The following is a 72089-nucleotide window of genomic DNA, read 5'->3' as shown; positions in this document are numbered from 1 at the left end:
TTCTGTTTATAGTACACACCAAAAAGGATAATACATAAATAATAATTATTTTACAAGGGCATATCCAACCCTATCCTCTATTTTAATTTCTAAATATAGAGTTCTCTATTTTTTCAGACAATCAACTTCAATCCAATTCTCTATTTTACTCTCTATAAAGAAACTTTTTCTCTCTCCTCAATATATATTATTATTTCTATTTCTATTTCATTCTTATTATTTATTTCACATTGTAAATCATTTCTTCTTTTTGAAAATAATCACTCTATAATCTTTATGTAATACAATTTTTTTTCTAAGTCTTCATTTAATATAAAATTATATTTTAGTCTAAATAACATAAATTGCGATAAGTATTATATATAATGCATATTAACAAATAATTCAAATAAAAGTAAAATCATTGATAAAATATAATTGCATCATAAATATTGTATTATTATTAAATTTATTTTAAATCTTACATAAATACTCAACTTTCTAGATTGTTATGTTACTCTCATGAATGTTCAATTAATGTATTACGGAGTTCCAAATGACCAATTTTTTTGTTCTTATTTTTTATGTGTTGCCTAAAATTGTATAAATTAACAATTTCATCTTGTATCCAACTATTTCTTATTCTAATTTACTACCCATATTCCATTTTGAACTATTGAATCAAATATTTTCCTGTTATTTAGAAATTGTAGTTTAATAATTATCACTATCACATAACAAAGTAGATTGTTTGAATTGTCATGTAAATTTTGTGCATACTTCATAATGAAAAATGATTATAATCTAAATCACATATTTAAAATGACCACAAAAACTAAAAATCAATAATATGTTTTAGATGATATATTACTTAGAAAATAATTACAAATATTATAGACTTAATTAAAAATCTTATATAATATAATTAATATTAAAATAACTTTAAGTTACACATTTAAAGTGACAATTTCTTTTAAAAATAAAATAAAAAATGATTAATTTGGCGGAAGTAGTATTAATTTGACGGAAGTAGTAACTTGTTAAATGTTATATTGCATTGAAAAATAATTACAAATGATAAAGATTAAATTAGTAATACAATAGAAATAAAATTATAATAATCAAAAGTAAAATATAGAGGTGAATAGTAGTTCCAAATTTGGAGAACTACTATTCACCTCTCTATAATTGAAGAATAGAGAGTTAAATAGAAAGTGCTTGGAGAACACATTCTCTATTTTACTCTCCAAATATAGAGAATGGAGAGTAAAATACAGATGGGTTGGAGATGGTTTAAGTCCTCATATTTATAAATAAGCCCTTTTTAGAATGCTTAACACAACTAGAAGATTCCAAGGACCTTCCATGCAAATTCATGAAATTCTAAAGACTATCCTTTTCCAATATTAGCCTTTCATACAAATAATTTTATACCACATGGCATCTAAGTGGCATGATCACGTGGTAGGTCATGATACTCATCTCCACCTAATGTTTAGACGATCACGACACTCATATATTTATATAATTTTTAGCCTGACTATTCTTCTTCAAATGTAAGTCTTCCACATGGATATTTTTATACCATATGGAAGTCATGATGATGTGGTAGTGTCACGACCCAAATCGAGTCGCGACTGGCACCCACACTTACCCTCCTATGTGAGCGAACCAATCAATACAAAACCCAACATTTCGAATATAATAACACAATATAATGCGAAAGACTTAAACACATTAATGAAAATCAATAATCAACTTCTAAAACTCAAACTTATCATTATCCCCAAAATCTGGAAGTCATCATCACAAGAACATCTATCCTCAAATTACTAAAGCTAAGAGTATTTAGAAAGCTAGAATAAATAAAAAGCTAATCCATGCCGGAACTTCAAGGCATCGAGACATGAAGAAGAAGATCCAGTCCAAGCTAGAAGCGTTAGCTCACCCTGAAATCCGGTGTAATGAAGACTGACTAGAGTTGCGGTTGAGTTGAAGACGATGACACATTTGCTGCACTCCACAAATAACAAGGAAAGAAACATACAAGTAGGGGTCAGTACAAAACACGGGTACTGAGTAGATATCATCGGCCAACTCAAAATAGAAAACAATACATATAAGATCATATCATAAATCAACTACAATACTCAATCTGTAGCAACAACATGTACAAGAATCTTTGATAAATAACGTCAAGTACACTCATGAGGACTCAAGCCTCCATATCATGCTCATTTTGGAATTAGGTTCTTTTTATTCGAATTTATTAACATAATTCCAAGATTCATTATCTTTATTCCTCTTGTGTCATCACGTGACACTCCGCTCCCTTACTACTATGTGTCGGAATGTGACACTCCGATCCCCTAATTCTACGTGTTGGTTCGTGACACCCGATCCCCTAGTTCTACGTGTCGGTTCGTGACACCCGATCCCCTAATTCTACGTGTCGATTGGTGACACCCGCTCCACTAATCTCATTCTATTAATTCATTAAGCCTTCTTTTATACCAAGGCATCATCATTAACAAGGGGTTTTCAAGATTGGAGTTTTCAAGATTTGGAATTCAATAGCTTCATCATGCTTATTTGATCACAATTATATAATCATATTCATGCAAGCATACAATTAAGCATATAGAAGACTTTACAATAGAACCCAACACATATCATTCGCCATTAAGAGTTAACTACGAATAGTATAAAAATCATAACCTATCTCCACCGAAGATTCGTGATCAAGCAAGCAATTTCCTCAAGATCTTTGCTTTCCTCTTCGTTCCTCTCTCTCTCGATCGTTTCTCCCTCTCTTTCTGTTCTTTTCTTTTTCTTATTCAAACCCTCTTTCTTTTACCCTAATTAGCATATAATTAAGTATGAAAGATGATGAATTTAACCCATTAATTAATTCAAGGTTATATCTTTTAACCCTCAAGTAGTTAAATTATTAACATTAACCCACTAAATTTATAATTATAGCAGGAATAGTCCAAAACGCCCCCTTAAAACATTTAAAGAAATCCGACTCAGTCTGGGATTACGCAGTCTGTGACGGGCCGTCGTGCCTACGACAGTCCGTCCTGCTGGGTCGTCGCAGAGTTCAGAGACTAAATTTCTGTGGAAGATGTGTGACGGTCCGTCGTGCCCACGACGGTCCGTCCTGCCATTCCGTTATGAAGTTCAGAGAGTCAATTTCAGTACTCAAATTTCAGAATTCTAACTGTTTTGGACCAAGAGACCCCCTCGACGGCCCGTCGTGCCCATGACGGTCCGTCGTGGGATCCGTCGTCTCAGCCAGTTTTTCCAGAAATAAAATCTGCTGCTCAAAACGACTAAATAGGTAATTACAATAGATACCAATTTACCCATCATTCATCCCCGAACGATCACAAGAAGAAAAACAAGGGCGAAAAAGAGTACCTGAATCTGTAAACAGGTGTGAATATCTTTCTCGCATATCAGCCTCCTTCTCCCACGTGGACTCTTCAACTGGTCGATTCTTCCATTGAACTTTGATGGATGCAATCTCCCTTGATCTCAACTTGCAAATTTCTCTATCTAGAATGGCAACAGGCTCCTCTTCATAAGTCAAATTCTCATCGAGAAGAACCGAATCCCAATGAATGATGCAGTTTCCATCCCCATGGTATCTCTTCAACATAGACACATGAAATACCGGATGCACTCCTGACAGTCCTGGGGGCAAGGCTAATTCATAAGCCACCTCCCCTACTCGCTTAAGTACTTCAAATGGTCCAATATACCTTGGGCTTAGCTTACCTCTTTTTCCAAACCGCATCACCCCTTTCATGGGCGAAACCTTCAGCAAGACTTGCTCACCCTCCATAAACTCCAAGTCTCTAACCTTTCGATCTGCATATTCCTTTTGCCTACTTTGCGCTGCCAAAAGCTTTTCTTGAATAGATTTCACCTTCTCCAATGAATCCCTCAAAAGGTGAGTACCCCAAGGTCTAACCTCACAATGCATCAAACCAACCAATGGGAGACCTACATCTTCTCCCATACAATGCCTCGAATGGAGCCATATCAATACTTGAGTGATAGCTATTGTTGTATGAGAACTCTGCTAAGGGTAAGAAGTTATCCCAATGGCCTCCAAATTCTATCACACATGCACGAAGCATATCCTCCAACACTTGAATTGTTCGCTCAGACGACCATCGGTCTGAGGGTGAAATGCAGTACTAAGGTCCAACCTAGTACCTAATTCAGCATGCAATGTTCTCCAAAACTTAGAAGTAAACTGCGTACCTCTATCTGATATGATGGAGAGTGGAACTCCGTGCAATCGAACGATTTGTGAGATATAGATTTTGGCTAACTTCTCTGCATTGTAGGTCACCTTGACTGGAATGAAGTGAGCAGACTTAGTTAACCTATCAACGATTACCCAAATGGAGTCATACTTACTCATTGTCTTTGGAAGACCAACCACGAAGTCCATTGCAATTCTCTCCCACTTCCATTCAGGAATGGGCATTCTCTGAAGTGTTCCTCCGGGCCTCTGGTGTTCATACTTTACTTACTGACAATTTCGACATTTGGCAACAAAATCAACAATGTCGCGCTTCATTCTACTCCACCAAAAGTGTTGCTTTAGGTCACGGTACATCTTGGTTGCACCAGGATGTATAGAATATCCGGAACTGTGAGCCTCTGTAAGAATAGTATGGATCAAATCATCAACACGGGGCACACATACTCTTCCCTTAATTCTCAAAACACCTTCCTCATCCATTATTGCTTCTTTAGCCTCTCCTCGCAACACCATATCCCGAATTCGGCTTAGTTTCTCATTATCAAACTGTTTTCCCTTGATCTTGTCAAGAAAAGAAGATCTCGCTTCCACACTGGCCAAAAATCCTCCCTTCTCATTTACTTCTAACCTCATAAAGTCATTAGCCAGAGTCTGAACCTCTCTAGCCAATGGGCGTCTAGAAACTTGTAAGTGGGCTAAACTGCCCATGCTCCCTGCCTTTCTACTTAGGGCATCTGCCACAATATTAGCCTTTCCCGAATGATACAAGATAGTGATATCGTAGTCCTTCAGTAGTTCCATCCATCTCCTCTGTCTCAAATTCAAATCTTTTTGAGTAAAGACATACTGTAGGTTACGATGATGTGTGTACACTTCACACTTAACCCCATATAGATAGTGTCTCCATTGCTTTAAGGCAAACACTACCACATCCAATTCCAAATAATGGGTCGGATAATTATGTTCGTGCACTTTTAATTGCCTTGAAGCATAAGCAATTATGTTCTTCTCTTGCATTAGCACTGCACCCAAACCCGAATAGGATGCATCACAATAGACAATGAAATTCTTACCTTCCACTGGCAGGGTAAGGATTGGTGCAGTAGTCAACAAGGTCTTGAGCTTCTGAAAACTTTCTTCACATTCATCCGACCATACAAATGGAACATTCTGCTTAGTCAAGTTCGTCAATTTGGAAGCAATGGAAGAGAATCCCTTGAAAAATCGACGGTAATAGCTAGCTAAACCAACAAAGCTCCTTATTTCTGACACATTAGTAGGTGTTACCCAAATCTTCACTGTCTCAATCTTAGAAGGATCCACCATCACCCCATCCTTAGAAACCACGTGCCCCAAGAAGGACACTGAATCTAGCCAAAACTCATACTTGGAGAATTTGGCATAAAGCTTTTTCTTCCTCAACAACTCCAATACAATTCTCAAATGCTCCTCATATTCCTTCCTACTTTTTGAGTATATCAGTATATCATCAATAAATACGATAACAAAGAGATCCAGATATGGCTTAAAAATCCCGTTCATCAAGCTCATGAAAGCAGCAGGGACATTCGTAAGACCAAAAGACATTACTACGAATTCGTAATGCCCATACCTGGTTCGAAAAGCATTCGTTGGCACATCTGTTGCCCGTATTTTCAATTGATGATAACCGGATCTCAAGTCAATCTTAGAGAAGACACAAACACCTTGTAACTGATCGAACAAGTCATCCATGCGAGGAATGGGGTACTTGTTCTTAATAGTTACCTTATTCAGCTGCCGATAGTCTATGCACATCCGGAAACTCCCATCCTTCTTCTTCACAAATAACACCGGAGCACCCCAAGGGGAAGCGCTTGGTCTAATGAAGCCCTTACCTAACAACTCTTGAAGTTGGGCTTTTAACTCCCTTAACTCTGCTGGAGCCATTCTATAAGGAGGTATGGAAATGGGGCGAGTACCCGGCTCCAGATCAATGCAAAAGTCGATATCCCTATCCGGTGGCATACCAGGAAGGTCTGCAGGAAACACATCCAGAAACTCACGCACTATCGAAACCAACTCAATTGAAGGTACTTGGGTAGTATCGTCCCTGAGGTGTGCCAAGAAAGCTAAACACCCTTTACTAACCGTTCTCTTAGCACGAAGAAAGGAGATGATACGAACTGGAGTGGAAGTGTAGTCACCCTCCCACACTAACGGATCTGTCCCAGGCTTGGCCAACATTACAGTTTTAGCATTACAATCTAAGATTGCAAAATTTGGAGAAAGCCAAGTCATACCCAGAATTACATCGAAATCAACCATTTCTAAGATAACCAAGTCTACATGAGTGCTGCTCCCCACAAAAGTTACAAGACAAGACCTATACACCTTTTCAACTATTACAGACTCACCCACCGGAGTAGAAACACGAATAGGCATGTCAAGCATTTCACAATGTAAATTAAGATCAGTAGCAAATGAGGAAGATACATATGAAACTGTGGAGCCAGGATCAAATAATACAGAAGCCATGCGATCACAAACCAAAAGATTAGCTGTGATAAAAGCATCAGATGTCTCCGCTTCAGAACTCCCAGGGAAAGCATAACAATGGGCCCTATCACCTGTCTGCCCGTTGCCCCTACCATGTTGTGCTGTAGTAGCTCCAGTTTGCCCGTCACCCCGGCCATTTTGGTGACCACCATTACCTCGGCCACCACGTCCTCCAGAATGACGGCCTCTTCCATGACCACCTCTACCTCTGACTATTGGGGGTCTGTAACTCTGTTTTGGACAATACCTCCTAATGTGTACAGTCTCCCCACATCCATAACACTCTCTGGATTCAAGCATAGGTCTCTGTGAGAATGACGAAGTCTGGGGGTAACCTCCAAACTCAGAGGAATGTTGGCTGGTCTGAGGTGGACCCCCAACTACAGCCTGTAGTGAAGACTGAATTGGTCGGACTGAGTAACCTCCTGAACCCTGCCCTCTAGAATAAGAACCATTAAACTCACCTCCCTTTCGAAACCTTTTTGATGTCGATGCCATGGTGTAGTCATCTGGATTCACTCCTTCCACCTCTATCACGAAGTCTACCACTTCTTGGAAGGATTTTGTCGTAGCCGCTACCTGTAAGGCTGAAATCCGCAATTCTGACCTCAATGCACGAAACAAAACGGTGAATCCGCTCTTGTGGACTGAAACAAAGTTGGGTGGCATACTGGATAATGCACGAAACTTAGCCTTATATGCAGTAACCGACATCCTACCTTGCTCTAGGCTCAAGAACTCATCTCTTTTCCTATCCCTCAAAGTCCGGGGAATATTCTTCTCCATAATCAAGCTAGAGAATGATGCTCAAGTCATAGGTGGTGCCTCTGTTGGTTGACACTCAACATGTGACCGCCACCACATTTTGGCGTTCCCTTGAAACTGATAAGTCACAAACTCAACACCAAACCGTTCTACTATACCCATCTTGTGTAGTAGCTCATGACAGTGAACAAGAAAATCATAAGCATACTCAGATTCAGCACCCTTGAAGACTGGAGGTTTCAATTTCAAGAACTTACTGAAAAGTTCATGCTGATCATTTGTCATTATAGGCCCTGTAGTCAGACGAGGAAACGTGCCTATTTCCAATGAGGTATCCATGCGGGGAGCCACAGTAGCTACATGTTGTACCTCCGGAACCTGAGGTGCTGGTGTAGAAAACACTGGAGGTGTCTGGCCCTGATAAGCAAGAACCTGATTGATCATCTCTAGAGTAGGTTGGGGTGGTAATTCATCATTCTGTACTTGTTCATTTTCCCCATCCTCCCCTTCTCTTACTACTTCCTCAGTCGGTGGAGGAGTCACCGCCCTAGTACCAGATGGGCCAGGCGTTCGTCCTCTTCCTCTAGAGGACATCCTCCCGCGACCTCTACCGCGGCCTCTTACTACTACTCCTCTTTGAGCTACAGTCTCAGTGGCTGGCTCAGATGCATCTTGTCTTGCCGATGTTGATGTTGGCGCGGCTGTTGCTCTAGTTCTAACCATCTGCGAAATAGAGTGAAGATGGTCAGATACCAATTTGTATCACCTAGATACCAATTGGATCCAAGTAATAGCACGAAAGAAAGAAAGAAAGAATGGAATTTTCCTAAAATCTTATAGCCTCTCAAAGAAAAGTAAAGGCGTCCCCCTACCGTTCCTTAAGACTCTACTAGACTCGTTCTTATGTGATGAGACCAACGAACCTAATGCCCTGATACCAAGTTTGTCACGACCCAAATCGAGCCGCGACTGACACCCACACTTACCCTCCTATGTGAGCGAACCAACCAATACAAAACCCAACATTTCGAATATAATAACACAATATAATGCGGAAGACTTAAACTCATTAATGAAAATCAATAATCAACTTCTAAAACTCAAACTTATCACTATCCCCAAAATCTGGAAGTCATCATCACAAGAACATCTATCCTCAAATTACTAAAGCTAAGAGTATCTAGAAAGCTAGAATAAATAAAAAGCTAGTCCATGCCGGAAATTCAAGGCATCGAGACATGAAGAAGAAGATCCAGTCCAAGCTAGAAGCGTTAGCTCACCCTGAAATCTGGTGTAATGAAGACTTGCTAGAGTTGCGGTTGAGTTGAAGACGACGGCACGTTTGCTGTACACCACAAATAACAAGGAAAGAAACATACAAGTAGGGGTCAGTACAAAACACGGGTAATGAGTACATATCATCGTCCAACTCAAAATAGAAAAAAATATATATCAGATCATATCATAAATCAACTATAATACTCAATCTGTAGCAACAACATGTACAAGAATCTTTGATAAATAACCTCAAGTGCACTCATGAGGACTCAAGCCTCCATATCATGCTCATTTTGGAATTAGGTTCTTTTCATTCGAATTTATTAACATAATTCCAAGATTCATTATCTTTATTCCTCTTGTGTCGGCACGTGACACTTTGCTCCCCTACTACTATGTGTCGGAACGTGACACTCCGATCCCCTAATTCTACATGTCGGTTTGTGACACCCGATCCCCTAATTCTACGTGTCGGTTCATGACACCCGATCCCCTAATTCTACGTGTCGGTTCGTGACACCCGATCCCCTAATTCTACGTGTCGGTTCGTGACACCCGATCCCCTAGTTCTACGTGTCGGTTCGTGACACCCGATCCCCTAATTCTACGTGTCGGTTCGTGACACCCGATCCCCTAGTTCTACGTGTCGGTTCGTGACACCCGATCCCCTAATTCTACGTGTCGGTTCGTGACACCCGCTCCACTAATCTCATTCTATTAATTCATCAAGCCTTCTTTTATACCAAGGCATCATCATTAACAAGGGGTTTTCAAGATTGGAGTTTTCAAGATTTGAAATTCAATAGCTTCATCATGCTTATTTAATGATTCAAACTGTATCTGTTAATACAACTGTATTCATTGATATATGTATATACATATAAATTACATAGATACAATCATCTAGAAATTATATATATACAACCATTAATACAATTAGTACATATATACAACTATCCAACAGATATACTAGAGTTCCCTATCTCATCTCTTTGTCCTCACTGTTGCTCGCCTCTCTCCTCCCTCTCTCAATCTCGCTCACCTTTCTCCCCTTCTAACTTGTGATACAAATCGTATTAAGAAAAAGGTAACACCCTCGATTGGAAAGAAATTTTTTTAAATTTCTAGAAGTTCCAGGTGACATCAACGGAGGTCACCTATGGACCATCAGTTGACTTACGATTCGTCAGTCATCTCCATCGATGGGCCAATCGACTTTTAGTTTCAGACCCCAGATTTCATCCCTCTAACAGCCAAAGGACTGATAGGATGGACCGTCAGTCGACTTACGTCCTATCAATTAGCTCCGTCGATGGGTCAGTCGACTTTTTATTTTCAAACCCCATATTTCAGCCCTCTGACAACCAAACAACGATTGATAAGATGGACCGTCAGTCAACTTATGGCCCATCAACCAGTTCTGTTGATGGGTAGTCTTTTTTTAGTTTAGGGGTAATAGGGTTTTTTCCTAATTATTTTATCCATAAACTACTTTATTTTAGTCAGTTTTAGCCTATTATTCTAATCAGATTTTATCCAAAACCAGCATTTTCTACAGCTCACCAAGCTTAGAATAAAAAATGAGAAAAAAGCCATTAAAAATCCTTCAAGAATACACAAGTTTTTTTGAGTTCCAGCGTTGAAATGAAAGATTTCTCCATTAAATTAGCCTTACTGAGTATGTGGTATTTAACTTATGGGTTCGTTTCGTCCACTAGGTCCCTAGAATTCAGTCAGATTCTTGATTCACTATATTTTGCTTAGACCTAGGGTTTCTAAAACCTTAGATGTTAGTTATGATTTAGTTGTTAGAGTATTCCTAATCATATTATCATGTTTTTGTGGAATCATTGCTTAGTTCTTTGCATGAAATTTAGAAGCCTAGTTGCGTAGATTTTCTTAGTTCATGAATTATACATGATAGGTTAGTTAAACAGCTATGCATGCTCCAGTTTCAAATGTCACATAATTAGTATATAATTGTTACATTTTTAGATTTGCATATCAATATTTTTAGCTATTTAATATTTCAGTCACAATGTATCATATACATATTTAGTTGGGAGTAGGCATAACATCGAGTGGATTAGAGTTTTATCTTACCCTCATAGTCTGAAAACTACGTGCTATTGGTTTATAAGCCCCCTCTATGGGCATCATCTTTAGTGATCACGTCATTCATGCCTTTATACCCCTGAAAATGTATATTGGGTCCTATAGATGAGGTGTACAAATCATACTCCACGTTTAGCTCACGTGGTTTTATGTTGGTCAATAGTAGCTCCCACAGCCAGACTCAAGTGCATTTGACTAGGTTTTCAGTTATACTTCAATATTCACTCTCAATATGTTATGTACTTGGTCTATGCATTCAGTTCAATTCTTTTCAGTATATCTCTGTATTTCCAACATGTTCAGATTATGTCATTGCTGAATTATACTTTGTTCAGTTTATATGTTTTTTCAACTCTTATTATATCCTACATGCTCAGTACCTTGCAAGCACTAATGCATACTCTGCACTTGCACTACGTTTTTTTATGTAGGTTCAGGTCCTCAAAATTCATATCACGCGTAGATCAGTTTCGATCCACATTCAATAGAATTAGTTGTGTTTCCTCATACTTCAAGGACAATAAACATTTTTTCGCATTTTAGTTTTTTCATTTCAGTCTCTGTTTTCTAGAGTTAGATAGGGGCATGTCCAACATCTCTAGTTAGTTAGAGGCTTTATTTCAGACATAATTAGATTCAACTTTAGTGTTTTGAGTTATCGTCTAGAATAATTAACTCTTATGTCAGTATTTTATATATTCAAACCAGAATTGGGTATTCCCCATCATTCAGTTGTCTCATGATTTAGCTTCTGCATTAGTTTATCTTTGATATATATATATATATATATCTAGTTTTGCTTATGATATGCCAGCTCAGGGTTAGCTTGGGGTCACTCATGATCCTAGGTCCCGTGTTTTCATCCAGGGGTAGCCTCGGGGCGTGAAGCAAACTATAACTATTTTGACGCATTTCAAATCTTTGCTATTTTTTAAAGAAGAAATTACCTAACTACACACTATTTATTATCATATTTTCTTATTTTCTCTACCATGTAGAAAGCATAAAAAATCTCCACTTTTGCTTCCATCATTCCCTTTTTCGAATACATTAATTTTAAATCTCATACCCATGATTTTCTTTTCTTTTTTCGAACCACAAATCTCTTTACAATTACCTAAATAAATCTATTTTTGAATTTTAAATCTTCTCTTTCCAATTAATGATTTCTAGTTATTTAAGAGGTATGTTTTTTTCCATCACTTCAATTTTCAGTTTCTTCTTTTAAAAAATAGTTTTTTTCATCTTAATAAGATTATTGAATTGTTTACTCTAGCATCTTTATTAGAAGAAGGGTGAATAGCTTTGCTAATTCAGAGAATTCATCTTGGAGTGTATTTGAAATTATTTCAGTATTTCTAATGTCGGTCTTAATACACTTAATTCCATTGGTTCGATCTTTCAGTATTGGTCCTACCCAATTAGTCCGAGAAAGATACATCTCCACTTTTTTTTGTTGATCATATTGACGACTTTCTTTTTTGATTTTTTGGTTGTTCATCTTTTCTGATACATATAAGTTAAGATTTTAATGTATGTAGTTTATTTTGTTTTTTAAACTAATGCATATTTCCTTCGTTTTAACGTTATGATGCATTACAATTATGTCATGCACAATGTATTCTGTTCAAATATTAATTTTGATACATAACCTTATTAGTATTGATACTTGATACATAACTTCTACCAAATATATCATTTATCATGTATCAACCTTTTCATCTATAAATTTTTGATACATATGGATTCTGCTCTCAAACAAAATAGGATACATAAATAATAATGTATCATGGACTAATTTTTAGGCATGATATGCAAATTCAAGTTTATACTAAATGTGTCTGATGCATATAACATTTTATGGGCAACAATTTGTTATTTAATGTATCTATTGAAATACAACACTTATAAATATAAACAAGATACATAAATAGTAATATATTGATAAAACTTTTCATCTTGGACAAAAAATGATTACACGACATTATAAAAGGTATGAATGGTCCATCAAAGCTATATTTATTTAGCCTTTTTGTTTGCTGTATCAATGCATAACAAATACATTAAAAATCCAAACTCTTGTTTCTTCACCTCAACGGTGTATCATATCTCCAATTTTTCCTCAACTCATCGATCTCTAATTCAGTTGCAATGATTGATTTGAGATTAACAAACCAATATTTTGACCAAGAACAATTGTATCACTTCATTATCGTTCATACCTCACCTCACTTTCTCTGATTCTGGAATGTCTCAACAAGATCGACATGTTGATATTATATTAGTATAATTTGTCGACAAGTTTGATTCAAAAATTGAGATTTTTTTAAAGAATGAAAAGAAAAATTTTGGAATCCAAAACACATTGCATATACATCAAACTAGTGATGTATCAATTTGTAATTAGTAATGTATCATGACTTATATGTCAATATACAAATTCAAAAATTAAAAAATGGATGCTATATATAGCAAATCCAAACAACTTGAATCTTAATTGAAAGGATCATCGATGAACTTGCAGATTCAAAAGGAAATCATTTTTCTAACAACAATTTCATCACTTTTGTATCTTTCATACCTCACCTCGCTAACCTAAAATTTCGACAAAAGTTTTTGAATCAAATATGAAAGGTTTCTTGGCTAAACGGAGGGGGGAGGGGGATTTGAAATTTTATTTTTTTAACTCTAGATTTTCCATCGTATGATTTAAAGTAATACGAAATGCAAACGTAATTTATAGGATTTAATTAGATTTTCAGATTTTATTTCATTTTTAGCACAAAAGAAAAGGATTCTTCTTGTATTAGAATTAATGTATCTATATGGTGAATTAATGTATCCAGATGCTGCCTTATGTATTCGGAAGGTACAAATTTTAAGGGAATATTGTAATTAGAAAAAACACAATTACTCTTTACATTATGAAATTTATGTAAGCTATTCTTTTTTAAAAGGGAAACTAATTACATAAATATACAATATTAAAAATATTTATCATTTATAGCAATAACATTTTTTCACTTGATCACTTTTAATACAATTTTAATATAGGGATAATGCTCAAGTACCCCCTCAACCTATGCCCGAAATCTCAGAGACACACTTATACTATACTAAGGTCCTATTACCCCCTGAACTTATTTTATTAATAATTTTTTACCCCTTTTTTAGCTTACGTGGCACTATCTTGTGGGCCCAACGATGGTTGAATTTTTTTTCGAACTAGTGCCACGTAGGCTAAAAAGGGGTAGAAAATTACATATAACATAAGTTCAGGGGGGTAATAGGACCTTAGTATAGTATAAGTGTGTCTCTGGAATTTCGGGCATAGGTTGAGGGGGTACTTGATTATTTTCCCTTTAATATATAATACAAAGAACAATTATTGTTCACATTTAATACAAGTTTTATTGATTATTGGTACATGTATCAAACATTTTAATACGCTTATAATACAATGTGTCAATTTCATAACAATCAAGCACAATATATTTTGAAAAAATAATTAAATACATATATATAGCATACGTAATTCACTTTTAATACATATTTGTATATTTAACATAGTATTGCTATAAATGGGGTACTAAGTAAAAAATATCGCTAAGATAAGTATTTTATTAAGGAAAAAGGGTAAAAAATACCCCTCAACTTTGGTTTATGGTTTGATTTTACCCTGACTATTAAAATGAAGTTAATTTTACCCCCCCCCCCCCCAAATTACCAATTTCATCAAAATTACCCCTTATTTGACGGAATTTCTCAAATTGACCCAAATTACCTTATTCTTTTAAAAAAAACATACTCCCTACTTTTAACCCAATGAACCGATCCACTGTGTCTCGCTCCGAGCCTACACCCTGGGTAGGGTTAACACTCGAAGATCATTGCTGACCCCTAGCAACCCCTTGGTCTGGCTTACTTAACTCAGCGGAAGAAAATATGTACATTAATAAAGATCAATAACATGTAACAGAATTGAATACTAAAATAACTGAAAATGTATAAAGGTCAAACATTCAGCTTGGTCAAAAGTGGCAACCCAATTCTTAACAATAAGAAATGATAAGGAAAAGACTCGAATAACTAACATTTGATTGTCTGTGAAGCCTCTAAAACAATTGGATGTATGTTAAGGGAAACCCATAAAATCCTAATGAACTAACTAGAATGCAATGAAAATACATCATGCGGAATGTAATGAGGTTCACCGACTGACTCTGAATTTCTCGCTAGACCTACAGTGCGCTGGAATGCCGATCCTAGTTACTTGTTTCTATGTCATTAGACGATGCAGACCAACTGTAATCAATACATTGAACTTACGAGTATGCAGTTGGAATGCTAAAACAACATAGGCTTGAAAGAGATTCTTAAAAAAAATTACTTTGGCTCCTCTCAACTCATGAATATTTAACTGAACTCATTTCATTATAACACAATATAAAACAAGTGTGATATAAAGAAAAAAGAAAAAATGTTTCAAAATGATATCAAGTCATAATCATAAGTGTGAAGTCTCATACCCCATTCATACTAAGCAAAACCCTTTGAGCAACGATGCAATTACTGTTGTGGGAGTTTCTCTAACCCACAACCATCACTTAAGAGCTATTAGTGATGATACAACGATCTATCCAACGCTGTCAGTGCATCCTATACCCGGTCAAAGGTATAAGATCTGAACTAGTAAGTGAATCCACTAGTCTATTTGAAAATTATTCATCTGAAAAGTGAGACCCTTTCTACCCATGATGCCTTCATGGTTTATAGGGGCTGATAGTTGTTTGAACTCTTGTCCATATCGAGGCTCAATACTACTCTAAAAATAATATATAATATTAACTCTTTATGTTAAAAACATACTTCTTCAGTAATTTGAGACTAGTGCTCAAAAACTTAGCTCAAACTCTATTTTGCAAATCTCAATTCCTCTCATGCTTTATTTAGAAAGAGATTAATCTTTTCTGAAAACTAGCCCGAAAGCTCTTTGGAAATCTCAATTTCCGTTCTTATTTAAATTTTAAAACATTTTAAATATATTTGGAAATACAAAGTCCGCGTATACTTCTTTGAAGAAAAAAACTTCAACTTTAATCTTTAATGAACGTAAACTTGAGTCTTATAACAAAGTTAAAACAATTGTGAATGACTTTTGAAAAACATTAAAAAGAATTTATCTTAACTTGACTCTTGACTTTGACTCTTAACTGCTTTTGACTTGACTCTTAACTGATCCTTGGATTGAATTATGGTTTCAAGGATTAATATTTGTGTTTGGAAAGATCTCATGATGTTTAGGAATAATTTTAGATAACTAAACATGAGAAATGACCGAAACTTAATATTTGAGGGTGGGTCTGCGACGGAGAGAAGCCTTTAAAATTTGGTTTCGAGAATGTATTTGAGGCAGAACACCTCGTTTCATATCCGCAAGGGAAAGCATAAATTTTCAAATTTGGGAAGTGGGAGCGCGACGCGCTACAGATGTCAAATATTTTCTGATGAAATTTCTTCTTCATTTTTCAGATCTAGACCCTCTAAACTCCATGGGTTCTTTCCCCAAACACTTAGAATCGATTAAATGATAAAACTACATCAAATTGTCCTCAAAATCAATCTAATTTGTTGGATTTGATTCAAACAACACCTCAATAATTTCAACAAATTCAGGAATTAATATAACTTTATCAAACCCAATAAGAACTCAATTTCTAAGCTTTCAAGAACATAAATTCGCTCAAAATAAATCATGATTGGCACGTGGGTGAATTAACCCAGCGCTATGTGATATCACATATCTTATAAGGATAACCCCGACGAAATACACAAGTTAATCTCGACGAATCTTGAATGAATCGTGAACGTTCTTGTTTCCTCTTCTCCTTTATCTTTTCTCCGAGCACTAGTGTTAAGTTCACTTTTCTAAAACTGACTAAAATCTTACTTTACCCCAATAAAATAAATAAAATGAACTAAAATAATTAGGTATGGAAAATACTAAATTACCTTTATAATATCCGGATTTAGACTTTTCTTAATCAAACAATCCGACATCCAAAGGGCACACTTACTCATACGAAATCAGAATTACGCAAATTTAGTGCGTCAGAAAGATCATTCAAAGTGATTTTCAGCCATATATACAAATACATCTAACTCATCTTGAGCTAGGACTTATTGGCATTTGAAGTAGACCAAAAACTCACTTTTCCTAACTTAAACAATTTTTCAGATTTTTCATTTTCTCCAAAAATGACTATTTTCAGTTCTTAGCTTTTTTGAATTGTGAGATGTTACAATATATCCCCCTTGGGAACATCCATCCTCGAATGAGATTACTCTTACTACGCTAAGGGTGTAACATCAAGTTCAAAGACCCTACAAGCAAATGCAACCAAACATGCCAACTTGTAAAGAAAAACTAAGAAAGGATTAGTAGCTAAATTTGAAATTTCTTCAGATTCGAATAGATGTTGATATTTTTTCTTCATGTTACTCCACCAATAGACTTCTCACAAATCATGGAACATCTTGGTGGGACCCAGATGAATGGAATATCTAGAGATATGAGCTTCCTCCTTGATCCTCTTTTGGGTTCCATTCGTCATCGGTACACACCACCTACCTTGATGTCTCAACACACCATCTCCCCCTGTTCAAAAGGTAATATTTTTTGCTTATGAACACTTTCCATCAATTCAAGCAAATGGGATCTTAGTCTTTCTTGCCTCTTACTTCTGACAGTAATGAAGATTTAGCCCCATTCCTCACCACTACCCCTTTCTCTATGGAATCCATTATTCGAACTCCCAATCTGCAAGTCTATGCACATATTTTGCTAAATCTCCCTTTTCTTCCTCAACATAGGTGGTACTACCCATATAAAACCTGCTCAAGGGATTAACAATAACATTAGCCTTACCTAAGTGGTAAAGAATATTTATATTATAATCTTTAAGCAATTCTAACCACCTTATTTGTCTGAGATTAAAATCTTTTGGAGTGAACATATATTGTAGGCTTTTGTGATCATTGAACATATTCACATGCACTACATATAATGGCGCCATATTTTCAAAGCAAAAACTACAGCAGCCAACTCTAAGTCATGGGTTGGATAATTCCTCTCATGAATTTTCAACTGTCTAGAAGCATAAGCTATGACTTTTCCACTCTGTATCAATACACAACCCAAGCCAACTCTAGATGCATCATAATACACCACAAAACCTTGAGTAACTTCTGGTAAGGTCATAATTGGGCCGTAGTCAACCTCGTTTTCAATTATTGAAAGTTTTTCTCACAAGATTCAAACCATTGAAAATCAATTGTTTTTTATTTAACTTGGTTAAATAGAAAATATCTCCAAGGACCATCCAAGGGTCCTTGAGGAAGGACCTTTTTCATTGAGCCAAGACTGCCCAAGACAGCCCAACCTACAGAGGCAATCGACGCCCCATAGGTGAGGGGTATTTAGTGGAAACTTAGGCGTGGGGAATGATAAACCAAATACCAGCCTTTGTCCCAAACCACGGACCAAGAGGATAGTCTGTTGGTCAAGAGATGGGTCGTCGATGGTCTTCCGTCTGTGAGGCTACCTTCCTGCGCAGGTTCACTGTTAAGTTAAGGGTGAATTAGTAAATTCACCCCACATCAAAATAAGAGAAAGGGCGATTACTTAAGGGTCTTTTGGATATTTTAAAAAGGTTTATATGCCTAAAAAACATAGAAGAGTTCATTTTTCAAAATCAAAATCCAAATTCCCTTAGAAATTCTCTAGATTTCTGTTGGAGCTAAAACTCAAGGAAGGGCTTGGATTGGAAAATTAAGTGGATATTATTCGTCAAATAAGAGGATTATCTTTGTTGAGGCATTATTTTTTATCCTTGAAACTCTATTCATGAAGGAGCCTTACTTTCGAAGAAGTTCTCTAAAGTTTTTCAAAGATGAATTGTCTAATTTCATGATCTATCCATGGGTTCTTGAATTAAAGGTTTTAACGCATTAAATTTTAATTTAATTGTTATTAATTTGATGATTTTGATTCAATTAACCTATGAACCCATATAATTCCCTAGTTTTTGACTACCTTATGGATTAAGTGATATTTGATTTAATGCTTCGGTTCTAGTGTAGTTTTCTATGGTCTATTGATTGATGTAATAATTGTATTAAATTTATTTTTAGATTGTCTTAGATTGATGAATATATATTGAATTGATATGATTTCATTGAGTATCATAGCTTTTATATTGAATTGATGTTCATGGCCATGGGTAAGGGCCTTGTGGTATTGAATTGGATGATTTAACATTGGATTGAAATGTTGAGGATGGACTGGTGGTACGCTGACCTAATCATTTTTATTTTTATGTTAATTATACTTCAACTATGTTGTGATTTCTATGGTCCACTTATGGTGGCGGTGTTACGTGCTTTACTTGCAATTGATGTGGCCTTGTCGACGTTACTTTATGTAATATAATGATCATGGTCTTGTCAGCACTACTTGAAGTATTATGATGATTTGTGTAGTTTATTTATGTGAAGTATGTGAATATCTACCTACATGTGAAGTAATGTGAAAATATGTGTTCTTTCTATGTATATTAGCAGATCATGTTAGACTATGACTATGTGATTATATGTGTAGTCTTAGATGTTGATGCATGATTGGTCCTACTTAACTATATGAGTTGTGATGGTTATATTAATGATGTTATAGTAATGTATAGTATGACATGAAGATGATAAGGGTCATTCCTAAGTGATTCAAACAATGATATTGTGTCTTGCTTTTGTAGACTTGTGTCCTTGCTTGATACATGTATGGATGATATGTGAATACGAGATGTCTTGACTAGGTAGGAATAGTGCACCCTTTTCATGTATGAATGAATGATATGTGATACCTTAGATAATTTTAAGAAGGTCATGTACGTGGAACCTTAAACCTAGTGGTAAATTTATGAATGTTGAAGTCGAAGATCCTAATGGTATATTTCATGTAAAGGATGATGGACATAGGGTTGATTGGCTGCAACGACATCATATCATCCTTATAAAAGTCGTAATGAGATATCTTAGTCTCCATTGAAAGATAGCCCTAGTGGACCGCTTTGGTAGGGTGAATGTGATTGGGTTATGAACTAAAAAAGAAACCTCTTCATGTGATCCTTTGCTGTCAATTACTCTGAGAACAAAGTCTAGCACCGAGTGATTATGTTATGGGAAGTATCTCTACTTGAAAAGGAGACCAGAGTGCTACGTATCTCTACTTGAGAATGAGACTAGAGTGCATAAAAGCCCTTCATATTCCTTAATTATGTGCCTACTTGGGATGTGTTCAAGTTCTACCATTGGCAAGTAGAACACCCTCATCGGATTAAGTTAGAACTTCGGATTCCATGTCTAGAGCTATCATGATCTATGTCGTTATTGTATATTCTCGTCATATGAGATAACTACTAGCATTATAGAAGTTCTATGAGTTTTAGGTGATGGTGGTATCGGACGCTATCTTGACATTGCACAATAGGCTTTGAAGGTGTTAGTTAGAGTCCCTAGGTCTTGCCCAAGACCATTACTTGAATGTCCTTATGTGATGAAGGAGCCTTAAATGAAGTAATGAATGTAATTACTTAAGTTAAGAAAGTATGTTAAATGAATAAGTGTTGACACCCAATTTTGAACCTCCATATTTTATATTAATTATCCTGTGTCTTCAATTCAATTGATTTAAAATAATTAATTTTATAAAAATCTCAAAAAATATGAAATTTTTTCAAGTTAGTTTGAGTAGTTGTATCATTTTTATAATTTATTAATAATATAAGTGTTTTAGATAAATACATATATATTAGTACCTTTTATGGATATTTAAACGTTATACCAAAAAGATTTTATTAAATTAGTTTAGTTTAAATTATAGTTGTAATTCTAAATCATTATGTTTATATGTGAATTTATTATTTATTTTGTTAAATTTAAGAAGCTCATTAATTAATTATATTAATTCGTCTTATTTGAATTATTACCAGATTTGCTAACATAACTTAATTTGGCTACGTTTTGCACGTCAATGGTCTATATTGCAATTTCTTCGGCCTTTTCTCAATTGCAAAATTAGCCGCTTTATTACCTCACCTTAACTTAATTTGGGATCACCTTTTGAGCCAAATTTCAGCCAAATCGAAGCCCAAGTCGTCATCCCACACATCAGCCCCATAATTCCTAACTGTGAAAATTAGGTTTATAACATTTTTATAGTAATATTCTCAAGTTATGGTATTTGAGTTTGTCTTTCAATATATAACATTTAATATAGCAAGTTATAACTTATTATTAAAAATAAAAGGTTGATTTTAAATTATTTAAAACATTTGTTTTTAAAAAAAAGAATTAAAGAAAAATAACGGACCAATTTTTAAATGATAAAATAACATCTTTTATTATTTAATTAAATACATTTTATAAACGTGATAGCTGATTAGCGCCTAACAAGTAAATTTGAAAAAAAGAATAGATTAATTAGTTACCTTAAAACGCTCAATTTAGTTGAAACCAAATTAAATTGTGATTTAATTCCTTAAAACGCTCTAACAAATTGAAATCAACGTAAAATCTATTTTTTTCCAATTTTTCCGATTCTCTCAATTTTTCAACAGATTTCATTTCATGTTTTTAGTGATTGAAGATATTTTGTTGTTGAAAAAACGTGATTTGTTGTGATATACAATATTGTATCTATATTAATTAAACATGGTGGAAGGTGGAATTCATCAGGTTGGTACTTATTATAGTTTGTTGGTTTGTTTTTGGTTATTTTAATGAATAAATATATTATTGCCTGTTTTGTATGAAACAGTGTTTTGGTATAAATCATATTTGAAAACAGCACCTAACAATATAGACGTTTGAGTTTTAATAAAATTGAAGATTTGAGTAATACATGATTTATGAATAAATAGAAAAAATGAAATTGATCGTAGAGTGTGTTTAGTAACTAGTCAAGAAAGAAGTATTTATAATGTCTTGGACCGTTGAAGAATGAAATTTGTATTAATTGTGTATGAAACTTATATTATTTTGTTTCTATGAAATTTATTTTGATAAGCATTGTGTTTTTTTTTTGATGATGGAATTATGATTTTTTTAAAGTATTAATTATGTTGTGAATAGCAATTTATGTATGTTACATGATGTAAAAGTTTTTAATAATTGTGTATGAATTGTATGTGAATTATATATGATGTGCGTATTTAGTATATTTTGAATAGATGTTTCTGTTGGTAAAGGAAGGTAAATGTTATTTTAATATGTATGAAATGTGTATGAAATTTGTTTTCTTTTTTTGTAGTTAGTATGTTATGAAAAGAAATGAAGATATGGCATATGATGATGAATGTTATAATAATTGTGTATGAAATGGGTATGGATTTATTCTTTTTGTATATGAACTATCTTTTCAAGGTAATTTCGGTATGGTATAAGTTGTTGAAAGGTATATTAAGTGTGTATGAAGTGTGTATAAATTATTTTGCAATTAATATGTATTATTTTGTACTAATTATTATTTTAATATTGTGAAACAAGTAAATATGTCGATTTTCAGATGGAGGGTATCATATATGATGTGTCTACTCTGTATATTGGTCTAGTTAGTGAGATAATATCGCAACTTAATATAGATGTTAATATAAGTGCTATTGAGATAAAATATATTGTTAGTGATATGTGTCCACCTATTAGTATTCACAATGATGTTGGGGTAATGGTTTTTCTAGATCAAAAGAAAGTAAATTTAAATTTCTTTGCAAATTATCCATTATGCATCTCTTTGAAACATTATGAGAAGTATAATCAAGATTCTGGAGTTATTACTGATAGAATACATTCCGAAGTTAGTTTAACACAAATTAACGTTGATTTATACTCCAACAATTCTATCTGTTTGATCGAAGTGAATTTCGACGGAGATGTCGATGAGAATAGTGAAGGAGATAATGATGCAATAAATGACCATTCCAACCTATTTGTAGCTGAGAATCAGATTTACAATAATAGGGAAACACTTATGGAGGTGATGAGGCATGTTGGACTTGTTGAAAAATTCAGTTTTCGTGTAGCGCATTGTAATGCATCAAAGTAAGTACACATCATTGTTTTAAGTTATGTTTTTTATTTGATTTGTTTTGCTTTTTAAAATTTAAATATATATTTTCTTATTTGTGAAACAGTTATCATCTCACTTGTCTTTTTGAGACTTGTTCTTGAATGTTGAGAGCATCTAGTTTGAATAAATCAAATTTATTCAAAGTTAGAAAGTACAATGCTGAACACACTTTTTCTGTTAGAGATACAGTGAATGCAAGACGTCAGAGGATAACTCATGTTGTTGTTGTCTTAATAATGGATAAGTATATTGATCCATCTACTGTATACACTCCAAAGGATATAGCTGATGTTATGTTGAAATTGTATGGTGTTTCGCTAACATACATATAGACGTGGAGAGCTAAAGAAAAAGTAATAAAATTGGTGTGTGGAGATTCGATCTAATCATATGCCAAACTACCAGGTAATTTCGATGTAAAGTATGAATTTAAAGTTTTTTTAATTATAAAATGAAAATAACTACCATACAATTTTTTTCAAAATGAATTGAAATTTTCTGTGTAGTATCCTATATGTATCAATTTTGTATCCTGTATGTGTGTAATTATAGTTAAATAGGTATTAAAGTATGTATCCTTTTTGTATCAATTAAGTGATTTTTAGGTATCCATTGAGTTATATATATGTGATATTTTTAGCTGTCATATTATATAATTGTAATAATTTCAGGTTATCTATACATATTGGAGCAAACATATTCTGGATCAGTTTTAAAAATAGAAAGGAAAGAATGTGATAAATTCTTATACGCATTTGTTGCATTAGAAGCTTGTATTAGAGGTTGGGAGTATTGTAGGCCAATTGTAGTTTTTGATGGGGCAGGATTAAAATGTTCATATGGTGGTACAATGGTGACTGCCAACACCATGGATCCAGAAGGTAGTTTCTGATCCCATGTATTTTTACGCTTACACAATATAATAACATATGATGTAAAGTATGTTTTCAATTTATGTGATATTTTTTTCGAAAAATGGATCAGGTCATATATTTCCGTTGGCGTATGCCATACTGGATTCTGAAAACGACGCTTCATGGACCTGGTTCTTTGAACAGTTTAAGGAAGCGTATAGAGTTAGTCAAAACATGTGTTTTATGTCAGATCAAAATGAGAGCATATCGAAAGGGACTGCTACTGTATATCGTGAATCCGAATATTATGCCTGCATATGGCACCTATCATGCAATGTGTTGAAGAATTTCAATTGAAATACTGAATATTTGAAGATTTTATCTTTTACACTTGCAAAGACTTATACAAAACAACAGCTTGAGACGATTATGAGAAGAAAAGACCAGATAGATTATCAAATAAGACAATACTTATTTGATATTGGTTATAACAAATGGTCAAGAGCTTATTCGAATTGTAAGCGCACATGGAGCATGACTTCAAACATCGCTGAGTCATTGAATAATGTTAACAGGTTAGCAAGGAGGTTACCAGTAATTTCACTCCTTGAATTTATGAGGGTAAAAATTCAAATATGGATTCACAAGCACGATGAGGAGGCTGATAAAATAACATCTGAGCTGACAAAAAAATATGATCTTTGTCCACAGAAAAGTATTGCTTTGTCTTGCAATATGAGGGTATGTTTTTTACTCTATTCAATAATAATTAATTGCATTTTACTTCCCAATTTTTAGTGGTATATATATTAACAATTTCACATTGAAACTGTTATTTAGGTAATACCTTCAACTGTTGATATGCATGTTGTAGTTGAAGGAGCAAAGAAGTACATAGTAAACTTGAACACAAAGATGTATAGTTGTGGGAGATTTAAACATAATGAGATATCATGTGGTCATGTAATTTCAGTTCTTAGATAGAGAAAGTTGCATGAAGCAAATTTTTGTTCTGCTTTTTATAGATTGAAGAATTTCAAAGATGCATATGTCATCCTTGTTGAACTTATCCCATGCTAGAGTACATGGGATATATCAAGTTATATTTCAAAGCCTAAATTGATGTCACTCAATCCAAAAAGATCAGTAGGAAGACCAAAACTTGAATGCTGGAAGGGGTTTGCTAATGTGAAATTCAAAAGGTCAAAAATCACCTACAGTAGATGCCGTCAAGTTGGACACAACAGAAAGACATTTTAAAATTATCTAGTGCAAAAAAAATAATTTCTTGATTTTACTTACTATTAAACATTTTTTTATGTTGTTTTGACTGTTAGACACAAGTTTTATTTTATAGAGTTAATTTGTTATCATTAACATTGATAAAATTTTGTTTCATAAAAATTGTCCAACTATAAATAACATTAAAATTTAATTTTTATAAATGTGAATCAATGTATACAATTATTGTTCAAATTTCATACATAGTACATAGTGCATACGATGAATCCCCATTGAGAAAAAATTCGTACAAAATTCATAAAGTATTAAAATATAGTAAATCATGCATATATTCACATCTCTTCCATATATTTCAAAAGTAAATATGGCATACGTAATTCATAAAAGGTTCATACACAAGGATAAATTATTTTTCACATATTTTGATACATTAGTGTATTATTAATTATTTCATACAAGATTCAAATATATTTCATACAATATGCATTACATAGTTGATACATATTTATACAAAAGTTAATATATGTGTATCAAAAAATATATGATATTTGTCATACTAGAAAGATAAGAGATCAAAAGTGTTGTGTTATTTGTATAAACGTAGTAATAAGTTAAGCCAAAATAAGGTAACATTGATAAATTATATAAAACAATCTCTCTTTCATATTAAGAAGAAAAAACTAAAAAATAACATAAATGGGTATACAATAGTTAAAAAAACATGTAGTTAAAAGAATTTAAAGGGTGCAATGAACTTTTTCTAATTTCTATTTCGTGGTCTTGGAGTAGGATAATTGGTGGTGTCCATAACTTGTTCTTTTGGCGTGCGAGGTCCACCATACTTGCTTGCAACTATACTCATAACTTCACTGTCACTTATTGTGCCCTCTTCATTCTTTGATTTTGCATAATGTTAAAGTAATGTGGCATACCTCTGATGATGATATGTTGAATAAATATCAATATCATACACATCAAAAATACCATTGTTGATATATTCGATAAAAAGAGAGGTGTATAGACCACAATCGTTGTAAACAATTTGAAATTAGAAAATTTTTATAATAACTAAATTGTGATGTCATTTAGATGAAATAAATAGGGTATAGTAACTACATACTTGGAACTGTCTTCTTGTTGAGGAACATCTGTCACATGCTTGATATCGAGAGGTTTGAATTGAGACTTGTGTGATGTTCAGGGAGATTGATCGCATACAGATCAAGCCTTTTGCCATAAGATCATATGTTCACCAGAAATAATGGTATCATGGTTGCAAGTTTATCAACCACTTCTTTCACTTTTTAGTTGTGAACAGCTCCTCCATTCATCGAATCAGATACATGTAGACATCTAAGTTTATTCGAAATACAACAAGCAACTAATGAAATTTCTCACTAGTATTAACAGGGATAATGACTTCATCAACCCTGTCCAAAGCAATGTTAGAAAACATCTTAACTCCTCTAATATACTGTCCAACATCGTGTTCAGGGGCAATGCATCTCATGTCGCAACCTGACACTGTCCACTGCTTCTCAATATTATCAATCCACGTCATAAACCAACAATCAACAATGCTATATGAAATCAATGTTTTGGAGTATTTTTCCTTCTTTCGAACATAATACATAATTGTATTCATATGTTGTTACAAACAAAAAAATAAAAAATAAAACACAATCGATACTTCATACATTGTCATATCATAGAAACAATTATAGCGGTTCATACACAAATTATAATAAAAATGTATATACATGTTTCATACCCAATTCACACACAAATCATACAAATACAAATATTATTTCATAAGTAATTCATATAATATTAAAACATTAATTCTTACTTCAATTCGTATATCAATTAATACACAGAATCATACAATACTAAAAACAACATTTACTACATAAATTAACATAGAGTTCAAGCAAATACTAATACAAAATATGGTTATAAAAAATATACAATGTGGCTTTACAACTAATAAATTGTATGTATAGAACATTTTATTGAAATTATGTATATTAATACTTCAAGACATACATCAATGCATACACAAATCATACAATATTAAATTAAAACAATACATACCTCAAATAACATAGAATTTAGACAAATACTAACTTAAAGTATAAAATTTACTCGTGTTATAAATTAATCATTCAATATTGATTCAAATTGTGTCTTACCCTGTCCTCCCAAGATCTGCCCGGTTGACTCACAATATGGAAAAAAAATTCTGCGATTTTGACAACGCCAAAATCCATTTGAGGATGAAAGATATTTTTAACCTTTGAATATGCTGCTTTCTTGTGAATATTACAAAAAGGATTGTATAAAATTTGATATTGTAAAATTTAAATAAAATAAATTAATTTATAGACATTTATGCCTCTCACGCCTATTTGAAACATCTTTGATAACCCATTGGTTGAACTCGTTGATCATATCAGCTGAAACTTAAAAACCATTATGACTTTGAAATGGGTGTTTTAGTTGAAATAGAATGGAAACTCTCTTTGAACTGCTTTCGACTTTTGACAGTCGAATATAAGGAGAGATTCGTATTTGCCGGAATTTTAATATCTTGATTGCACGTCTTGAGTTGTGGTAGCATTTAGAATTGGATCAAGTGCCATGATTTGTTTCATAGTAAAATCAGAATAATCATCCAACGTTGGTGGTTTTCAAGTTGATGATCCGGGTACGTCAGCATTGAAAAAAATCACCTAGTTGACTTTTGAGCTTCATCTATATAAGATAAAAATCGTTAGTTAATAACAAATTTTTAAATGGAAATACATGTCATCATAATATTTATATCATACCATCATTGTTTGAAATGTGAACGTGTTCATCCATTGAAACAAAAGGCTGATCCATTGGAGCTTAATCAGATTGTGCAACATTTTGAGTGACGTCGTCCTAATATTAGTGCTGACACCAAATTTTGGTCTGATAGTTTTTAAAAATAATACTTTTTGAGTATCTTATTTTAAATAGTTTAAAATGTGTTTTGTCACTTTAATGCAATTTGTAGATAATCGTTCTTTTTCTCAAAATATTAAGATTTTTATCGGTTATTATGTTTAATTATTTTGTCACAGTCAAACGTTCAAATATTTATTCATTTTATAAAATTATTATTTCTGTTAAATTGCATTTCTTACATATAATTGATTACGTTAATCACATTTTTTTATATTTATTTTTTCTCTGTTATATTGTTAATATTTATTTTGATATTTTGTATAGTCCAAAAATCTATACATAAATGTTTTATCAACCAGCGATTTTATGGGCCACAATCTTGAGCACTAACTTGGTCCCATTGTATAACAATGGGATCCTACTTAAAAAAAAGTTTTTCCATTAGGTTAGGGGGTGGATAATATTTTGAGACTAGGGATGAAAACTTTCCAAAATAAAAAAACCCTAAAAGTTTCTCCTCATATTTTTGGCTAGGAGTCGGCAACCATCCAACCTTCCATTTTTCTTTCTCCTCCATATCCAAAAAACCATCGGGAATCTATGGCCTCTTCTTCACTGAAACAGCTAGCCGACCAAACGACCAGCAACAAAATAGATCCAAAAACGACCTTCAAAATGCAGCTGGAACAGCCACTCAAATAGGCAACTACCTAACCCCAACTCGCCTGAAATCACCATTGGTCCTGCCATCTTCTTCCCCAACTCAACAACCACAAAAGTCCCTCCTTCGTTTCCTCCTTTTTTCGGCGACGAATAGCCGCAAATCTTAACCAATAACCACCAGACCCACCTCCATCCTCCCCTTTCTTCTCCAACATCAACAGAAAAAAATTTAACCATCATCTTAGAACAAAAAAAAAAAGAAAACAAATCCATTTCACCACAAAAATCTTATCGTTTTCTCTTTTTCCAGTGAAAAGTCGTCGAAAACGATCCAACAATCAGACCACCGCCTGTCCTTTCACTTTTCCCCTTAACGATTCTATATTTTTTGCAGGTGAACTATATCAACAAATTTGTGAGCAAACAACAGCAGTAACCAAAATTTCTAAGGAGCAACAAAACCAGTCACGAGGAAGAGTGACAACAACAACAAATCTCTGACGGTCAGGTCCTCTTTTAGTTTGAATTTTATTGTTATAGTGGTTTTTGGTGATATTATTATTGATTATTACTATTTGTACTTTTGCTTTGTGCATTTATTAGTGAGATGAACTTACTATTTTATTTCCCTTTATTATTTTTTTTAATTTTATTCTTACTCATTTGACTGTTTAAAGTTGTTGGGTTGTGGTTATTATATATAGGTAGGTTATATTTTATTATTTTTATTCTATGAAGTTTTTCATATCCATTTATTAAGATTAATTTTTATTTTTTTTAATTTTTCACTGTTTGGTAGCTTTATTAATATGTTTAAGATTTTGGTGATTTTTGAGATTATTAGACTTTTTTGTTAATTGTTAATTATTTCTTTGTAATTGTAGTTATTTTTATCTATTAGTTTCTATGCCCATTTATGTTTCTTTCGTTTTTGTTAAGTACTTGGTTTGGCTAATTTCTAATTTATTAATGGGTAGTGTTAATATTTTCATTAAATTGTTACTTCTATGTTAACATTAGGTATTTCCTAATATATTTATCCCGGTTGTTGTTACTTTATTATTGATTAAGATATTTTAAATTTCACATTATATTTTTTTTGGGTCTATTTAAATTACAAGTAAAATGACCAATGACAAAATCTCTCCGTCGATTTTGGATGCCTCCCCAATGATAAAAGACCAAAATTTTTATTTAAATTCATAAAACTTGTTTATTAAATTGTTAAAATTATCAATGAAAGAATTTCTTCGTCGATTTCGGAGGCATCCCCAATGTTAAAAAAATGGAACTTATATTTATGTTTATGTTTATGTTTTGCTTGTTAAAATAGACAGATGAAAAAATTACCGTCGATTTTCAAGGCCTTCCATGTTAATAAGAAGGGTTTTTATTTTTAAGTTATTATTTCATCTATTCAATTTTATTCATATTTATTTAATAAAAATACTTGTACTAAGTGTGTTTACACGTACCCAATGCATGCTTCTTTGAATCTATTCAAAAAGGACTTCGAATTTATATTTTTGAATTCATTATTTTGTATATATCGATGTTAGGCAAACCTCAGACCGATATTGTTATTTTGTTTTATTGTGTATATTGCATGTTTATTATATGTGTACATTATTTTATTCTCCTGCTCAATTTGTAAAAGATGAATTCAGTTGGGAAGCATAGGTGTGGATTTCGAAGGATGCCTAACCCCTTTCCTTCGAAATAACTTGAACCCCTTACCTAGAATCAAATTGGTTTCATAGACTCTCTTTTAAGTTAATTAATTAATCGATTTTCTAGTTTTCCTAAAAAAATTAGGTGGCGACTCCCTTTAATCCCCTTAAACTCATTTTACCCCCACCCCCCCTTTTCCCTTTCACCCGTATTAAAATTCTTTTAACTAGTTCTTTTTAATTGAGTCACCAGGATGTTGCTTCTAATTTAAAGGATCACAACAATTAGTTTTCAGACAACGTCAATATATTCTAATTTTTTATATGAATTAAATTAACTGAATTCATACATATATGAAAAACAAAATTTCATACATTTTTATACAACATTTATACATTATTCCTATATGTATGAAAAAACACTTTCGTACATAATTAATACAAAATTTTACATTATTCACATAGATATGAAATATTTTCTATTAGTCATTTAAAAGTCATACACTGATCATAAACATAGACAAATAACACAAATACTACTACATACTATGATCAAACAACATTCATACAAAGAACATACATTGATCCATACATGTTGTGCATCTGTTGTTGGTTGACCTCTTGACAATATAATCTCTTCAAATATCAGCTTAGTCGAGTTATTGACGTAAGTCTTGATTTCAACCATGTGCTTGTCAACCTTATGAATATAAAAAAATATATTAATATAATAACATAAAACCTACAATAATAATATTAGTTAATTTAAATGTGATTGGAACTAACATTTAACTTTGAGCTCTTTTAACTCCGCCTTAACTTGTTCATTAAACAGTAATAAGTTTTGATATTTATAATGTAATATCTAAAAACTATTTTAATCGTAAATTTTTATTTACCTCTGCAATTTCTGCTTTCAACTCTACATATTTTTGTTCAAAATCAATGTCATGGTTTTCCGAGGTTCATTTCTCTTCAGAATCATGGTGACGGGGAGATTGATTTAAAATGGTTTCATCCATGACATTGAGCTCTTCTTGAGTAAAAATCATATTTCTGAGTTTATGCTACAGAAAAAAAATATATGAGAATGTAATAATTTATAATTACTTTAATAATTTTTAATAAAAATTACCTGGTTATAATGTGTTCTGAATATTGTTTTCTTCAAATCATAAAAAAAATATGTCATTTTTGTCTTCCACTTCAGGATACGCAGTGTGTGATCTGAAGCATGGATAGCAATTGTGTTGTCAAATGGATGACAACACTCATGAAACCATACCTGCAAGGCTATATGGAACTGACTGAACTTGAATAACGAAGGATTTTTTTTCCAATTTATGAAAGCACACTTTAAGTGTTAATTTAAAACACTCACTTCCCCATGAAAATATGTCATACTATCCAGACTCTACTAAATAAAAATATAATTTAGAAATGGTTATTTTTTATGGGTTTGAAGCAGTCAGAAATGAAAAAATGAAGTACAAAATTCCAATTTTTAAAGAGTCATCCTTTTCCCAATAGTTTTTTCAGTTTAAACTTATGGTAGAAATCTGACTTGGGTACTTTGTTCATATTCCCAAAATTTTCTTGGATAAGTATATTTGGAATAGACTGATCAGAAACAAAATTAAAAATTAGTCCAGATTTTAGACCGGTTATAGCGACAAATTCTTTTAATCCAAAGTGTAACTCTGTACCATTTATGTTTATGATGAACATATCATCTCTGATATTTTCAGTTTCAAGAAGAAAAAATATGACGCAACAATTGACATTGAATTTTTATGTTATGTAAATCATAAAAAAACAAATGGTATTTCTTGTAGAAATTGTTGGGACCTATCTTGAACGAGGAAGGTCAACAGATCAGCGAACACATTCATGTTTGTACATGAAGACAAATATGTTTGTACCTTCTTCTCCTATAAAATTGGTAAAACTAAATTAAAACCTTTAACATAATATGTAATTTCATAGAAAAATCATTAATACGATGCCATATTAATGGACAACCAACTCAATTCATACACAAATCATACAACTAATACATCAGTCCATAGATAATTCATACAATATTTATTCATATTAGAATTTTTTAAAAAACTAATATGTGAATTTCAAACTACAAAATAAAAGTCATACGGGATCAATAAATCAATTCGTACATCAAAGTCAAACACAAATTATACAGTGGTAATGCATATTATAATTGTCAAAATTCTACGATATGCCTATAAATTCGAAGTGTTCGCAACCAATTTCAATACTTTTTCATTTTTTTGATCTTTTATTTTTTAATTCGTCCACAAAATCAGATTCTGACGATGTTCAAATTTCTTTTTCCTTCCTCTTCTTCCCTTTTTCCTTTGCCTCTTTTTTGTTTTTTTTAATCTTTGATTTAACAGAACTAGCCGTCTCTTTTTCCATATGATTTTTGCGGTTGAATTTGAGTCAAAATATTGAATGAAGGAACATGAAAGTCATCAGATGATGACTCCTCAACCAATATTCTACTTTTACTGGGTGTTCCACTAACTTTGCTCGACATTCTATACGAACTTAACAAAAAATCATTTATCAAGATTTTAAAAAATTGTTGAATCGTGTTGTGTAATAGAAAATGTGGATGTTTGAGTTATGAATTTGGAGATGAAATTGATCTATGAGGCGTGATGGGGATGGGGATGAATCAGGCATGATGGGAAGGTGATGAGTGAGGCGCGTTTAGGGATTGATGTGTGAGGCGTAATAGGTACAGTGATCAATCAGACCATTCGGGATGATAATGATTGAGGCGTGTTGGGGAAGTTGAATGCTGTTTGTGTTGGGTGTGATGGAGGTGAGTAGTTATTGGGCGATGGTAAAGTAGAGATTTAATTAAAATCATATCCCTAATATTTAGTTTTTGTTTTGAAAAGGTAACTCTATAATGTAAAATTTGATTAATAATAATTTATTATTTATTTTGAAAATTGTAAAAGGTAACTGTACTATTAATTTGTAAAAATTTAAAGAGTTTTATTTTAAGAAAGGTAACTGAAAAAATAAAAATAAATATGTAGACATATTAATTAGTATTGAAATAATTACCTATATTTTATTTTTAATTAAATATATTTTTATTTGATATGATATAACTCGATAATAATCTGCTATAAGTAATTTATTTTTAAAGAGTATTTATAACTCGATATATATCGTCTTAAATATGTATGGGTGTTATTTTAATTTCTAAACAAAATGATTCAACACCAATGCATATAACCTGGCCCAACCCATTTGCTCTTCACGAAAGAAACCCATCAACAATACAGCGCACAACAAAAGTGATATCGTCTTCTTCACCCAAAAATCTTGTCAAATCCAAAAATCCACCAGCAAAACTTGGCGCATCAGTATATGCCCATACGCCTGTCATCCTCGTGTCTAATCGTCTCTTTTTTTCCCTATTTCGCGCAGCCACAGGCTGCACAACATCTTTCTCTATTTGCCTTTGAAAAAAGAGAGATTTTAAATTTTTGCTCAACGGTTTCCCCCCTAAATTGACCTCAACTTTTCCTCCATATAAACTACCCTTAACCATCAACCAAGGGAGGATCTTAGAGGTTTTGGAGTTTGAGTTCCTAAGAGAAATATCCACTTCTACGCTTTTAAAATTTTATAACTAGTTTTCTGAGTATGAATACTGAAAAGATCGCCTCTTAGATTTTCTTGGTTTGTTGTTCGTATTCGAATTTCGTGCTGGAAGAATTGTTGCCCTTCTCAAGCTTGACGTCCCAGCTCGATGCTCCAAGAGAGGTAACCTCGGCTCCTCTTGTATTTTGTTTCAATGTAGCATATCGTGGTGTGTTCGAGTACTTCACCGTTTCTTACTTGTATGTCTTATGCATTTTAACAGCCTTGGAATGTGTTGTTGTCTTAGCTTTGGATCTGCCCGGCGGATGCAAGCTTTGCCTAATCGTTAATCTTAATTCGTCTAATTTGATATCGTTGACTCTGTAGCTTTAATATATATTGTGGGTATTGTTATGAGTTTATCCCTTAAATGTTTGTCTCATCGAGTTGGTACTTAGCCTAGCTCGAAAGATTTCTTTTCTGTCTTTTAAATGATATTATGATTCCTGTATTGAGTTAATTCATTGGAGATTTCTAAGACATGTACTCCTCCCCCCTTTTTCCTTTGTTCGAAGTCGGGAAACTTTTTATATCCCATGATTGTCCCATTTGTAGTCTATTGTTGTATTAGATAGAAAGCTTGTTGTAGTTGTGGCCCCATTTAATCTTGACTAGCATTTATTTGTCACTAGCTACTTCTCAAACTCTATTCTTAGTCAATGACAGGTTACTGCCTTGATTTTCCCCCTTGTCGTTTGAAATTTAAGTTTACTGTTGGAATGTATGCGTTCACTTATATTAGATAGGACCTGGTCCCCTTAACAATATTTTACAATAAATAAAGCACAAAGACTGAAAGTAAACGAGACAATCACTTTTACATGGAAACCTCCTTGATCAAGGGAGTAAAACCACGACCTATTCTTGACTGAACTTTTCAACAACCAAGTTTCACTAATTTCAACAAGCAAAAGTAAAAGTCGGTTAAAAAATAAGAGACTAACCTTCTAGCCTCTTCACTAAGCAATAGACCCTATTACTTAGCTAAGCACGAGCAGATACAACAATACTCAATAAGAACCTAGTTACCCGTAACTAAATCCCTTAAAATGAAACACCCAAGATTTGAAACGTTTCTGTCGAGTTCGAAACGAGTCCTACAATTTTAGAACAATTACAAGCAAATATGAGACCAACAAATAACAAGAAGAACTGAAAGCCCTTTGATCAATATCTTGCTTTTTTTATGTTTGCTGGTATGGTTTTCTTTTTGAATGAATGAATAATGTGTTGTGTTTTGTTTTATATACATCATCAAGATTTGTTGTCTATCAAACAAAAAGACCTAGTCACTTCTGATTGACGAAGTACACTGCTCCTCACAGACCTCTCTGACGCAGACAACTTTTATAGTTGTCTTGTACTTTTCACAGTTGGGATTAGTTTCATACTCTGCAAAGGACCAGGTCCCTGCACTGGTGAGGAATCATCAAAACATCTTGAGGAGAGCCTCCTGTCAATTTCCCCCCTTTTGATGATGACAAAACAACCTGCATTTGTTCCTCACACACATTAATTCATAAATACATAGAGCATTATATCAGACATAATTCCCCCCTTAAACCACGTCATAATTCCGCCTTAAAACATGCTTTCCCATGCATCTCCAATCAGACATCATTCCTCCTTAAACCATGCCATAATTCCCCCTTAAACTATGGCATAATTCCCATGCATCTTTAACTGAACGGCTACTACAATTTTCCCCCCTTTTGACATCATCAAGAAGGAGGGACAATAAACAATTGAAAAAATAAACAAATAAGAACAAGAGAATGTAGGTCTATACATACAGAACATGTGAATGTCAGCAAAAAGAGATGATAGAAATACATAAAAACTATGCATAAAACAACATCAAGATGCGATCAAATAAATACAGGCCATTGAACATTAAAACTGCATCGCACCACTGAAAAGAAAAGAGTACAATGAGAAGGACATACATAATAGGACACATTTAGGATGGGGGGGGGAGGGTTGAAGAGTTCGCAAAAGCAGAAACACTCACTCATTTGCATCTTCATGAGCCTTAATGAGTTGCTTGTTGAGAACTTGAACTTCCTCACTTAGTAAGGCATTCGTAGCTTTTAGGTGATCATTTTTTGTCCTCAATTTTCTTAACTCTGAGCCATAAACCTGACTAGGACCAGTTCCTCTTGAGATCACTTTCTGAAGTTCAGACTTAAGAGTGACCACCTCAACTTTCTTAGCTGCCAAGAGACAGTTAGATCATCCACTTTTCCCTTAAGAACGGACTGTTTCTCCAATATTGTGCAACCTGTGAGCACCCTGGTGCATCCCCTTCAATACACTCGCAATCCTGGAGAGTAGTTTTTGAGAACATCTGTTTGAAAGTATCTAGTACGCCCATCCCTAAGGGCACCTCAAAGTGATGGAACACCCAGTTGAGAAGATAGACGTATGGAATTCCATGATTCCATATTTTCCAAGTCATAACACGGTGGATGTTCTCAAGCATGATTGTTGGAAGATTGATCTCTTCAGGGTCGCTCAATTTTTCCATCAGAAAAAGATCAGCAGCAGATACAACTGTACGTTTCTCTGACCTAGGAACCATGACCTTGTTAACAAACTCGAAGGTCAACTGCAATTCTCCCTTGAGATATTTTTTTGTACCCCTGCCTGCTTAGGTTCACCCTTCTTTGAGGCTAGTTCAGTTAATGCTGTAAAGGGCCTACATCTTTCAATTGAGCAAATTTCAGCAGTAGGCACACTCAGAATGATCCCCAATGTTTCCTCACTAAGACTTATCTCTACCCCTTTAGCGGAGGTAAAAATACTCCCATCATCAAGAAAGTCCATGTTGTAATAAAACTCGTGCACTTCTGGTTCATGAAGATATGGGACTAGAGGCTCAAATAAATGTACCCATTCTTGTATAGTAACAGCATCAACAAGGGCTACCATGACGTGCTCTGTCAGAATATCTTTAGCAAATACTCTACCATTCAAAACCTTTTGCAGTTTCATTCTCTCAACCCTTTTTTCTCTTGTCATGTCATATTTCATCAGACTTTACCTTGGGGACCAGGTTCATTTACAGATGAAACTTTATATTTTATTTTCTTATGGGTTATCTTCTTTTTAACCTTCTTGACTAGAGGTTACTTTAGATTCTTTTGACCCTCATTAACTTTCTCCTTTGCACCTCCTGATCCCCTTCTTCGTTTTGCCACAGATTTGGCAACATCCTCTTACTTTGAACCACTATCCTCGACGGGGATCGGGTCAACAACGGGGTCCTCTTAAGTTAACCCTTGAATTCTTTGTTGTCTTCTTCTTTGTGTTTGTACAACATTTGCCGCCATAGCACTACCCAACACCTTTTGTGTGGCACTTCGAGTGCCATATTTCCGTTTACCTTCCTTCACATTAGATTTAATCAACTTTCCTTTCCCTTTTCTCTTTCTTTCCTCATCACTATCAGTATGAGTGTACTCCATATCGTCCGTGTTTCCCAACCTAATTTCTTGTTCTTGACAACTAACAAGAGAATGAATGCTTCCCCTCATTCCTTGCCTCTTCCATCGTAAAAGCACTTCTTCCTCCTCTTCCTCCCCTTCAGATTCCACATCAAAAGACTTGTGAGTGTTATCAAAGATAGGTTGACTTTTAGTGATAACCTGATCTGGCGACCTAAACGTCTCATTCAACAACAAGGTATGGGAGTCATCCCTAAGTGAGGACACACTTTGTATTTCCACCAATTAAGCTCGTGCTTTGAGAATGCAAGATTCTGGCCTTTTTCCCTCATGAAGATCACCTTTAAACAACCTTTCAGTTATTGACGATGAAACTACCATCTAAGCACCCTCGATTTCATCAGAACCTTGTTTAGAACTTGGTTTAGGCACTAATTATGCTTCAGATGTATGAGAATTTTTCTCAAACAACACCAGTGTAGGGGTACACGATACTCCGTCCATTCTAGGATGAGCAAATCGAACTTCAACTGGATTTACAGGAGATACAGGTCTTACTTGTGTTCTATTTTCACACAGAGGGGTTAACGACGACTCTTTAGAACGGGGATGGAGAAATGACGACTCTTTCGAACGGGGATGGAGAAATTGAATGAACTGGGTTTTTCGATTTTTGGAGAGATATAGGCTTGCAAAGAAGAATTAGACTTAGACATTTTGAGAAATAGAAGGCAAGAGAAAGAAAAAATTAATCAGAAAGCAAGAGTATAGAATTATTTTTTAAGTTTGTTGAGGAGAAACTAAAATATTTAAAACAAGATGGAATCGGGTCCTAAACAGTGTCGACTCTTCATTTTCAAAAAGAAAGGATATTTGAAACTGATGAGACTAATAAGACGAAGACACGAGGTGATGATGTAGACATTTGTCAGTGTAGTATTAAATGATACTATCATTGTAAGGGACCAGATCCCCCTTATGATTTGTCTGCCCAATTTTTGTGTGGTTTCATCATCTCCTCAGCTATTCATACCATGAGTGTATACCTGCAGTAAGGTACAAATCGTGAATTCTCAAGCACGTAATGTTTATTAGAACATAGATACATGTCCTCCTAAGCATAGCCATTTTAGATCTCCTTAATAGTCTTGTTCGAGAGTTATGCAAGCTTAACCATTCCAAGTCTCAGTCTATTTTTAAGAAAACTTTACTTTTGACTTTGTGAATATATCAGCCAATTGATGTTCAGTGCTGGAGAATCTCATCAACACATTCATGTTTTCTACATTGTCTCGCAGGAGTGGTTGATACGCTTAAAACTTACTTCTCAAATAAGAAGTAAAGCGGTTGTGTCAAGTAAATAACCCAACTAGTGAGGTTGGGATCATTCCCACGAGGAAAATAGTCTAGACTTAACTTCATCCTGTTATTACCATTGTTTGGTCAATGACTTCCTTGGAAAGTAAACACAATAAAAGGGGGGTTTCTATTTCTAAATGAATGAAAATAACTAACGCAATTGAAAGAGACACTTAACAGCTTTGAATGTTGGATTTTATTCAATTAATCAAAATAACTACGGTTTGCGTGTTCCCCACAGGTTCATAACTTGATAATTCTAACTATAACAATTATTTCCTAGTATCTTGCATGCAAAGTGATAAGTTATGTATTTCTAAATCCTTGGTCCTCCATCTAGAAAATCTCACTCCGCACCTTGGTCCGGCTACGTGTGTTGCTATCCTAACCCTTATCTTTACCTCATATTTAGCATCGTATTCGATATTTGACTAAGTTATTACCTCGTACCAATCAATACTAGCCTATTAGATAGTATACACTAAATCTATGTTGATAATTCTTTTCCTATTATCTACCTCCTTGGTCCGGCAAGTTGCATTAAGGCGAGTTCTAACGTTGGTCATCCGTTAAAAAGACTTCTACGCGAAAGAATTATTAATACATTCAAGACACCATTCTAGAACTGTTATTTTAGTTAGGTTTTATCTCATTATTTGTCTGTGGTTCCCACAACCCTAGTTATGGAGTTTAATTACTCATAGTCATAATCACAATATTCAAATATATTAAAATAAGAATTAATGTACTTACTTCAATGTGAAAGAGTAAAATCCGAGAGTTTTCTTGATTAATCACCAAAAATCACCAACAATCAATGATAACCAAAAGTCTAACAATACAATGTTTACTAATATGGTGTCTAACAATATAGAGTCTAACAATGATCCAGAGTCTAACACTGATCCCGGGTCTAACCCCAAAAATGAGGGTTTTCAAACTATTTATAATAAATAAAAACCTAATTAAACAAGGACTCTATTTGATGGAAATCTGCCAAAACGCGGCTGGGTCGACGGACCTCGTGACGGATCGTCATAATCACGACGGACTGTCATGGACTCCATCGTCCCATACTTGTGCAATTTCTTCTGCTGCTCTTCTTCATTACCCTCGACGGCAAGTATGATGGACCGTCATAGGCACAACAGTACGTCGAGGGTCTTCGTTCCAAAACACTTCAACTCTTGGAATATGGGTACTGGATTACTTCTCTGAACTTCATGATGAACCTACAGGACGGACCGTCATAGACACGACGGACCGTCACAAGCTTCGTAACCCCACACTTGGTCAGACTTCCCCATCTTCCTTCAGCAACTGCACTACGTTGCCACCTACGGACCGTCTCAAACAAGACAGACCGTCATAAGCTCCGTAGGTGGTCTCTTCTGCATTTCTTCACTCAAAATCTCCGCATTCAGCTTTAGACAAATTTCCTGCAAAATAAAAAGAAACTTATATAAAAATTAGCACAAAAAGACTTTTGGACACACTAAACTTAAGGAAAATGTACTAATAATACCGTGAAACCACGGTATATCAACACCCTTAACTTAAATTCGTTGTTTGTCCTCAAGCGACGCACCATGACTCCATACAAAATCTTTGTACAATAGTACCCATGGTTTATCCTTTGCAATCATTTGGCTATCAATCCCGATTAATCTCATCAAATCTATGAATGCTAACACTATTAGGATTGAATTCTGTGGGATCAGAACATGACACAGACTCACCATGCACTAACACCTATCCTTTTCAATTTCTCACCGAGGTGCTAAAAATTCCGGTATTGCAACTAGTGTCCTCACTTCAAAACAAAATCCTCCTTTTTCACACAATGATTTCAGTTAGAGTATAAGGATTACTTTTCAACACTCTCTCTCATAACAAAGTCACACTCATTCATACTTATTGCCATATGCTTACCCTTATTTTTACTGCTTTAAGTTTGCTATACAACCCTTAGGATCACGATAGGACTTTCTTAGCTTGTAACATAGGCCCAGGGTCAGGTAGGGTATATTTAGGTATACTTTAGTGACTTTTTGCCCTCCTTAACATATCGACTAAACCTTTCACTTTCTATCATTTTATCTCGCCCATTTCCTCATATGCTTTCACCTTGCTATTTTCTCTTCTTTCTTCATTTGTGTAAGTGACTCTCTTCTTTTCTTGCTTGTATTTCTTGTATATTTTTCTTTTTCTTTACTTTTCTTTCGACTAATTCTTGAGTCACTTTACTTTTGTTCTTTTTCTCTCTTTGTTCTTTCAACCCCACTTTCCAGAGAATTCATAATAGCCACCCTCAACTCATGGCTTTGCCATGAGTCAAGGTACACAATACCCAAAGTTGGGTCAGGGCCATAACGAAGGTTGTTTACTGCATTAGCCACCCTCAACTTATGCTTTTGGCATAAGCTGAGGTGCACATGTCCAAGGAGGGACCAGGTCCAACAATTTGTTCCCAGAAAAGATCAGTTGGGATGAAAAAGAAAGGTCTAATTTAAGCTCAGATCATTTGGATCAAAGAAGGATAAATTTCATTTGGTTTCTTTTATTTAGGCTAGAAATGGCTATATTGAATAAGGGCCTATGATCCTTTCCTAATTGTCTATTACAGCTTACTTTTAGCAGGACTAACCAGGCAAGTTCTAGCTCAGTACCAATAGTGGATTATTTGAATTTTCCTCACACTCACTTGACATTTCATCACTATACCAGATTATCAGACACCTAGTTCAAATTTTAGACTTAGGGTAATGCAATGGTGTACCCCTATGTCATGCTTAGGGCCACACAATTATCAGTTACTATGCCTAGTCATGCATCATTTTCCAGTTTATTAGGATATCATTTTAGCCATCATGCTCCAGAATTAAACTATGTACAAAAGATATAAACATGGCGGTTCAACAGAAAAAGTAATCAGTCTTTTGGGGAAAAAAACACATGCAAAAAACCCCCAAAAGAGAATAGTGAATTGGGCTACTCAGACTTCACCCTAACACTCACTTTCCATTTACCCCACCCCCAACAAAAAACATGCAATTGTCTCCAATGCATAAAAATTTAAATACTAAAGTGGTAGGTGAAGCAAACCTGCGGCGCAAAGCACTGTAGATCAGCAAGCTGGTGGGTCCGGTTCCCCGGAACCCACGTCCTCTGCAATCTTGACACCCTCAGTGGTGTCCTCAGCAACAACCGCACCATCAGTGGTGCCTCCTGCTATATCCACAGTGTGGGAGCTAGATGCCCCAACTGCTAACTCAGATGCTCTCATTTGGTGCGCCTCCTCCTCAGCAAGTGAGGATCTCTTCACAGCCTCCATCTCTCGGCGCTCCTTCTTCCGTGCTCGTGCCTCGTCCTCTGCTCGACCCTATGCCTCTTGGAATTCTCTCGAGGGGGAGGTAGTGGAATCTCTTAAGTGGCAAATAGGGCCGCCAACACTGTGTCTTCAGCAGGCTCGACAGAAGTGGCCTAAGACTCCGGCACCCTAGCCTCTAAGATCGTGTCAATATCTGCACGAATACTGTCACCTACAGCCTTAAGAGTTGACACATCCATCGGAGGGGCTGGTCGGGCTAACACCCTCAACTCAAAGGCGTCCAAGCGCTAGTGAACCTCAACGATCTTCTGCTCTGTATACTGGACTATTTTCCGCTCTAGGCTCTCTTTTGACTCATGATGCAGAAGTGTAGCCATTTGTGCCTCTAATTTTTTTACCCTAGCAAGCGGGACCAGTGCTGGTAGAGGGGTTATGCGAGAGGAGCTCGGGGCAGTGCTACTACCCGGGATAGACTCGACCGGGGTAGTGTCAGTGGACGCCGCCTGTGTAGCCGTGCGGGCCTGGGCTACCATGTCAGCAAGATCATCAGCAAGTGGGGGCAGCTGTGGATGGGGCCCTCTGCGTGGAGACAACTCATTGGCCTCATCTCTAATGAGGCCAACGTCAACAGTGCCCTGAGGGGTCTTGAGCTGATCTACGTGCCATATAGGCACACCTGCGGACCTGCAGAGAGCAAAGATCATGCACGGGAAAGGGTAAGTAGTAGTGAACTTGAAAGCCCTCTCGTGCATCACTGTTTGTGGAAGCAACGCAAAGTCCACCTCGAACCCGGCTATCATCGCCGCCATCAACACTACTCGATCCCATGTAACGATATTATCAGCAGCTGTGGGGGAAAGTCAGTAACGGACAATCAGCCACAAGAACATCACCGTGAAAGTGAGGTTGGCATTCTTGATGGCCCCCTTTGGCTCAGTTACCCAGTCGGCACCCTCTCCATCAACTGATAGGTGTAGGGCCATCCACCTCTTTGTGGTCTTTCAGTGATGGCTCGCGTAGGAACTGGCCATCTTTAACTATCTGTCAGCGGTAGTCAAACTCGGTAGTGAAAGGGGTCCGAGTAGCATCAACACCCTCGCCGTATAGAACCCGTACTCGGACCTGCTCTAGTGGGGCCTGTTTAGCGGGGGCGGCCCGCCTATCGATCTGTGATCGGAGAGTCGCTACGTAGGATGCGTAGAACTCTCGGACCATTTCTTCATTGTAATGTTCCAACGGACATGTTGTCCACTCCAAGCGATGCCTGTGAAAAGATTGTGGATCTCAGGCATCGTCGGGAGACTCCATGTAAGGACCCGCCGCTCCAAGGTGAGTGTTCGAGTCATCACTCCTTTATCAGTCAGGAACTTGGCATCGGAGTAGACTTGAAATTGCCCGTTGACACACGACCAGTTGGGCTGGTCAGTGGCTGGGTTGGGGACCTAAGATGGTGAACCTGATGTGGCTTCTGAACTGTCAGCCTCATCAAATGAGGCCGACGCTGCAGCGGCAGCGGGTGCGGGAACCTCAGCAGAGCCAGAGGCTTCCTTTGACCACGATAGTCCTACGGAGCCAAACTCTCTATCTTCATTTGTGGCTGACGCAGAGGGTGTGTCGGTCAGTGTGCGCTCTTCATCAGACAGGGAGGCAGTGACTACGCCAGACGCCACCTATCTGGGTGTGGCTTTTGGAGCACGTGCAGCACGGGAAGGGGTGGAAGTTCCTGGGGGCAAATACTCGGGGTCACGCTCATCATCTGAGCCAATGACCATGCGGGCAGACGGGGCGACAGACTACGATCGCCCGCGTGCGTAGATTCGGTCTTGCTTGGGTGCCATAGTAGATAGTACCTTTAAAGGATCAATATTAGTATGAGAAGTGGCAAACAAGACAAGAAAAACCACAGAAACAATTAAAATAGTATGTCATTACTATGGTAACAGGGACACACGACGGGCCTGGTGACTGTTCGTCGTGACTATGACGAACCATCATGGGCTCCGTCGTGTTTTACTTAAACTACGTATATATGGAGAACCCTGAAGAAGAGTCTCTGACTAGTATGACGTTATGTGCAGGATGGACCGTCACAGGTATGACAGTCCGTCTTAGGTGTCCGTCGTAGGACACTTGAAAAAAATATGGAGACCTTTAGGACAGGGGTCTCTGACAGTCATGACGGTCATGCAGGACGGACCGTAGTGGGTATATGACGGTCCGTCACATGTTTCCGTTGAAGGACACTTAGAAAAAGTGAGAGAACCTTAGAAACAGGGTCTCTGACAACCAGAACGGTTGTGCAGGACGGACCGTCGTGAAGACGACGATCCGTCACATGTGTCCGTTCGGGAACACTTGTAAAAAAATGAGAGACCCTTAGAAATTGGGTCTCTAACAACCAGACGACGGCCCGTCACATATGTCCGTTGGAAAAGGGTGCTAGGGCTTTTGGAACAAACCCTACGACGGTCCATCGTGGGTACGATGGTCCGTCATCGGGGTCTCATTCTGTATATCAGTGACAGAACTGGGAGTACCCCATGCATCCCCAATGAACCCTGGTCAAACTTGTAGTGTTTTGGACCTACATTTGTCTAACCCAACTACCTAGGAAACTAGCAATGCAAAAGCACCTATGTCTAGGGTTATAAACACGGCAATTTCAAACATTTTTAACCTAGGTTAGACAGAATCTTTTAAAAGAGACAAACATATGATGAAGAACTAAGCTAATACTAATTAATAAACAAAAATGCAAGATAAATGAGTAGAAATTAGATACACATACCTTAGAATTGGAGAAAAAACAAGATGGGCAAGTACTCTATGAACAAGAAGACACCCACAGCACCAACTCCGACTAGTAGATGATAACTTCTAGGGCTTTGGAGAATTTTGGGGGAACAATGATCGAGGGAGAGAATGTGGAAGTTGAAAAGAAAGGGAAATGGGAGGTAAAATGAAGGAATGGGGTGAAATGAGGGGTTGGGGGGTTTAAACGGTCTGATTTTGAAAAAGACTCTAGCCGGGTCGGGTCGGGTACGACTCATTAATTATGCAACGACTCCGCGACGACGGTCCGTCTCAGTTGTGACGATTCGTCGTGTGTTCCCTAGTTTTATAATGACAGAAAAACGTACCTGATATGATGGAGGCATACGACGGTCTGTCGCAGGTGCAACGGTCCATCGATGTATCCGTCAGTGGCTGCTGCAGAGTAATTTTCTGCAGAATTTCCTGGTGATGTGACTACAAATTTAAAAACCCATTAGTAGAAAAAGGCTACCATTAGTAAAAAGACTATAAGTATTGGGTTTCCTCCCAACAAGCGCCTGATTTCATGTCGCGGCACGACTAGGGACACTAGATTACTCAGCCTTCATCAAGATGGTTTGACTCTATTACTTTATTCCCCGATGCTTTATGCCCAAAATAGAGTTTTATTCATTCTCAGTTAACCTCAAACCGCACTTCCTCGGATTTTAACTCAACTGCTCCATGAGGGAATACTTGGGTAATCAAGTAAGGGCCAGTCCATTTGGACTTGAGCTTGCCCGGAAGACAAGGCACCCAGAACTGTCTACAAGCACCAAATCCCCAACCAAAAACTCTTGTTTTGCACTTTTTTCTTCATTCTATTTCTTCATCTTTTCTTTGTGGGATATGGCTGATACCAATTGGAGCTCACCACTCTGCCTCATGGTCCTACAAACGTTGAAGGTCGCTTCTTCATTGTTCAACCAAAATTTCATCTGCCCCTTCTCCATATCAACTAAGGCTCTAACTGTAGCAAGGAATGGTCTCCCAAGAATAATAGGCACTTCAAAATCGACCTCACAATCAAGAATAACAAAATCAGCCGGAAAGATGAATGACTCTAGTTTTACTAGCACATCATGGAGTATCCCTATAGGCCGTTTCACTGTCAATCAACCATCAGTAGCCGCATCGCAGTGGGTTTTGGATCCCCCAAACCCAACTTCTTGTAAATTGAGAGGGGCATGAGATTTATGCTTGCCCCCAAATCACATAGTGCTTTCGCAAAATGTAATGACCCAAGTGTACAAGGAATAGTGAACGCACCCGGATCTTCTGTCTTTTGTACGAGGAATCTTGTAGCAATAGCACTACAATGCTGCAATCTATCATCATCCTCAAAAGTTACCGATCTTTTCTTGGTGACCAAATCTTTCATAAATTTGACATAACCGGGCATTTGTTCTAGAGCTTCTACCAAAGGGACATTGATAGAAAGCTGATTCAACATTGTTATGAAACACCGTTATTTATCATCCTTGGTCTTTTTCACTTATCTCTGAGGGAAAGGTGGTGGTGTCCTAGGCATGGGAATTACCTTCATAGGTACTTCTGCATCTTTTCCATTACTTTCCTCTGCTTCACCACTACCCTTTACCACATTATCACTATCCTTTCTCACATTTTCCTCAGTAGACGGCATAGGTGGGTCAATAGTTTGCTTACCACCCTGAGTAGTGATTGTCATACAGTGCGCATCATTCTTTGGATTTTGAACAGTGTTGCCAGGAAGAGTGCCCGGTTTCCGTGTGTTCACTGTCGCAGATAATTGGGCCATTTGCAACTAGATCTGCTTAATCGAAATTGCATGTGTATCAACTTTTTGCCCAATACTAGCTAAATCACACCTCAAATCTTTAATATGCTCATCACTAGCATCGAACCTCCTCATCATTTTGTGCAACATATCCTCAACTCGGGCCATACTATCTCCACCATCCCTAGGAGTAATTTCACGATTTTGAGGAGGAACATAGGGCCTATTCCGGTCGTTTCGATTAGCATAGACCCCTGTTAAAGTTATTGTCGCAGTTGTAGTTTCCATCTCAGACATAGTGACCCTCGCGGTTGTAGTAACCATAGTTCTGTTCTTGGTTCCCTTGACCTTGGCGCCAGTTATCCTAATTTGAGCCTTGGGCGCTTGGTCGGAAACCCCCCGTCTGCTCATTTACTGCATAAGTGTCCTCCGCATAATAACATTCATCATTAGAAGGTGGTGGTTTAGTGATACGCTCAAACTTACTTCTCAAATAAGAAGTAAAGCGGTCGTGTCAAGTAAATAACCCAACTAGTGAGGTTGGGATCGTTCCCACAAGGAAAATAGTCTATACTTAACTTCAACCTGTTATTACTATTGTTTGGTCAATGACTTCCTTGGAAACTAAAAACAATAAAGGGGGGTTTCTATTTGTAAATGAGTAAAATAAATAACGAACTTGACAGAGACACTTAACAGCTTTTGAATGTTAGGTTTTAATCAATTAATCAAAGTAACTAGGGTTTACGTGTTCCCCACAGGTTCATAACTTGATAATTCCAACTATAACAATTCTTTCCTAGTATCTTGCATGCAAAGTGATAAGTTATGTATATCTAAATCCTTGGTCCGGCATCTAGAAAATCTCACTACGTACCTTGGTCCAGCTAAGTGTGTTGCTATCCTAACTATTATCCTTACCTCATATTAAGCATCGTATTCGATATTTGACTAAGTACCGCGTACCAATCAATATAGCCTATTAGATAGTATACACTAAATCTATACACCAAGCATTAAGGCGAGTCCTAACGTTGGCCATCCGTTAGAAAGACTTTTAAGCGAAAGAATTATTAATATATGCAAGACACTAATCTAGAATTGTTATTTTAGTTTGGGTTTATGTCATTATTTTCCTATGGTTCCCAGAACCCTAGTTATGGAGTTTAGTTACTCATAGCCATAAACACAATATTCAAATATATTAAATACGAATTCATGTACTTACTTCAATGAGAAAGAATAAAATCCAAAGTTTGCTTGATTAATGTCCAAAAATCACTTGCAAGAATCTCAAAATCCAACACTAATACACAAAGTCTAAAAATCTGATGTCTAATCTCATAGAGTCTAACCTAACAGAGTCTAACCTCAAAAACGAGGTTTTTCAAACTATTTATAAAAAACAAAAACCTAATTAAACAAGGATTCTAATTGCTTGAAATTTGTCAAAATGCGGTTGGGTTAACGGACCAGGCGACGGATCGTCGCGGTCACGACGGATCGTCGCGGTCACGACGGACCGTTATGGACTCCGTCGTCCCATACTTGTGCAATTTCTTCTGCTGCTATCTTCATTCCCCTCGACGGCATGTATGACGGACCGTCATAGGCACAATGGTCCGTCGAGGGTCTCGTTCCAAAACACTTCAACTCTTGGACTCTGGGTTCTGGGATCACTTCTCTGATCTTTACGACGAACCTGCAGGACGGACCGTCAAAGCCACGACGGACCGTCACAAGCTTCGTAATCCCACACTTGGTCAGACTTCCCCATCTTCCTTCAGCAGCTGCACTACGCATCCACCCACGGACCATGACAAGTACGACGGAACGTCATACGCTCCGTAGGTGGTCTCTTCTGCAATTCCTCGCTGAAAATCTCCGCATTCAGCTTTGGACAGATTACTGCAAAACAAAGAGAAATTTATATAAAAATTAGCACAAAAAGGCTTTTGGACATACTAAACTTAAGGAAAAAGTATTAATAATACTATGAAACCACGGTATATCAACACCCTCAACTTATATTCTTTGTTTGTCCTCAAGCGACGCACTATGACTCACTACACAAACTTTGTACAATAGTATCCATGTTTTATCCTTTGCAATCATTTGGCTATCAATCCCGATTAATCTCATCACATCTATGCATGCTATCACTATTAGGCTTGAATTTTGTGGGATCAGAACATGACACAGACTCACAACGCACTAACACATATCCTCTTCAATTTCTCACCGAGGTGCTAACAATTTCGGTATTGTAACTAGTGTCCTCACTTTAAAACAAAATCCTCCTTTTTCACACAATGATTTAAGTTTGAGTATAAGGATTACTTTTCAACACTCACTCTTAGAACAAAGTCACACTCATTCATACCTTTTGCCATAAGCTTGCCCTTATTTTCACTGCCTTAAGTTCGCTATACAACCCTTAGGATCACGGTAGGACTTTTTTAGCAAGTAACATAGGCTCGAGGTTAGGTAAGATATATTTTAGTATACTTTAGTGACTTTTTGACCTCCTTGACATATCGGCTACACCTTCCACTGTCTCTCGTTTCATCTTGCCCAGTTTCTCATATTCTTTCACCTTGCTATTTTCTCTTCTTTCTTCATTTGTGTAAGTGACTCTCCTCTTTTCTTGCTTGTATTTTTTGTTTTCTATAATTTTCTTTTCATATAATTCTTGAGTCATTTTACTTTTGTTCTTTCTCTCTCTTTGCTCTTTCAACCCCACTTTCCAGAGCATTCCTCATAGTAGCCACCCTCAACTCATGGCTTTGCTATGAGTCAAGGTACACAATACCCAAAGTCGGGTCAGCACCATAACGAAGGTTGTTTATGCATTAGACACCCTCAACTTATGCTTTTGGCATAAGCTGAGGTGCACATGTCCAAGGAGGGACCAGGGCCAACACATTATTCCAAGAAAAGATCAGTTTGGGTGAAAAAGAAAGGTCAAATTTTAAGCTCAGATTATTTGGATCAAAGAAGGATAAATTTCATTTGGTTTCTTTTCTTTAGGCTAGAAATGGGCTATATTGAATAAGGGCCTATGATCCTTTCCTAATTGTCTATTACAGCTTACTTTTAGCAGAACTAACCAGGCAAGTTCTAGCTCAGTACCAATAGTGGACTATTCAAATTTCCTCACACTCACTTGACATCTCATCACTATACCAGATTATCAGACACCTAGTTTGAATTTAAGACTTAGGGTAATGCAATTGTATAACTCTGTTTCATGCTTAGAGTCACACAATTATTAGTTACTATGCCTAGTCATGCATTATTTTCTAGTTTATCAGGATAACATTTTAGCCATCATGCTTCACACTTAAACTATGTACAAAAGATATAAACATGCCGGTTCAATAGAAAAAGTAATCAGTCTTTTGGGGGGAAAAGAACACAGGTAAGAAAACCCCAAAAGAAGATAGTGAATTGGGCTACTCAGACTTCACCCTAACACTCACTATCCATTTACCCTACCACCAACAAAAAGGCATGCAATTATCCTCGATGCATAAAAACCTTAATACAAGAGTGGTAGGTGAAGCAAACCTGTGGCGCAAAGCGCCATCGATCAGCAAGATGGTGGGTTCGGTTCCCCGAAACCCACGTCCTCTACAATCTGGACACCCTCAGTGGTGTCTTCAGCAACAACCGCACCATCAGTAGTGCCTCCTGCTATCTCCACAGTGCGGGAGCTACACGCCCCAACTGCTAACTCAGATGCTCTCATTCGGTTCGCCTCCTACTCAGCAAGGGAGGATCTCCGCGCAGCCTCCATCTCTCGGCGCTCCTTATTCCTTGCTCGAGCCTCGTCCTCTGATCGAAACCTATGCCTCTTGGCACTCTCTCGAGGGGGAGGTGGTGGAACTTCTAAATTAGCAAAAAGGGCTGCCAACATGGTGTCCTCAGCATGCTCGACAGAAGGGGCCTCATGCTCCAGCACCCTAGCCTCTAAGATCTTGTCGATGTCTGCACGAAGACTGTCGACTGCAGCCTGAAGAGTCGACACATCCACCGGAGGGGCTGGTTGGACTAGCACTCTCAACTCAAAGGTGTCCAGATACTGGTTAACCTCAGCGATCTTCCGCTCTATAAACTGCATCATCTTCCTCTCTAGACGCTCTTCGGACTCAGTGATCGACCTCTGCACCCATGACTGGATATGATGCAGAAGAGTGGACATTTGTGCGTTTAGTTTTTGGACCCTTGCAAGAGGGACCAGTGTCGGTAGAGGGGCTGTGCGAAAGGAGATCGGGGCTGTGCTACTACCCAGGATAGACTCGACCGGGGTAGTGTCAGTGGACGCCTGTGTAGCTGTGCGGGCCAGGGCTACCGTATCAGCAAGATCATCAGCAAGTGGGGGCAGCTCTAGACGGGGTCCTCTGCGTGGAGACAACTCATTGGCCTCGTCTCTGATGAGACCGACGTCTACAGTGCCCTGCGGGGTCTTAAGCTGATCTACGTGCCATATGGCCACACCTGCGGACCTGCAAAGGGCAAAGATCATGCACGGGAAAGGGTAGGTAGTAGTGACCTTGAATGCCCTCTCATGCATGACTGCCTAAAGAAGTCATGCGAAGTCCACCTCGAATTCGGCTATCATCGCCGCCATCAACACTGCTCGATCCCAGGTAACTACGTCATCAGCACCTGTGAGGGAAAGGCAGTGACGGACAAGCAGCCACATGAACTTTGCTGTGAATGTGAGGTTGGCCTTCTTGATGGCCCCTTTCGGCTCAATCACCCAATCGGCACCCTCTCTATCTACTGACAGGTGCAGGGCCATCCACCTCTTCGTGGTCTTTCTCAGTGCTGGCTCGCGCAAGAACTGTCCATGCTTTACTATCTGCCAGCGGTAGTCAAACTCGGCAGTGATGGGGGTCCGAGTAGCATCTGCACTCTCGCCGTATAGAAACCGGCGAATGGCTGGCAGGGAAATGTCAACCTGCACACCTCAGACTCGAACCTGCTCCAGTGGGGCCTGTTTAGCGGGAGAAGCCCGCCTATCGATCTGTGATCAGAGAGTCACTACGTAGGATGCGTAGAACTCTCGGACCATTTCCTCGCTGTATCATCCCAAAGGACGTGCTGTCCACTCTAAGCGATGCCTGGTGAAGAGGTTGTTGATCTCCAGCATCGTTGGGAGACTCCCTGTAAGTACCCGCCGCTCCATGGTGAGTGTTCCTGCCATTACTCTTTTATAAGTCAGGAACTTGGCATCAGATTAGACTTGAAACTGCCCGTCGACACTCCACCGGTTGGGTTGGTCAGTGGCTGGAGTGGGGACCTAAGCTGGTGAGCCGGATGTAGAGTCTGAAGTTTCAGCCTTATCAAACGAGGCCGATGCTGCAGCAGTGGCAAGGGCGGGAACCTCAGCTGAGTCAGAGGCTTCCTCGGACCAGGATACTCACAAGGAGCTAGACGCTCCTTCCTCATTTGTGGCTGACCCAGAGGGTGTGCCGGTCAGTGTGCGCTCCTCATCATACTGGGAGGCAGTGACTACGCCGGACGCCACCTTTTTGGGTGTGGCTCTTCGAGCACGTGCAGCACGGGAAGGTGTGGAAGTGCCTGGGGGCACATACTCAGGGTCCCGCTCATCATCAGAGCCAATGATCATGCATGCAGACGGGGCGACAGACTTTGATCGCCACGTGCGTAGCTTCGGTCTTGCTTAGGTGCCATAGTAGGTAGTACCTGCAAATAATCAATATTAGTACGAGTAGTGGCAAACAAGACACGCGAAACCAGACGAAATAAAACATTAAAAATAGTATGTCATTGCTGTAGAAGCAGTGACACACGATGGGCCAGGTGTCGGCTCGTCGTGACTATGACGGACCGTCATGAGGTCCGTCGTGTTTAACTTAGACTATGTATATATAGAAAACCCTGAAGGAGATTCTCTGACTAGCATGACGGTATGTGCAGGACGGACCGTCACAAGTACGATTGTCCGTCATATATGTCCGTCGTAGGACACTTGGGAAAAAATGGAGACCCTGAGGAGAGGGGTCTCTGACAACCAGAACGGTTGTGCAGGACGGACCGTTGTGAAGACGACGGTCCGTCACATGTGTCTGTTGGGGAACACTTGAGGAAAAATGAGAGACCCTTAGAAACAGGGTCTCTGTCTAGCATGACGGTTATGCAGGACGGACCATCGCGAGTACGACGATCCGTCACATGTGTCCATTGGGATAGGGGTGTTAGGGCTTTTGCAATGGAACCTACTACGGTCTGTCATAGGTACGACAGTCCGTCATCGGGGTCTCGTTCTGAATAACCATGACAGAACTAAGGGTACCCTAAGCATCCCCTTTGAACCCACATCAACCTTGTAGTGTTTTGGACTTACATGTGACTAACCCAACTACCTAGGAAACTAGCAAAGCAAAAGCACCTATGTCTAGGGTGGTAAACATGGCAATTTCAAACATTTGTGACCTAGGTTAGAGAGAATAGTCTAAAGTAAACAACATTCGATGAGTATCTAAGCATAATACTAACTAGTAAACAACAATGCAAGATAAATGAGTATAAATTAGAGGCACATACCTTAGAAATGGAGAAAAACAAATGCACACGTACTCGGTGACAAGGTAGACACTCACATCAGCAGTTTCCACTAGTAGACAACACTTTAGAGCTTTGGAGAATTGTGAGAGGGCAATGATCGGTGGTTGAGAGAGTGTGGAAGTTGAAAAGAGAGCGGAGATGAGAGGAATAATGAAGTAATGGGGGTGAAATGAGGGGTTGGGGGGTTTAAACGTTCTGATTTTGAAAAAGGGTTCCGCCGGGTCGGGTCGGGTATACCTCATTAATCACGCGACGGTTCCCCGACGATGGACCGTCGCACTTGAGAAGACCCGTCGTTTGTTCCGTTGCGTGTTCCCTAGTTTCAAAATAACAAAAAAAATTACCTGGTACGACGGATGAATACGAAGGTCCGTCACAACTGCGACGGTCCGTCGATGTCTCTGTCAGTGACTGCTGTAGAGTAATTTTCTGCAGAATTTCGTGATGATGTGCCTGCAAATATAAAACCCATTAGTAGAAAAATTCTACCATTACTAAAAAGATGATAAGTATTGGGTTGCCTCCGAACAAGCGCCTGATTTAATGTCGCGGCACGATTGGGGACCCTTGATTACTAAGACTTCATCAAGATGGTATGCCTCTATCACTTTATTCCCGATACTTTATGCCCAAAATAGAGTTTTATTCTATCTCTGTTCCTCTTAAACCGCACTCCTTCCTTGGCTTTTAACTTAACTGCTCCATGAGGGAATACTTGGGTAATCAAATAGGGGCCAATCCATTTAGACTTGAGCTTGCCCGGAAGACAAGGCACCCCAAAACTTTCTACAAGCACCAAATCCCCAACCATAAACTCTTGTTTTGCATTTTTCTGTTCAATCTCCTCCATCTTTTCTTTGTGGGATACGATAGATCCTGATTGGAGCTCATCACTCTGCCTCATGGTCCTACAAATTTTGAAGGTCGCTTCTTCATTGTTCAACCAAAATGTCATATGTCCCTTCTCCATATCAACTAATGCTCTACCTGTGGCAAGGAATGGCCTCCAATGAATAATAGGCACTTCAAAGTCAACCTCACAATCAAGAATAACAAAATCAGCCGGAAAGATGAATGACTCCACTTTTACTAGCACATCATGGAGTATCCCTATAGGCCGTTTCATTGTCTAATCAGCCATCAGTAGCCGCATCGCAGTGGGTTTTGGATCCCCCAAACTCAACTTCTTGTAAATTGAGAGGGGCATGAGATTTATGCTTGCTCCCAAATCACATAATGCTTTCGCAAAATGTAATGACCCAACTGTACAAGGAATAGTGAATGCACCAGGATCTTCTTTCTTTTGTACAAGGGATCTTGTAGAAATAGCACCACATTGCTGCAGTCTATCATCATCCTAAAAAGTGACCAATCTTTTGTTGGTGACGAGATCTTTCATAAATTTTGCATAATCGGGCATTTGTTCTAGAGCTTCTACCAAAGGGACATTGATAGAGAGCTGCTTCAACATTGTTATGAAGCGCCGGTATTTACCATCCTCGGTCTTTTTCACTAATCACTGAGGGAAAGGTGGTGGTAGCCTAGGCATGGGAATTACCTTGATAGGTACTTCTGCATCTTTTCCATTACTTCCCTCTGCTTGACACTACCCTGTACCACATTATCATTATCCTTTCTCACATTTTCCTCAATAGATGGCATAGGTGGGTCAATGGTTTGCCTACCACCCCGAGTAGTGATTGCCATACAGTGCTTCTTTGGATTTTGGACAGTGTTGCTAGGAAGAGTGCCCGGTTGCCGTGTGTTCACTATCGCAGATAATTGGGCCACTTGCAATTCGATCTGTTTAATCGAAATTGCATGTGTATCAACTTTTTCCCAATACTAGCTAAATCACACCTCAACTCTTTAATGTGTTCATCACTAGTGTCGAACCTCCTCATCATTTTGTGCAACATATCCTCAACTCGCGCCATACTATCTCCACCATCCCTAGGAGTAACTTCACGATTTTGAGGAGGGACATAGGGCCCATTCCTGTCGTTTCTATTAGCATAGTTACCCCTGTTAAAGTTGTTGTCGCGGTTGTAGTTTCCATCTCGGACATAATGACCCTCATGGTTGTAGTTACCGTAGTTCTGACCTTGGCGCAAATTATTCTTATTTGAGCCTTGGGCGCTTGGTCGGAAACCCCCCGTCTACTCATTTACTGCATAAGTGTCCTCCGCATAATAACACTCATCATTAGGAGGTGGTGGCTTAGCCAAGTAGTTGACTGCATTTATCTTTTCTGCACCCCAGTGACATGTTTTAGTACCAACCCAAGCTCAGTTCTTATCTGAGCCATTTCTTCCCGAATCTCATCTGTGGCTGGGTTGTGAGTGGACTGCACTGCGAAGGTGTTTCTCCCTGTATCAGACTTCCTAGTAAAACTTTGTTATTCCGGGAGATTTTCTCTAATTTTTCGGCGATCTCAGCATAAGGGCATTCTCCAAAAGATCCACCTGCTATAGTGTCCAACACCGCTTTGTTGTTATCATCCTGTCCCCGATAGAAGTGTTCCTTCAGTAACTCATCATCTATACAGTGATTTGGAACACTTCTAAGGAATGAGGTGAATCTATCCCAAGAACTACTAACTTACTCTCCTGGTAGTGCCACAAAGTTGTTCACACTATCTTAGTGGTTTAGTTTCTTAGAGACCGGATAGTAGCGTGCTAAGAAGACATCTCTTAATTGGTTCCAAGTGAAGATTCAGTTGTATGGGAGCTCAGTGAACCATATAGCAGCCTCTCCCGTCAGTGAGAAAGGAAACACTCTGAGACCTATTACATCTACATCCAAATCAGGCCTCCACACACAAATTTTACACATTGTCCTTACCTTAGCTATATGGGCATGTGGATCTTCAGAAGGTAGCCCTGAAAACAAACCTCTGGCGGTGAGCATTTGCATCAGGCTACTAGTTACCACAAAAGTGTGGCCTGTGGGTAGAGGGGGCAAGACAAGTGGCCCATTTGAGTCTTCTATGTTATCATATCCTCTGTAGTATGCTTGGGGCCATGGAATGGGATTTTGTCCCCACTGTTGAAGTTCACCCGGAGTATCGGGTAACATCTGACCATGAACATCAACCGGAGCTGGGATATTCTTGTTTAGATCCTCATCATTTATTCTAAAATTTCAATTCATATTGCACAGTGTACGCTCTAGCTCATGATCGTAGGGAAACAAGGGTTCTTTTCCTCTCCGTGTATTTGGCATACAAGAAGGATAGTTCTGAAAAGAATTCAAAAACAATAAAACAAAGTAAAATCAAGAAAATATCAACGAAACTATAGTAATAGGTTCAAGTTAATCTAAAAGCTGAAATCCCCGACAGCGGCGCCAAAATTTGATACGCTTAAACTTACTTCTCAAATAAGAAGTAAAGCGGTCGTGTCAAGTAAATAACCCAACTAGTGACGTTGGGATCGTTCCCACGAGGAAAATCGTCTAGACTTAACTTCAACCTGTTACTACTATTGTTTGGTCAATGACTTCCTTGTAAAGTAAAAACAATAAATGGGGGTTTCTATTTGTAAGTGAGTGAAAATAAATAACGAACTTGACAGAGACACTTAACAGCATTTGAATGTTGGGTTTTAATCAATTAATCAAAGTAACTAGGGTTTACGTGTTCCCCACAGGTTCATAACTTGATAATTCCAACTATAACAATTCTTTCCTAGTATCTTGCATGCAAAGTGATAAGTTATGTATTTCTAAATCCTTGGTCCGGCATCTAGAAAATCTCACTCCGTACCTTGGCCCGGCTACGTGTGTTGCTATCCTAACCCTTATCCTTACCTCATATTAAGCATCATATTCGATATTTGACTAAGTTATTACCGCTTACCAATCAATACTAGCCTATTAGATAGTATACACTAAATCTATGTTAATAATTCTTTTCCTATTATCTACCTCCATGGTCCGGCAAGTAGCATTAAGGCGAGTTCTAACGTTGGCCACCCGTTAAAAAGACTTTTAAGCGAAAGAATTATTAATACATAAAAGACACTAATCTAGAATTGTTATTTTAGTTTGGGTTTATCTCAGAATTTGCCTATGGTTCCCACAACCCTAGTTATGAAGTTTAGTTACTCATAGCCATAAACACAATATTCAAGTATATATAATACGAATTCATGTACATACTTCAATGAGAAAGAATAAAGTCCAAAGTTTGCTTATTAATATCCAAAAATCACTTGCAAGAATCTCAAAATCCAACACTAATACACAAAGTCTAAAAATCTGATGTCTAATATCGTAGAGTCTAACCTAACAGAGTCTAACCTCAAAAACGAGGCTTTTCGAACAATTTATAAAAAAACAAAAACCTAATTAAACAAGGACTTTAATTGCTGGAAATCTGCCATAATGCGGCTGGGTCGACAAACAACGCGACGGATCGTCGCGGTCATGACGGACCGTCATGGACTCCGTCGTCCCATACTTGTGCAATTTCTTCTGCTGCTGTCTTCATTCCCCTCGACGGCAAGTATGACGGACCGTCATAGGCACACCGGTCCATCGAGGGTCTCGTTCCAAAACACTTCAACTCTTGGAATCTGGGTACTGGGATCACTTCTCTGAACTTCACGATGAACCTGCAGGTGGGACCGTCATAGCCACGACGGACCGTCACAAGCTTCGTAATCCCACACTTGGTCAGACTTCCCCGTCTTCCTTCAGCAGCTGCACTACGCTGCCACCCACGGACCGTCACAAGTACGACGAACCGTCATAAGCTCCGTAGGTGGTCTCTTCTGCAATTCATCGCTCAAAATCTCCGCATTCAGCTTTGGACAGATTTCCAGCAAAACAAAGATAAACTTATATAAAAATTAGCACAAAAAGGCTTTGGACACACTAAGCTTTAGGAAAAAGTATTAATAATACCGTGAAACCACAATATATCATTTAGCCAAGTAGTTGACTGCATGTATCTTTTCTGCACCCCCAGTGACATGTTTTAGTACCAACCTAAGCTCGGTTCTCATCTGAGCCATTTCTTCGCGAATCTCATCTATGGCTGGGTTGTGAGTGGACTGCACTGCGAAGGTGTTTCTCCCTGTATCAGACTTCCTAGTACTCCAAGCTTTGTTATTTCGGGAGATTTTCTCTAATTTTTCAGCGATCTCAGCATAAGGGCACTCCCCATAAGATCCACCTGCCCCCGATAGAAGTATTCCTTCAGTGACTCATCATCTATATGGTGATTTGGGACACTTCTCAAGAACGAGGTGAATCTATCCCAAGAACTACTAATTGACTCTCCAGGTAGTGCCACAAAGATATTCACTCTGTCTTTGTGGTTTAGTTTCTTGGAGACCGGATAGTAGCGTGCTAAGAAGACATCCCTTAGTTGGTTCCAAGTGAAGATTGAGTTGTATGGGAGCTCAGTGAACCACATAGCAACCTCTCCCGTCAGTGAGAGAGGAAACACTCTGAGACCTATTACATCTAAATCCAAATCAGGCCTCCCTACACAGCTTTTACACACTACCCTTACCTTAGCTATATGGGCATGTGGATCCTCAGAAGGTAGCCCTGAAAACAAACCTCTGGCTGTGAGCATTTGCATCACGATACTAGTTACCACAAAAGTGTGGCCTATGGGTAGAGGAGGCAAAACCAGTGGCCCATCGGAGTCTGCTATGTTATCATAGCCTCTCGTATGCTTGGGGCCGTGGAGAGAGATTTTGTCCCCTATGTTGGTTTTCACCCGGAGCATCGGGTAACATCTGACCATGAACATCAGCCGGAGCTGGGATGTTCTGGTTCGGATCATCATCATTTATTCCCAAGTTTCGATTCACATTGCACAGTGTACGCTCTAATTCGTGATCGTATGGAAACAATGGTTCTCTTCCTCTCCGTGTATTTGGCATACAAGGAGGATAGTTCTGAAAAAAATCAAAAACAATAAAACATAGTAAAATCAAGAAAATATTAACTAAACTATAGTAATAAGTTCAAGTTAATCTAAAAGCTAGTTTCCCCGGCAGCGGCGCCAAAATTTGATAAGCTCAAACTTACTTCTCAAATAAGAATTAAAGTGGTCGTGTCAAGTAAATAACCCAACTAGTGAGGTTGAGATCTCTTCCACGAGGAAAATAGCCTAGACTTAACTTCAACCTGTTATTACTATTGTTTGGTCAATGACTTCCTTGGAAAGTAAAAACAATAAAAGGGGGGTTTCTATTTCAAAATGAATGAAAATAACTAACGCAATCGAAAGAGACACTTAACAACTTTGAATGTTGTATTTTAATCAATTAATCAAAATAACTAGGATTTACGTGTTCCCCACAAGTTCATAACTTGATAATTCTAACTATAACAATTCTTTCCTAGTATCTTGTATGCAAAGTGATAAGTTATGTATTTCTAAATCCTTGGTCCGGCATCTAGAAAATCTCACTCCGCACCTTGGTCCGTCTACGTGTGTTGCTATCCTAACCCTTATCTTTACCTCATATTAAGCATCGTATTCGATATTTGACTAAGTTATTACCTCGTACCAATCAATACTAGCCTATTAGATAGTATACACTAAATCTATGTTGATAATTCTTTTCCTATAATCTACCTCCTTGGTCCGGCAAGTAGCATTTAGGCGAGTTCTAACGTTGGCCATCCGTTAAAAAGACTTCTAAGCGAAAGAATTATTAATACATGCAAGACACCATTCTAGAATTGTTATTTTAGTTAGGTTTTATCTCATTATTTGCCTATGGTTCCAACAACCCTAGTTATGGAGTTTAGTTACTCATAGTCATAATCATAATATTCAAATATATTAAATAAGAATTCATATACTTACTTCAATGAGAAAGAGTAAAATCTGAGAGTTTTCTTGATTAATCACCAACAATCAATGATAATCAAAATTCTAACAATAAAATGTTTACTAATACGGTGTCTAACAATACAGAGTCTAACAATGATCCATAGTCTAACAATAATCCCGGGTCTAACACCAAAAATGAAGTTTTTCGAACTATTTATAAAATATAAAAACCTAATTAAACAAGGACTCTATTTGCTGGAAATCTGCCAAAATGCGGCTGGGTCAACGGACCTCGCGACGGATCGTCATTGTCACGACGGATCGTCATTGTCACGACGGATCGTCATTGTCACGACGGACCGTCATGGACTCCGTCGTCCCATACTTGTGCAATTTCTTCTGTTGCTCTTCTTCATTACCCTCGACGGCAAGTATGACGGACCGTCATAGGCACAACGGTCCGTCGAGGGTCTTCGTTCCAAAGCACTTCAACTCTTGAAATATGGATACTGGGATTACTTCTATGAACTTCATGACGAACCTGTAGGACAGACCGTCATAGACACGACGGACCGTCACAAGCTTTGTAACCCCACACTTGGTCAGACTTCCCCATCTTCCTTCAGCAGCTGTACTACACTGCCACCTACGGACCGTCTCAAGCACGAAGGACCGTCATAAGCTCCATAGGTGGTCTCTTCTGCATTTTTTCGCTCAAAATCTCTGCATTCAGCTTTGGACAGATTTCCTGCAAAATAAAAAGAAACTTATATAAAAATTAGCACAAAAGGGCTTTTGGACACACTAAACTTAAGGAAAAAGTATTAATAATACCGTGAAACCACGGTATATCAGTGGTGCCTCACAACAATGTGCTTTGTTCTGTTGTGTTGAAGTGGATTCTTGGCCATATTCATTGCACGAGTTTTCGCACAAGAGAGGAATTGTTTCTGTAAATACCCCAAAATACTTAAATTATTGCTTGATCCATAAGAGTTGAGCACAACAAGCAGCAGCATCAATATACTCCGCGTCAGCAGTAGACAAGGCCACTGAGTTTTGATTCTTTGTTCCCCATAAAATATTGCTGATCCCAAGAAATGTTCCATTCCTGATGTACTTTATCTATCCTCCAAAAAGCTTGCATATGCTGCATTATCATAACCTATAAGTTCAAAAGAGTCACGTATGAGCAGGTCCTGTGTTCCCTTCAGATATTGCAGAATCCTTTTGGCAGCTTTCAGGTGTGATTCTTTTGGTGCAGCTTGAAATCTAGCGCACATTTCCACACTGACTACTCTATCTGGTCTCCTAGATGTCAAATATAGAAGTGATCCAATGATCCCCCTATACATGGTTTGGTTAACCTCTTTGCCTTCTTCATCTTTATCAATTCTCGCACTTGTGCTTATGGGCATATCCATAACTTTTGTATCCAGCATCTTAAACTTGTTGAGTAGCTCTTTGATGTATTTCTCTTAACATATTGAAGTACCTTGAGAGGATTGTTTAATTTGCAATCCTAAAAAGAATGTGAGTTCACCCATCATGCTCATCTCAAACTCGCTACTCATCAACTCAGCAAACTCCTTGCATAGATCATCTGATGTTGCTCCGAAGATTATATCATCAACATATACCTGCACAATCAACAATTCTTTTCCTCTAGTTTTCAAAAACAAAGTATTATCTACGTTGCCTCTTTTGAACTCATTTGTTAACAAGAACTTTGATAGTCTCTCATACCAGGCTCGAGGCGCTTGCTTTAATCCATACAGAGATTTATCCAATTTCAGTACATGATCAAGCAACTCAGAGTCTTCAAAACCTGGAGATTTCTTAACATACACCTCCTCCTTTAAGTTTCCATTCAGAAAAGCACTCTTCACATCTATATGGAATAATTTTAACTCTTTGTGTACAGCAAAAGAAATTAGAATTCTGATGGCCTCCATTCATGCAACGGGTGCAAAGGTTTCTTCATAATAAATTCCTTCCTTTTGATTGTAACCTTGCACCACCAATCTTGATTTATTTCTAACAATGATTCCATTCTCATCAAGTTTGTTTCTGAACACCCAACGAGTCCCTATAATAGTTCTGTCAACTGGTCGGGGGACCACGTGCCAAACTTTACTTCTTTCAAATTGATGAAGATCCTTTTACATAGAGACTACCCAGTCGGGATCTTTTAACGCTTCTTTGATATTCTAAATTCATATAGGGATATGAATGTTGTAAACGCCACCATGTTGTGTGACTTTGACCTTGTTTGAATTCCTGACTCCAGAGGAGAGATTAGATTGTCTAGTGGATATGAAAATTGATGTTTCCACCCAGAAATCTTCTAGTCCAAGGAGGTGAGAAGTTTTTACTAAAATGGAAACGAGAACCATGTCCTTTTTTAAATTTCTTCACAGGTCTATCATTTCTGACAGATTCATCACATGAACCAGGTCCTTGCTCGCTGTTAGTCTGACGACTTTCTGATTTCACAAGCTTCACATGCCCCTCCTTAGAATCTTTTAATTTATCACACCTTTATTTTACATGTCCATTTCTTCCACAAAGTGTGCATAAGAAATTATTAGCCACAGACACACATTTGCTATGAGGATTATATGGTGGTTCTATTCTTTTGCTCCATAGACCTCGTTTCCCATTGATACTTTGCGGAGAGATATTAGAGAGAATCTTGGAAGATTCAGTCTATTTTAGAGAGTGATCTAACTCTTCTTTGATTTTCTTAAGATCCTTCCTTAGCTGAGAATTCTTTTCAAGAGAAGCAGCTAACTTAGATTTAGAGATTTTAAGATTATCCTCCAATTCTTCCTCATAAATGTTAATTTTTCTTTTATGATGTTTAGAGGTACTAGGTTCTTCCTCATCAACATTGTTGTTAGACTCCAGTATCTCTATTCTTTTACTCATTTCAGAAATCTGTGTTAGAAAAGCTGCATTTTCATTTTCAATAAACTTAATTTTTTAGTCAGCATTAAGTTTTTATTAGACAGCTCATCTACAGAACCAATTATTAACACTGCCAGTTTCCTCAGACTTTCAGTAGAAAGATTTCCCAGATCATCTTTTAATTCAAAGAGAGTTACCTCAGGTGCATCGTCCTCATCATCTGATGTTACCATTAATGAGAAGATTGAGTTGACGATGATGTCATCATCTTCAATGGCCATCATAGAAACATATTTGTGCTCCTCAACTTCTTCCCCGGACTCACTTGAATCATCACCCCATACAGCAAAGGCTCTTTTTTTACCATCTGATTAGCATGTGCTTTCCTTCGAAAATTGTCTGGGACCAGGTTCTTCTTACGATATCTCACTTCATGAGATTCTTGTTTTTGACTTGGACAATCTCTCATAAAGTGACCTAGCTTACCACATTTGTGACATAAGTCATTAGTTGTAGCCACTCTGCTGGTTGTTCCTTTCTTTTTGAAACCACCATGCTTTTTGATAATCTTTTGGAACCTCTTTGTCATGTATGTCATCTCTGCTTCTTCTTTAGTCACCTCGCTTTGTGAAGATTCCAAAGCAATGTTCTTTTCTTTCTTTGACTCCTTCCCAGTTGCTCCTTGCTTCCTATTTTCAACTCATAGGTCTTCAAATTTACTATAAGCTCATCCATAGGCAAGGTCATTAGATCTTTTGCCTCAGTAATTACATCCACCTTGCTTTCCCAAGATTTTGGAAGAATCTTGAGAATTTTTCGAACTTGCTTGCACATAAGTATAGATCTCCTAGACCTCTGAGCGCATTTTTTATGGCAGTGAAACACGAGTTCATTTCAAATATTGAGTAGTAAGCATGTTCACCTTTGATTCCTTCACCTTCTTGGTTCTGTCATAAGCAGTTTGAAGGCAGTCCCAAATCTCCTTTGCCGATTCAAAATCTGAGATTTTGTTATACTCATCAGCACCAATACCACAGACTAGGATTTTTTTTTCACCTTTTAGTTCTTTTCATACTTTTTCCTATCAATCTCAGTAAACTCCTTTCAGGACTTAACCACGAAAGTGGTGAGACTTCCATCCTTCATCGAAACTTAAGGACCATCCAAGATAACATCCCATCATTGTGAATCCTTTGCATTAATGTAGTCATGCATTAGATTTTTCACGCACCCATAGTAATGACCATTGAAACGAGGTGGTCTTGTGGATGATTGTCCTTCCTGCCAAATTTGGTAAAGCAGTCATTCCTTCACAAAGCCCCTCGCCTGCACGGTCTTTGAAATCATCGACAGAGTGCAGGACGAGAGGGGGGTAGGTCTGCAGACTCATAGACAGCCCGTCGGTGGGGTTCCGTCTGTGGGGGAGGGGGGATTTTCCTGCACGTTTTAGTGGTAAGACATTTAATTGATTAAGTAGTTTATGGCTTAGTTAGGGATTGAGGGGATACTAATTAACTAACTTAAACTCCCATATAAAGTCTCCAACCCTAATTAACCTTATGATAACTCACAAAATAAACTATCTTCCTTCTCTCTTCTTTCTCTCTCTACTTGAACTCACCATTGAAGTCTAGCAGGGATAAGGGTTTGGGGTATGAAAAGGAACGAATTAACCATCGAATTTTCATCAAACATTAAGATATGGGATCTAATTCACCTTTGATACTCTTTCCTCAAAGGGTTCCTTCAAAATGGATTTCAAAAGTTGATTTTTCTTATGAGTTTCATCTAATTACGAAATTGAAATTATGAATTGAGTTGTTAATGATTTCCATAGGTTATATTGAATATATTAACATTTAATTTAACTTGTTTATTGTAATTGTTGATGGTTTGTTCTAGATTGAAGAACATGATCCTCAACCCCTAACCCTAGGTTGTGATCTTAACCTATATTGTATTGTGATCTTTCAATTGACTTGGTTATTGATTAGATTACTATCCTATGGTGTTTATGAATAAATTTAGATTAATTATAGGCTTATCATGCTAGTTCTTGAGATGTAATTTAGGTTATGAAGTATATTGTGAAATTAGCCTATGTATCTTGTCTTAAGCTATAATCTAGTGTTGAATTGTGTTATAGAGATGCAATTGGCATTGTTATCGTATTGGTTATCATTATGTGATGATGTTACTGGCCTAGTTGGGTTGAGTTATGGGTTGATGGTAATACCTTGATGATGAACTATGAGGAATACTTGGTAAGCCTTAGAATCTCTATCTTTACTTCCAATTGTGATTAATTGTGGTTAAGTCATGATATTATATTGGAGTATGTCTTGTATTAGGATTGATAGGGTGGTATGATATTGAATTAAAATGTCTTGATTATGGTTGTGAGGTTGATTAAGATGTAAATGCTATAAGGATGGTGATGCATACCAATGCGCCTTATTATGATTGATAAATAAAGGCTTAAAAACATTTCAAAAAGGGACTAGTTTTGCACCGAGTGAACTAGATTGAGAAGTGTACCTTACCACATAGGGAAGGTAGGAATACTACATTACTCTTGAGATTGGAGACTACAATGAATGGCGCATAAAGAGGGTCCCAACTATATCTCCTAGTTCTTGAACTATGTTTCCCCCATAGTAATACTAGCTAGTGGATCCACGTAGTTGCTATGTTTCATGTATTGGTACTAACTTGGCAAGTAGTTCGCCTTCTTTCGGTGCAGGGTTTTATGACCTCGGATTCCACACTAGCTCATGTGGTCAATGTCGGTTAGGGCAAAATGTTCCCAAAAGGTAAAATTAATTAAAGGACTTGAACTCTAACTTGGGTAACCTAAGGGGTCTAGCTTAGTCTAGGTAGGGGTATGAGACTCTATATAGCATTGCACTAGTTAGACTTAAGGGGAGTCTTAGGAGGATGTTCTTATATATGTTTATGTTATGATGATATATGATATATTCATGATGACCTTGGCACATTGTTCATACTATATGTTGATTAGTTCATTTATGAGTATGCTTTGGGTTAAAAAGGTTAACATAAGATGGAATATAAATCTAAATGTTATGTTATGTGAAGATGGACATTGGTTATGGTTTCTTGTTGAGGCTACTTGATTGAGTAAGGTTATGGGGCTTTGCTTGGTCATTGCACTTTTTGACTTGATAAGGATTCATGAGTAGTTGTCTTGCTTATTATGATACGATTGACTCTAATTCATTCTTGTGATGTTATTCCTTGATGATAGGGTTGTAGTAAATCATGGTTTCAAGTATGTTGGAATACGTATTACTTGTTGAGTTAGTAAGCATGTTTGGTGGGTTATATGACTTGCTTAGATTTGCATTAGGTTTCTAAAACGGTAAAATGACATGTTTTGACTAAAAATTCCTTTTTAGCATGTTTTGCTAGTATATGTGCATAAGGTCTCATACTTAGTATATGTGGAGTATTAACCCCATTTTCTTTCCTTTTCCCAAACATTTTAGGTTCCGATCGTTGAAGAATTTTGAAGGCGACATTGTTGAAGGCTTTGATTCTTCATTTCATCCAAGTAGGGTAGGTCCTCAACTTCCGAGGGTAGTGCCACTGTCTAGCTTACGGACTTGTTAAAGACTCTTTCATTCTTTCCTTTTTAATTGAGTACTATACTTTTGTATGACCTACATGTGGTCTTGTTGACTTAATGTAAGGGCTATGTCCATATTGTGATAATCGTTTAGATGGTATGAGATGAGACAATCTTTGAGACTATTTTTCTATCTTATATATGTATAGTGCAATAAAAGTAGAAGGCTATGTAACCTTCCTATACGAAGGGTCTATGTATACTCGATACGACTATATATTATGTGTATGTCGAGGTCTATGCAAACCTCCAAGTAGTTGTAATGGAAGTCTTAAATTTTTCCGCATTTTTCAACCTATGAATGTAATGACATGAGACTAAGAGGCTAGTCTTAGTCCTTGAAAAGGACGACGACGACGGTTACGTCTAGGGGGTAAACCCGAATGTGATACTAAGGTCCAATCTATGTTTAGTCAAGATTTGAGTGTTTTGTTACTCTCATCACAACTAAGTGCTAATGATGTTTAATGAGCCTTTATCAGTTTCCCTTTTGGATTGCTGCTTTAATGATGTTTTATTAATGATGATAAGCAAATGTTAATTTATTTATTTTGTTGCTTTATCTCCCTCATAATTTCTAATCCTATCATTTATTTGTTTTCACATGTACTATCGGTCGAGTTCGACTTGGACTCCGTTTTCCTCTTGTATTGTCGTTGGGTTTCAAAACCCAACCTCCTTTATGTTCGGGTCAGCCCCTTCGCATTTTGAGTCAAGGAAACTGGCCAACAGGGGTTAATAATTGATTCTAGACCCCAAAAAGAAGCCCCAAAATGGGCTGTATACATCCCGTATACTGCAGTATACATTGATATATGAACTAAGAATTTAAATACAGGTTGAAAGCAGATAAGAAGGTGTAAAGCAGTCCAAAAATGGTCAGTATACGTTTATATACACTAATCTACAGGTTGTTGACGTCGGTATACAAGGATATTACACCAGTATACAGAAATATATATACTGCATAAAGGCAGTGGAAAATAGGCCAAGGCCCAAATTTGGCTTAACCTTTTCTTTCTTTGTTTGACCAACTTTTGTTTGTTTTGGTTTAACATAAATAAAAATAGCACTCCACACATTTAAGATGACAAATATGAAGTTATAAACATACTTTTTGATAATAAACTACTTATAGCATATTATTATCAAGTTATATCATATCAAGAAAAAATATATTATTCTCATTAATTATTTAAATGATAATTAATTTATATAAATAATTACATTTATTATTCAGTTACCTTTTTTAAACCAATCTATTTAATTAAATTAATTTTTTAAGTTACCTTTTTTAAATCAAATTATTTGATTACATTATTTTTTTTAAGTTACCTTTTTAAAACAAAACTCTTTAACTATTATTAATTAAATTAAATATTATATAGTTACCTTTTTAAAAAAAGTTACCAAATAATAGGAATTTTATCATTCCATAATAACTATCCACCACTATCTAAACCAATACCAGTTTTTTTTAAAAATCGTCACACGCTATATTTTTTAAAAAAATTATTCATCTTCCTCAAATATATTGTTCTTACCCAAATCCTCACCAAATCTTCTTTATTTCGCACGTCTAACATTAATTTTCATCAACATTAGTTGTTTTGCTAAAAAATCTACAATATTAACATTCTTCTTCACCAAAATCTACTATTTTGGTCAATAATCTTCCAAATTTTCACTCAAAAATCTGTATAATGTCAAAGAGAGGCAATAAAACCCCGCGTAAAAGTAGAAGGTAGAACGATGAAGCAAGATCTGAGGAATTTCATGCTCCATCTTTCAACATTTTGTCTCAAACACAAACTCAATCTTCATCTGCAAAAGAGAAATCTAGAACAGAAAAATCAAAAATGGAAAAAAAAAACAAAGAGCCAAAGGCAATCGAGAAGAAGAGAAAAGGAAAAGAAAAGCAAACCGTAGGTGAATCTGTGAAAGAGGCAAACGAAAGAGGAAAGAAGAGGAAAGGAAAACAAATTCAATACTCATCAGATTCTGACTCTGATTTTGTAGATGAGTTGATAAAGTCAAAATCAAAAAAATCAAGAGCCACTGAAATCGATAGTTCACATTTAGAAGAAACAAATAAACCCAAAAAAATTTTAAAGGTTAGTAAAAGTTCTTTTTTAAAATTTAAATTAAAATTATCTGTTTAATTTTGTTTTAATTTCGATTTTAATTGTGAATAGTGTAGTACATGATTTATGTTGTGTTATTTGTGTATGAAATAATTAATTTATTTTTTTATCATAGAAGGGTATGAAATATTTGTATTAAGTTTGTATGATATTTTTGACTATTAATATTCATAATAAAATTAAATACTTTATGGTTTGATTTTGTATATTTAGTGTTGAATAAATTATGTATGAAATACTGTACTAAGTTTGTATGAATTTGTATGAAATGCTACATCTGTTTTATTAAATTATAAATGTATAAACAATATATGAATTGTCTATGATTTATTGTATTGTTTGTATGATATGTGTATGAAATTCTATATTTGTTTCTCTTACATTATCAATGTATGAATAATGTATAAACTGTGTATGATTCAATGTATTCAGTTGATATGCTATCTGTATGAAATTCTATATTTGTTTGTCTAACATTATCAATGTATGAATAATGTATCAATATTGTTTGATTTTGTACATTTAGTGTTGAAAAAATTGTGTATGAAATAAAGTATTAACTTTGTGCGAATTTGTATGAAATGCTAAATCTGTTTTATTACATTATAAATGTATAAACAATATATGAGTTATGTATGATTTATTGTATTAAGTTTGTATGCTATGTGTATGAAATTCTATATTTGTGTTTTATCACATTAGCAATGTATAGAATATAGTATGATAAACGTATTAATTTAATTTTAACGTTTTTTTAGGAGAAGAAGGCACAAACACATTTGTCTTAATGTATTAACATGAATGTGTTTGTGAATCTGTTGACCTTTCTAGGTCAAGATAAGTTTCAACAATTCTTAAAAGAAATACCTTTTGGATTTTTTTTTATAATTTGCATAACATTAAAATCCAATGCCAATTGTTGAGACACATATTTCTACTTGGGAATGAAAATGTTAGGGATGACATGTTTGTCATTAATGTAAATGGTAAAGAGTTACATTTTGGGTTAAAAGAGTTTGTTGCTATAACCGGTCAGAAATGTGGACCTGTTTCTGATTTTGTATCTAATTCATTTGTTTCAAACAGACTCATTGCTGAAAATTTCAGTGATTTTATGTCACGACCCAAAAATGAACGTGATGGAACTCGTCTTATCCCACCAAGACAAGTAAGCCTAAAACTCAACTATTACAATAAAAATGTGGAAAATTTACTATCAACTTACATTATACCCCAAAACCTGGTTGTCACGTTTACAAGCCTCTAAAGTATTACAAATGGATCAAAAGAATATATAAGTCTCATATGATATTGTTTCTAGAGTAGAACAAAATAATAAACAAGAGTACGGAGGGATGCTGAGATGACCAACAACTACCTCACAAAATCTCCAGGAAGCCTCGGAAAAGAAAAGAATATATCATAAAAGTCCAGGCTAGTAACCTACAAAAATTTGTAGAAGCAAGGGGTGAATACCAAACCACACGGTACTCAGCAAGTAAACCTCTAAACACAAGTGAAGGGGATGAAATACGGGAACTCCTACTACCCCCAACCGAACCTTCACAACTACAACCTGCATAAACATCAGCCCAACCTAACAGCTCACAGTTTACATAAAACGTAACTCAACAAAAACATTTAGACAATTACGTATCCTCCACAACAACACTTTTACAAATTATATATCCTCAATAACAAGCTCAGTATTCAACAATCACAAGTTCCACAAAAAGGCAATCACTAGATCAGCAAAACACAATATCAAGTTCACTAATGATAAGTATGTGCAATGCAATGGAATGCAATGTCAAGTATAATGATGCATGTCTGACCTAGTGATACACTCCCGTTGTCTCTCATTTCGGGACACATAGGAGACATATATGTCCATGCATCTATCGCGGCGCACGACACGACCCTCGATAATAGTAACCATCGCGGCGCGCGATACGTCCCTCGAAATACAGTATCCATCGCGGCTCCATGAAATGTTTACGGTTATGTGAAAGTGTTGTTAGAGATTTTGCATTTCGGAGTTTATCGTTTGTTGGATGTTTACTTTATTTTGTTCTTCTTTGGGTTAGATAAGTTTGAATCTCCCTTGATGAATATATGATGCCTAAAGGTCAAATTCCTATAACTTCAGCTCGGGAAAAGATGATGTTTTGAGCAGAGAATTTTTACAAGATCTGTGATGATTTGTGCATTATGAGTATTTGATGGTCGGTTAAGGTCCACTTCTTGTTGTAGCCAGTATTAATTCAGAAGTCTTTCTTGGTTATGTAAGAAAAGATTCCTCATGATGGTTGTGTTATGGTTCAACGAATTTCACTTTAGATTGGGTTCATGAGTTAGTTTGTGACTTGATAAACACTCTTGAGTTATAGACCTTTTAAAGTTTGATTGAAAGGTTCAATTCTTAGTAGTTGATCTTAATGACATGGTATTAAGGAGGAGCTCACTTAGAGAGACGAACACCAAGTAGTAATAACTTAGGCTTTAGTAACATCGGTTACTCTTCCTTCTTTCACCTTATATTCGAGGACGAACATGATTTTTAGTGGTGGATAATGTAATGACCCAGAAGGTTATTTTTGAAAATTTTGATTATCCGTTTAACTTGAGTTAATTAATTAATATTGTAGATAATTGACTTAATTGATAGTTATTGGACTAAAATGATAATTATTTAATAACCAATGTTCTTTGACCTATATTTATTAAAATAAGTTGGTAAAAGTTATCACTTTTAGTACATAATTAATTTTTCTTTAGAAAAACAAAACAAAACAAGAAATTATTTAAGCAGAACTCTGCGCGGCTATTGTAGGAGTTGCCGACCTCGTCAATTGTCAGGTAAAAATTATCATTACATTAATATGTAAGTCTATGATTATGTATAAATATTATTATAATGTAAATTATTATTATTAATATGTGGGAAAGAGAAAAACACAATTGAAAAAGTTAGGTTTACATCATTAATGGCAATCATTGGTCGATGATTGCCAATTTCGCCAATTCAGATTTTTAATTATTTATTTTGTATTATTTATGGATTATAGGTGTATATATATATATATATATATA

The 72089-nt window shown here is 36.7% G+C and overlaps 1 long non-coding RNA gene across 1 annotated transcript; it reads left to right on the top strand.

Moving 5' to 3' along the window:
• The first annotated feature begins 28617 nt into the window (after window positions 1-28617).
• LOC104648655 (uncharacterized) lies at window positions 28618-66977 on the top strand. The gene is made up of 3 exons (XR_002028385.3): window positions 28618-29334; window positions 31712-34308; window positions 66713-66977. It is a non-coding gene; the product is annotated as an uncharacterized lncRNA (long non-coding RNA).
• The last annotated feature ends 5112 nt before the right edge of the window (window positions 66978-72089 follow it).

This window comes from Solanum lycopersicum, chromosome 8, assembly GCF_036512215.1.
Source record: "Solanum lycopersicum chromosome 8, SLM_r2.1".
Classification (NCBI taxonomy): Eukaryota; Viridiplantae; Streptophyta; class Magnoliopsida; order Solanales; family Solanaceae; genus Solanum; species Solanum lycopersicum.
The sequence above is the reverse complement of the archived record's forward strand: the minus strand, read 5'-3'. Positions and strand labels throughout refer to the sequence as shown.